At 36.4% G+C, this 72089-nt stretch overlaps 5 protein-coding genes, 1 long non-coding RNA gene and 1 pseudogene across 8 annotated transcripts; 4 read left to right on the top strand and 3 right to left on the bottom strand.

Moving 5' to 3' along the window:
• Positions 1-16220: 16220 nt before the first annotated feature.
• LOC141643577 (protein PHLOEM PROTEIN 2-LIKE A10-like) lies at positions 16221-18193 on the bottom strand. Its single transcript, XM_074452781.1, has one exon. It carries the CDS (start codon positions 17774-17776, stop codon positions 16463-16465), a length of 1314 nt encoding a protein of 437 aa, XP_074308882.1. The 5' UTR covers positions 17777-18193; the 3' UTR covers positions 16221-16462.
• A 905-nt stretch (positions 18194-19098) lies between these two features.
• On the top strand, positions 19099-21856 carry LOC141631457 (uncharacterized). The gene is made up of 3 exons (XM_074444125.1): positions 19099-19516; positions 19975-20316; positions 21694-21856. Exons 1-3 carry the CDS (start codon positions 19465-19467, stop codon positions 21735-21737), a joined length of 438 nt encoding a protein of 145 aa, XP_074300226.1. The 5' UTR covers positions 19099-19464; the 3' UTR covers positions 21738-21856.
• A 997-nt stretch (positions 21857-22853) lies between these two features.
• LOC141631454 (protein FAR1-RELATED SEQUENCE 5-like) lies at positions 22854-25703 on the bottom strand. Its single transcript, XM_074444123.1, has 2 exons — positions 25276-25703; positions 22854-23466 (listed from the first exon to the last, which is right to left on the bottom strand). The coding sequence occupies exons 1-2, from the start codon at positions 25436-25438 to the stop codon at positions 23009-23011; spliced, it is 621 nt and encodes a 206-aa protein (XP_074300224.1). The 5' UTR covers positions 25439-25703; the 3' UTR covers positions 22854-23008.
• An 8115-nt stretch (positions 25704-33818) lies between these two features.
• LOC141643574 (ACT domain-containing protein ACR1-like) lies at positions 33819-37886 on the top strand. Its single transcript, XM_074452775.1, has 7 exons — positions 33819-34326; positions 34501-34546; positions 35825-35939; positions 36157-36224; positions 36347-36997; positions 37080-37184; positions 37363-37886. Exons 1-7 carry the CDS (start codon positions 34250-34252, stop codon positions 37744-37746), a joined length of 1446 nt encoding a protein of 481 aa, XP_074308876.1. The 5' UTR covers positions 33819-34249; the 3' UTR covers positions 37747-37886.
• Positions 37887-45346: 7460 nt separating this feature from the next.
• Positions 45347-46288, top strand: LOC141631443 (uncharacterized). Of its 3 annotated transcripts, XR_012537636.1 has the most exons (3): positions 45347-45674; positions 45834-45882; positions 46020-46288. It is a non-coding gene; the product is annotated as an uncharacterized LOC141631443 (long non-coding RNA). The 3 variants fall into 3 exon arrangements; XR_012537634.1 differs by lacking the exon at positions 45834-45882 and having other exon boundaries at positions 45355-45674; XR_012537635.1 differs by having other exon boundaries at positions 45355-45882.
• An 11684-nt stretch (positions 46289-57972) lies between these two features.
• Positions 57973-60004, bottom strand: LOC141641733 (organic cation/carnitine transporter 2-like; annotated as a pseudogene).
• Positions 60005-61436: 1432 nt separating this feature from the next.
• LOC141641732 (uncharacterized) lies at positions 61437-63559 on the top strand. The gene is made up of 2 exons (XM_074450381.1): positions 61437-62256; positions 62928-63559. The coding sequence occupies exons 1-2, from the start codon at positions 61437-61439 to the stop codon at positions 63557-63559; spliced, it is 1452 nt and encodes a 483-aa protein (XP_074306482.1).
• Positions 63560-72089: the final 8530 nt, after the last annotated feature.

Raw genomic sequence — 72089 nt, 5'->3', positions numbered from 1 at the left:
CGCAGTCGTACTTTTCATAACCGTCGTAAACCGACATATAACACAAGACTGTCACATAAATTGAGTCGGGGTGATGCCCCGACCCTCAAGAATCCTGCAAAAGGTTTGTGTAGCAATTCCGGCCTTATGGCCAATCATACAAATCCAACTAAATCTCCACAATAAAAGAAAACAACTACTAAAGTCTAACACCAATATCATCATCCAACATCAACTACTATCAACAAGGATAATAAAACAAGGAGGATCACTCCTGCTGCTGCTGCTGCTCAAACATCACCTCATCATCACCACCACCACCTCCAGATGAACCCACTCCCGCATCACCCCCTGCTCCTGCTCCCGGGGCCACGTACCATGGAGTCAAGCCTCCATAGGGAAAGGACTGAGGGGCTCCCCATGTCGACTGATCCACCCCGTAGGAATGGAAAACCCCCGAGTAGTTCCCAACTCCACTCCACCAAACGGATGCGGTCCCTCGGTCCCCTATCCCCGAGCGTAAGCCATCTCGTGCATGTTCCGGAGTGTCAAGGTAGATGACACTCTCTCCGCTGGAACGGATCGCGTCTCCGGGGTATCAAGGTAAGGGTAGCATGGGAAGGGCTGCTGCTGTGGTGGTGCTACCGGCTGTGGCCTAGCCTCCGGGGCCCTTTCTCTCACTCGACGGGGTCCCCTCACCACTCTAGGTCTCTCTGCCACCTGAACTCCCGCATTCTCGCCCTTCGTCGGCTCCGGCATCTCCTGGAGGATGGTGCCATCAATGAGATAGGTCTGCAGCTGGCGGGGTGTATCCTCATCCTCCTCCTCCTCCTCCTCTTCATCGTCCACGTCTACAGTCACCACAGCCGGCTCCAAGGGCTCTGTGGCTGGGAGGTGCTCAGGAGCTGGAATCTTCATCCAACTCATGCCATATACTCTCCATGCTAGGCTACCGTCAGCCAAGGTCCTCAACCATTTCAGGTCGAGATAATATTCACGGTCCATGGTAGGCACAGGGGTAACTAAAGGCACGTACGCTGAAGAAGCCTCAAAGGAGGTTAGCTTTTCAGCTAACCGAGTGGCAATGGCACCACAGCTCAGGTACCGAGAAGGAGAAGAAGCCATCAAGGCAAGGGCAGCGCAAACTATAGAAGGAGCATTAAAGACCACTTTCTTGGCCCGCTCCGGATTGAGGTACGACATCAAAAGCAAGACTTCATGGTTATTCAATTTACTGATATCCTTTCGGTCATAGAGGAGGTTCGAGAGAGATCGGAGGAAGATTCTCAAGGTGATGTGCTGAACGTCATTAATCAGCATGTTACTCGAGGTGGGAGCTTGCTTCCCAGTCAAGCAAGGCATTAGGCGGCAGACGCCGCACTCAGCTTGGATGTCGGTGATGGAGTCCTTGGGAGGCTTGGCCAACCCAAGGTGAGAGGCAAACAAATCCATGGTCAACAGAAAACTGGTATTCATCAATCTAAACTCAACATCGACCCGACTGGGTCATAGTTAAAGGAACTCGTGAATTCTAGGGTAAGGAAGGGGTAAGTGTGCTTCCTCACCGGTCAGACCCGTAAACCCCAAGGTCTCGAATATGTGACGGACATCCGTCTCTATTTCCAACTCCTCTAACACAAATGTGTCAATACACTTTGTGGGTCTCATCTTGCGTTTTTGTAAAGCTACAAAACGCTCCCTTTGCTTAAAGTCGACAAAAACAACGAAGGGTACTCGAAAAATGCGGTACTACCGGTCCACTAGCCTCCCCCCTCTCAAGTGGATCAACCCTTCCCCGTTTACTCTGACGGGTTCCAAGGTTTAGTCTCGGCATCTGCTTTAGACATATGTTCAAACAGTTTATATATAAACATGCAAGCATATGTTTTATGTAATTTAAATTCACTTGCTCAGCTAGGCACACAATTTTCCAACAAATTTTGACATGTGAAGCACATAATTCATACTATCAAACTTAGGTGCTCAGCTAGGTACACACCAATTTACCAACAATTCTCAGCATGTGAAGCACATATTTCACGTTGTTACTTTGAGTATGAAGATAAGTACACATGCTCATTAGCAGTTTCTACGATTTCAACATACAAGTTCATATTATTACTACTCATAAGCCATAGTGGTGAAAGGAAATTATCATGGCGGTTACCTATGTTCGACAATTTGAGTATCCTAGCATGATTCTAAAGTTATGCCAAACACATTTCCCATCACATATTACTAAATTAAGAGAAAGAGTAAGAAATTTCATAGCATATCATCATCATTTCCACATCATGTTTAATAACCCAAATGAATTTTTCAGACGATCTTTACAGCTGAGACAATTTTGGCATAATTTTCATCATCAATCGTTCCTACTATCATACTGAGGTTCAACTTGTACTCATAATGTGAATGGCAACATAAATTTTCAATTATAAATCACGAATTTCCATTTGGGGCACTTTTAAGACGGAGTTTCAAGGCGAATTGTTAAGGGTAAAATCATCAAAATCTATCCTCCAACATAATATAAACAATGCTTAAGGCTCAATTCTACCATCTAACCATTACAAAACAATCAAAAATCAATTTCAATTTTGGTAACCCTAGAAATTTCGATTCCAACTATGTATGTTTCTAATCTAATCTACAGCAATTAGTCACCAACAAGTACGAATAGGAGGCATGTGAATCATGTTTCAACCATCCAAAACACCAACTTACTCATGTGGATCGAAATTTTCTGATTACTTCACTATTTTAACACATTCAAAGTAACAAATCGCATAAATTAAGAAGAATAACATACCTTGATTGATTAGTAAAGTAAAGAAACGAATTAAACAAGAAAAATCGACCCCAAAAATCACTACTAGCCCAAGAGAAAGAGAGGATTTGTGAGGAAAAAGGAATTTGAGAGTGTTTTAGGATGGGTGTGTCGAAATATAGAAGAATAAGAAGAAGAATTAGAAAGATGAAGGGTTTTAAGAAAACCCGTAGGAATGCTGCACAGTAACCTACTCGATCGAGTGCCTAGGGTACTCGATCGAGTACCACCCTACTCGATCGAGTAGGAGCTAAATCGTCGAGTGCCTGCAGGAATTTTCCCACATCCCGACCTCATAGCTTCCTAATTAGATCGAGTGAGGTCTACTCGGTCAAGTAAGCACTTGCACTCGGTCAAGTGTAGTTAAGTACTCGGCCATAAATACGAAGTAAGTCGAGAATACCTGCAAAACAACACCACGTGTCGAGTCCCACTAAGTTCGGAATTCGACACTAATTATCGCATTCAATCCTGTTTTATGACCATTGTCACACAAAATACAACTCTTCAACAACTAAGAGACATATTACGTTACGTTACACAGATTACTCAACTCGGTCTACCTGTCACCGAGTTATGTATAGACCTAGCCGTGCCATTTTATTACATTTACTTACTTTACATGCTATTACTAAACTCGTGTTTACATCAAATTGAAACGTATAATTAACATTAATTTCCCCATATTTACTTATCACACAATTATATACTTTGCAAATCACTTAATCAATTATGTCTTATATGTTATTCTAAGCAATCTATTTTGCATAATTCAAACATTTCGCAGCGGAAAAATTTCAACTAGCTAATAAAGCATATACACATTACCATATACCGTGATTCGAATTATTACTCATCCATACTAAAATTATCATTACAGTCATCGCGGTAGGACCTACAAGTTCACTTACAACTTTTGTCATCATAAATGTTATAACAAACACCCACGTGTTCGCTACTCATATTACACATTTAAATTCACACTTTCACGCATCTCCATGACGTATAATCTCGTCACATAACTCCTAGTTATCCTATAGGCTCACTAATCATCCAACGAGCTTCAATAATCTCGTCAATAATTACCATACTCGGCCCAAACATTACTATCACACCTCTATTAACTCTAACAAAACTTAACCGGAGGTAGCTCCGGTACAATTAACATACATAGCACACATAGACACACGGACTCCACATTCCCATCCCATGTGACTGGCTTAAGTATCATGGGGCCAAGATTTTGAAATGAGGGCGCCTACTCACCCAAAATCTAGCATCAGCCGGGGCTCCCATTACACATACACCAGGTTCATTTTATTAGACTCTCTACATTCATTGTGTTCATTTGTTTACAGTTTCCAAAATCGTCGCTCGATACCACTTTGTAACACCCCCATATTCGAGAGAGCCTTAACTAGGCCTTCCTTAGCATATAAGGGCGTTACCATCTCGGTTGCCCGAGGTAGTAATTATCAAACGTCAATAAAAGAACTATTAAGTTGTGTTACAAGTGATTTAAACCAAAATACAATACAATGTTACAACTCAAGGACTACTCGCTATAACCATCATAACTCGTGAAGACTCATCCCCGCCCGAAATCGCCTATCAACATCATCAACACCTGCTAAGACTGACTGCTCACCATAAGGGATCACGGCAGACACACAACAAACAAACAACCACACAAGGTCAGTACTGAGACAAGACAAGACAGAGACAACTACAAACAACAATACAACCAACGCTACCAATTCCAAACACAGTCACCACAACCCAATCAACCTGTCACTGACTGTCCACTGGACCAGCCCTGCCAGTGGGGGACCGCAGCCGTTCCCACCTAAGCCCCGCTCATCGTACGAGCGATAACCCTGTCCATTAATGTGCACATCCCCTCCCGTGGCGGGTTCCACGAAGGGCGAAACTAGGGCGTGAAGTCACTCCCGCAAGTGACCCCACTCGGTAGAGAACGCATCTCGAGAACCATCAACAACGACCACCACCACAATCACAACACAAACAAATACTATAACAAACAAGCACAACACTACCACAACGACCAACACACTAGACCGTCAACAGAAACTGAGTAGGCGAACCTACCTTTAAGCGACCGCAACCAATCCATGCCGACCGATAACACATCCAGCCACCAAGCAAAGCCTATTACCATTATGCAAATATCTATTACTACAAGCAAAACCCTAACTATAGAAGCAGAGGTACGGATGATGAATATGACATACCTAATAGGGGAAACTCGTGAAGACCGCTACCCGACTCAAAAGACGCTCTCCTAAGGCTCAAGACTCTTCAAAAGACATCCATGGAGGTTTTGAGGTGAAGGGAAGGGAAAGGGGCGGCTGAAGGATAGGAGGAAAGTGGCGGAAGTGATTTGCGGATTTAACAAAACGCGATATATAACCCTCGCTGGAAACCGGGCACTCGATCGAGTACCCAACATACTCGATCGAGTAACCCCCCACTCGATCGAGTACCCTAGCTACTCGATCGAGTGGCCTCTACTCTATCGAGTACCACTCTTTCACGCAGCTCAAACAGGTTTTGGTATACTTTCCTAAGACTACTTCCGCTCCCAAGGTCGGTCAACGATGGTCAAAGGGTCCCCAAAAGGGCGGGTATTACACCCTGGGCCCTAAATATGTCCCTCCAATCGTCCCTCTTCTTAGCATTGAAGTCGGCGACGGCCTGAAGCTTGTTGCGCTCCTCCTGCAGCTTAGCGAAATCAGCCTTAGCAGCCTCAACCTTGGTCGTTCTCTCGCAAGGACAACCTTTTCGGCGTCCTCCTTAAGCTTCGCTCGCATGGACCGTCTTTTTAGCCTCGGTCTTGGCCCTCTCGGCTTCCTTCTTCGCAACATCGAGCTCGAGCCTGAGCCGCTCAAGCCTGTGGGGCGCTTTCGGCCAAGACCTTTTCCTGCTCCACAATATGAGCACCGCCGCCTCGGCCCACTTCATCCGCATCCCGGCCAAACTTAGACCCTCTCCGCCCTAAGCTCAAGCGGGGTAGGCTTCGGCAAGGAGGAAACGACGGAGGCATCTTTACCACCAGTCTGCATAGGCCGCTTGTCAGGACGCCGTTCGACATTGTGTCCGGTGGACGGCAGCGGTTGATCTACAAAAAATTCAATCAAATCATCCATGTCAACATTCATGGACAAACCAGAGAGCTCACATCGTGAACGCCCAATGAACCTAAGTCCGAGCCATATGATAGATCTGTACCAGGCTTGGACTTCTTGGTCGGAGGACCCATTTCCTTTCCGCCCTCGGTAGCGATGGCAAGATAAAAAGCCGCGGCAACGGCGGCAAAAAGCAGAGGCTCCTTTCTCTTACGAAAGAGAGGAGGTTCCTCTTCCGCAGCGACTTCCTCCTCGGCGGTAATATCAACGACCTCCACCGTCTCTATCTGGACTGAAGGGATGGGAGGTGGAACTGATGTCGACGCCGTCGCCGCCGAATGCTTTGTTTTCCGCGTTCGGCGCGGTATGTTACCCGCAACCTTCGCCTGGGCCGCCTTCGTATCCAGGGCCTTCAGCTGCTGATCCATGAGATCATTTGGCGGCGGTCTGCGATCACGGGTTAGGGCCTTAGGGTGCGAGTCAACAACTGTCTTGTCCTTGGCAAGCCCCATTCTCTTAAGGATATCCTCTGACAGGTCCGGGCCAAAATGATCTGCAAAGAAAACAAAGCAAGGGTTAAGCAGAAGGAACAAATCAAAGTTCAAATAACAGAAACATTAAAAGCAGAGATGGGCCTCACACCGACCCCACTCACCCCGTCTGAGGGCCGGTATGAGGCCGACGTGGTAGAGCAGCTCATCCTGAAGAATGATCTGCGTCGGGGGCATCCATCCCTTCGGCATCCCGTTCTTCTCAGCCTCAAACAGCTCCATCGCCCGCTTCTCATCCGCATTAAGAGGGACCTTACTGGCGTCCATCTTAAGCTTACTCCGGGAGACCCATTTGTCATGCTCCCCCTTACTCTCGCACCGCAAATTGACGCAGTGCTGGAAGGACCGGGGCAGTGGGTAATCCTTCGGAACCTCGACGTACACCCACCGCCCCTTCCAGTCCTTGCAGGAAGAAAGCTTATCAACGTAGACATAACCCGGCTCCGTCTGCACGCTGTACCATCCAACGCGACCAGGGGCTGACGGCCGCAGGTGATGAAGCCGGCGGAATAAGTTAACCGTTGGGGCTTCCCCCTTGAAAAGACAGAGCCACACAAAGCTGACTATAGTCCTAATGGCCAACGGGTGCAGTTGGGCCACGGCGACGTTCATAGCTTTAATTATGGGCACGACGTGTTCATTGAGAGAAAACCGGAGCCCATACTCCAGGTGTCTCATGTATACGCCGATGTAACCCGGAGGAGGGCAACAGACGGCCTGACCCGCGCTAGGAGTAACGATCTTATATTCCCTGCCAAAGGAGAAATGACGCCCAAAGAAGTCAGGACCAGAACAACTGGCAAATTTATGGGTCCAAGCACGGTCAGGGCCGATCTTACAGGCGTCGCCGTGATCTAGGACGTACGGCCTCTCGTCATCAAAATGACCCCTTTCCTCGTCATCACCGTCATCATCAAAGTCATCGGCATCATCGTCCCTCTCATCATCATCATCCTCCCAATTCTCCAAAGCTTTTGGATCAACTTCGGGAGAAGGAGACCTAGGGCCCCCAGACCTTATCGGGATGGCGTCTAGTATCTCCTCCTCATCAAGACGCGACGGGGAACCCCGGCGCAGGATTACTAGGTCCGGCGTCAGCAGAAGACATGTTTACAACAAAAACTTAAAAAGTTAAAAAGTTGGAAAATTTATTTGTTTACCTTGAAGAAAAAGTGTTACGCCGAGTAACGCTTCGAAGAATAGAGAGAAGTTTCGTCAAAGAAAATTAAGCAAGAAGAATGAAATTTTTTGAAGGAGAAATTTTTTTTTTGAGAAAATGAATTTGGAAGGCCAAATTCAAGGGCTAACTCTCCTATTTATAGGGCAAAGCCCACTCAATCCGACCAATCAGGGCAAAGCCCATGAAGCGTCAACCAATCGACGCTGAGCCACGTGTCAAGCATGCAGCCGTGGAATGTCAATCGACAAACAGTTGCAAAGCTTCTTCAACACGCTCCTCGACAGAATACCAATCGACGAATCTTCTTCGTCACGCTCCTTAAATAATCTACTTGCCAAACGGCCAGCTGATCATCCAAGCTTGGCAGCACCGGCCGGGGGCAATCAAAGCATCCGCTAATCTCAACCTTGGACCCGCCGGCCAGCGACATCTTCTCTTCCACATTTGATGTCCATTCCACATCCATGTGGAGGGGGGATATGGTACGGCCTAAGCAGAACCAAGCCGAGGTAGAAGAAGCCGGGGTAGAAAATTTTTACTTGAGCAGAATACGCTCAACACTCATCGAAGGTCCATACCACGGCATAGACTACGCTGGGGGCAAATTGATGGGGCATATTCTCGCACCCGGACCACCAAGTCAACATATTGAGCAAGGTTAAAGATATCCACAAAGAAAGTCAACGACTTAGACAAAATGCCCCTAACAAGCGCGGCTGTCGGCTTTGTCTCTTGTGCCTCGGCTAGGACAACTAGCCAGCCGGGGCACATATCCGCGTACTCATATCCAAGACCCCTCGGCGGCGAGTCAACAGGACCCGCCGGCCTGCCATGGGTCCCTCGGCCGAGGGTAGATAAGTCTTTCCACCTGCTAGCCACTTGGCCACTTGGCCACTACGTGACAAAAGGTGAAAGTCTATAAATACTCCTCAACCCTCATTGAGGAAATGATCCACAATTTAACCTAAACACCTCATAATCTGGTAATATCTTCCTTATCTCTCTACAACATATACTTCGCCAAGTAACACATAACTTATCTCTTTAAGTTCACTGACTTGAGCGTCGGAGTGAGTACGCTCGGCCAAAGCCGAACTCTCAGTTTGTTCATTGTTTCAGGAGAGGCCGAAAGAAGGATTCAATTAAAGACGTCATTCTACAAGCAAGTGTGGTAGCAAATAACTGCTCTGGAATTACACCCGGAATAATACTTTTATGAAATCATTTTATTATAGATCGTGTCTCAACTGCTCGTGGATTTATTTAGGGTTTAGATTATAACAGCGTATAGGGTTTACACTCTTAGGGTTTATTGTATCACAAATATATCCCATGTATTGGAATCAAAATGATCATCACAATTCACAACATTATTTAATAATAACTCTCTTATGAAGTACTTCGTATCTCTCTTCCTCTTAAAATTTATCATTGATATTAAAGCCAGGTTTAAATATACTATTTCAACAAAACAAGATTTATAGTAATAACACTCTTAAAAAATATATCTCTCCTGTTTTACTATTTCAAATTTCTTAAATACATTGGCACACCTCAACAAAACAATAAAATCATATCGAATGCAAGTATTGTCACATACTCCCTCCTATTCACTCATTTCCTCACTGTTTCCGTTTTCATGATATTCGGATTTTCTTCCCTTTTTCTTTCTTTAAAAGGTTTTTGTGGTCCAAAATCAATTGTATGTGGGGTAGAGTGTCTTGTGTCAAATGTAAGGGGAAGAAATGAGTGAATAAGAAATAAATATTAAATATATATATATATATATATATATATATATATATATATATATATATATATATATATATATATATATATATATATATATATAGTAGTCTCTCTGTTTAAGGATACTCTCTCTATATCTTTCTAGGGTGAGCGTATTTTAACTGCTACACCAACAAATCAAAACAAACACAAAACCCTAAATAACCCGACTAGACACAAACTAACATGAAAATGTGACACACACGAACTGACCCGTTTGCTAGCAGGTCTATCAAATAACAGCAAGTCTTGGTATAGACGGATATATCCGTCTATAGCAAGAGACAGGTAAAATACCCTTAAAGTAGTGACATTTTTGGGCTCCACACGCAAGTTGTTGTTTGTCTTATATGTAATGTGGTATGTTACTTGGTCCGTCTTTAATTATAAACAGTTAATTGCCGTCTATAATGAGATTTTGTGATCAAATAAACCAATGTAATAATATCACGGTAGCCTATCATAATTTGACACGTGGTTAATATGGTTATATGGAACCCACTTCTCGTTCCTTCATGAGTAAGCTAATTAACCCCAAATCTTTCTTTTCCTTAAAGCAGAGAGGTGAGTTTTTCTTTTAAAAAAAGCAGAGATGTAAGTGTTTTGCGGTGGGTCCCACTAGTCACATAAGTGCCACCTGACTTTTTTTTTCTTTTGTTGTAAACGGGAATATCCATCGTTGATAACAATGTATAATTTCCTCGCTGCGGATACTTTTACAAAGAGTTAAATGTTGACCAAAGAGTTTGTTCAATTTCCATAAGTAGAAATCTGACCCCTAACATTATAATTAAGGGATAAAGTAACCAACTACTACACTAAACCTATTTGGTTAGGTGCCACCTGACTACTTAAAGCAATTTTCCTACCTAAAACTATTTGACCAAACTACCCTTTTAATTTCCTCACTTCGTGGAGCCCACTTCCCAATGCTTCAACTTTTCATCGCCCTTAAATATCGCACTCTTTCAATTCCTTTCTCCCCTTTTCCTCTTCCTCCCTTCTACCCCCTACCTATAAGCTTTATACCGTCATGTTGTCCACCATTTCCCCTACTTTCCAAGCCAAACCTCTGCTCGACGGCGGAGGTGACTTTGGCTATGGTTCTGTATTTCCGTCTTCCCAAGGTGGCTTTACACCTTGGGAAAATTTTGAATCTTTTTTCGTGTCTTCTGATCATAAACCTGATCAGGACCGGAAAGAACAAAGTATCAACAAGCCTGAATCTAAACCGAACCTAAAAAATTGTCAAGTTGGTTTAGATTCGGGTTTGGAAGATCCAAACCAAAATTCACTTGACTTTGACAACAAAGAAAGTGGTGATCATGAGTCTCCTAACCAAACCTCTACCCTAACAAGTTCTGGCTCAGACGATCCTAACCAGAACTTTGGCGGCTCAAATTCTGGCTCGAGCCACTATAACGATGAACGAAAGCGGAAGCGGATGGTATCGAACCGGGAATCAGCAAGACGGTCCCGCATGCGAAAGCAAAACCACATAGAGAACTTACGGAACGAGGCGAACCGGCTTAAATTAGAAAACCAAGAAGGAACGAACCAGCTTCGGTTAATAACACACAATATTAACCACGTTAGTAGTGATAATGATAGACTCAGGGGTGAATCTGTCATTCTACAAAGGAGATTAATCGAACTTGGCCAAATTTTGCAAATCCAACAACTTCATCGTATTAACAACAATAATTTCTCGTATCATAATCATCACAACGTACCCCCATGCATTCCCATGCAAATGATTAAACCTACGACAAGTCACAAATCGTTATTATTCAACGATCTATGATCATTACTACGTAAAATTAATCGTTAATTCGTTAGCTACTAAATTAAAATAATCGCGAAAATCAATACAATTATCGTATATATCTAGATTATGTTACGTAAAAAAATAAGCTAAGAACTAAAATTAAACTTGAGTACGCTAGTAGTTGCGCTAGCTAAGTACCACCCGATGGTGTTATCGCTCTATAGCTAGTATTTTTATGTAAATGCTAAGAGATAATTTTGAGTGTTTTTCTTATCTTATCTAAGGCTTTTCTACTTTGGTAGTATAGATGAGAATTTTTTTCCCCTTTTTTCTGTAGTTTATTTCCAGGCAAATTTCTGGAAAAATTATTTGATATGTAAATTAAAGAATTTATGAAAACCGTGTTTCGTTCAAAATAGAGCATAAATTTTTGGGCTCGAGTGTTATTATACGAGTACTTATATTATTTTTGTGTATGATTTAATTATTCACTAGAATTCAATAATAGTTGCGTTTTTTTATTGTTGAATTCAGTGATTGCTTCTTTATGTAGGTCGCTTTTGTTTCTTTTTCTTTTGCAAAGTTGTAGTGTTCTTCTTTCCAATCACATTCAATCCAACGTAAGCCATTATATAGAGTTTGTAGTTTAATTTGTTTTGTTAGTAACTTTCTCTACCTAACGCACGTACGTGCTAACAGTATAAGAGTAAAGAGTGTGATGATCAGTCAATTACGCCCCCATTAGAACAATGATGAGTGCATTTTTGAAATTAATAATCAGAATTTTCGATTTTTTCGACGAAAGTGAGGGATCGATTGTGGAACCCTTTGCTATATATCGAGTACGTGGAGCGGAGTTTATAAATGACTAAGGCTCTGTACTTTTCGGCTTAATTTCAAATTCTGGTAACTCAACTCACCTCAACTCAGTTCAACTTATTTCAGCTCAATTCATCTTAGTTAACTTTAATTAAGGTCAGCTCACTTCAGTTCAACACACAATTCAGTGAGATTCAGCTCCATTTAACTCAAAAGAACAGGGCATAACATCACAAATAGTAATGTTGTTCCCTCACACCAAAAATTCATTACTAGGCGACCTTGTAATTACAATAATGTAGTCCATGCTCTAGGGTTACTATGCATATACTCCCTCTGTCCTAATCATATGGGTTACTAACCTTCTCGCATGTAAAATGTAAATCGTTCTATACATTTCTCTTTCCATAATGTGGGGTTCTCCTTATTTATCTAAGAGGGCGACATTAAGTACAAGTAAAAAATAAATAAATAATTTAGACGAAACGACTACGAGACAAGCGGATGCTTAACACTTAAGAGGGTCCAAGGGTCCAAACCCGAAACACGTACCATGGAAGATGATGGAAAAGTAAAAGTAGTGAAAATGGAGGAGTTCCCCACCATTGATATGGTCGGTCAGAAAGCAAAGTATAGATGCCCAATCATTGCTTGACTATTGTTCCAATTAATTCCAATTGCGCCCTAATTTATCTAAACTAGCTTGGTTTATCCACTTTTGTTTTTACCTCTTTACTCACACAATCCTCAACCTATACTAGTTGGTCATAAATTAATGTTATGTGTTTACGTCAAATTATGATACGAGTATATTCCTTCTAAGTGACTTCGTTGGGTAAGTCTTGTATGAAACCGTACCGTTTTTAAGTAAAATAGTAAAGTAGTTTTACATTATTATAGGTAAAAGAATCATCTTATATAATAAATATTTCTGAAATTTAAAAGCCAATGTTTTTCTATTTTTATTCCAAATCTAATCAACATTTTTACTCAGTGGTGAAGGCAGGGGAGGGTAAGCAGGGGAGCTCACTCTCCTTGAAAGATGAAAATTTTGTAGTTATTAGTTAAAATTTTTGAATTTTTTTTCAAATTTCCCTTATATGAGGCTAGGCCCACCCGTAACCTTTCACCTGCTCTGACTTCAAATTAGAGATCCGCCACTATTTGTACCATGTCAGTTTTTGCCAAGCAATGTGTTAACAATTGACATGATTGAGATTAACCCATGAAATTATATAGAAGCTTTTTTCATTTCATGAAATGTATAAACTTATCGTATGTTTTTAATAAAATAAAAATTTAAAATGCATAAACTTAAAACATAACTGCTTCATTAGGTAAAGGTATCACTCCATCATATGTGGCATTGCTTGTTTGTTTCCTGATTCCGGTCAGGAATTATCGTATGTTTTTTTTTTTAGGTAGGCAGACATAATTGTTGCTATTTATGATGGATTTTAAGGAGAGTATTAATACGTTTATAAATCGTTGTATGTATAGATCTTAAATATGAAATGAAGCTAAATCATTTCATTATCACTAGCTAGTGTACAAAGATACCTAACATTCATTCATTTTGTAATGATGGCTGGCTGTATACCGGTTTCAGGAAGGTGATACTAAATTTCAGTACCACTATACTTACACAACCAATATTTTAGTCATGTAATCATATATTAATGAAATAATCTAATCTGAGTATGGTGGTACCGAATTTCGTACCAATGGGTGATACCGTGACAATATCACATTTTCCACTTAGTACCAAAAAAAAACCTTAGTAGGGAGTATTAGATACTTCTATATAGTTTCCTTTATACCGTAGGTGTATAAACCTTGGTCGAGCATATTTTGGATCGCTTAGGCGCATATCTAGCAGCTACATCTTGCTTTCAAGTAAAAGATGTCTGAGATTAAAATGTTCCAACAGATAAAGTGATTGGTATGTCTCCAAACAAGGGGATGGATCTACAAGAGTCGATTCATTCATATCTATTAGGAGTAAAAGGAATACAATCGTATTACTCAAGTTCTTTACGATATTAAAACGCACTCCATCGGAAGTACTCTTTAATTTATGATTGCTCCATTCGTTTGTTCGCAATATTACGAAAAATAATATATAACGTGTGTTGCTTACTTGCTTCACTTCAACTTATAAAGCCGTACTCGACCAACATTATTCTGATGACAGCCGACGTTGTTACCTCATCTTTCGTAGTTCAATAATTAGAATTATACCTTTATAGTTTGTATCGTAGTATGGCTCAATGACTCCTGCTTTTAGTATGTAAAACATTATCTTTACTTTTGGCAAAAAATAAATCAAATTCAATTTGTATATATAAAAGAGATTTCAAATCGGAGATATTGCTAAATTCAGGTTGAGTAATGTTATTTAATAGATTATACTCGGTAAGAAACCAAGAACGAGTAACATACATAGACATTTATAATTGACGCCAGGGACGGACCAAGGATTTCTTAAGTAGCAAATTTATTCTATGCATTTCGTCACGTTTACCAATATGTTTTGAATTTCATCTTCACATTTTGGCCCGATTTATTCTTTCAATATTTACATCCATTCAATGAAATTATGACAATTTTAATAATATGAATATGAAGAACACCTATAAAAACAAAAGTCATACATCGGACTAAATTAAAGTAGGGATAGATTAAATTAAAGTTGGGCTGAGACTTGGGGCTAGCTTTCAACGAAGCCCAACTGAACCTTGAAGCCATAAAATACATGGACTGATGAAGAAGAGGTTAATGAGCTCATTGAAAGCTAGGCCCAACCCTCAGCCCAATAGATTAGATAGCGTTCAATTTGTTTTTCATGTTGAATGCATTGTAGTGTAAAACTGACACTATGTCGATCGTTGTCTAACAAGTACCACGTAACCAAAGTTGGCTGGTGTGAATGGTAAGAGCTCTCATCTCTTAAATAAGTGGTCAGGAAAGTTAGCTGGTGTAAGTGTTAAGTGGTCAGGGGTTCAATTCTTGACTCTTGCGAATGAAAAGGCCAAACTTGGGAGAGATCAACCCATTAAATTGCCTTCAGTACCCGAATGAGATTGCCCCACCTATCGGTAAGGGATACTCCTGATCAACACAAAAAAATAAATTGCTGGGATCAAGTAGCGTTGAGAGTCAACACCAAATTGTAGAATTCACCCAAGATCATACAGTAGATATGTACTCCGTAATATTTATGTACAGTAAAAACTCTGCCAATTCAACGAAAAAGTAACGCTGCCGAATCCTAACCTGAAACCATTCTTTTAGGAATATTGGTACCCATAGAGATCTAGGATTACAACTTACAAGTAAGGCATTTATAAAAAGAAATACACAGTTCACTGAAAAAACATATTTGAACAGCATGATGAGAGAATTTAATGTTTCAAGCTTTAGCATACAGCCGATACAGGCCACTGTTTTTAATGTTTCAAGCTTTAGCATCTCATCTTCTTCCCCCTTTTGAAAAAATGTTCTTAATTTAGCATTGAAACAGTGCAGAGACCCAAATTGACCTGACATGACCCTAGTTGATCCGAACTTTGGTAGATCGGAGATTGACATGACTTGCAAATCGCAATGATCTGACCTGGCAACGACTCATTCAAAATCACAAAATAGTTGACCTGTAAAAAGTTACCAGAAACTTCAAGATACTGGCCCAGAACTACCCAATTAAAACACGATGGACAAGACCCGCAGTCACAGATCTGAAAGAGTTAAAGACCAGGCTCAAACTAACCCATACCCATAATGACATACAATTTACACCCCCAATCCAAAGTGGATAATACGCAAATTGCGATCAAACCTGACCTATCATAAGAGGAAACAACAATGTAACTGATGACATAAGCCAAGCAACCATGAAAGGCGATGGCTTTCTTTTTTTCAAAGTCGACATTTAAGTTAATGATCAAGGTTAAATAACCACCGTACAATTTTCCAAGAAAAGGAGCTGACACTAACTCGCAGCAAGAGAACTAACATAGACGAACATCACAACATTGATCTTTGATCAAATGGGTGCAGGATGGAAAACTTTACAAGTTATAAACTGCAATAATAGATCTTTAATCCCTACAAACACAATATCGAAACATAAAAGAATAAAGCCATAGATCCATCACCATTGAGAACACATGAAATTCGTATATTCATAAAGATGTTCATATAGATCTGGCTACATATTACAAATGCTAAAAGATCTTTTGATATCTTAACCAGGATGTACTTGGTATTTAAGGAATGTCTAAACAGGAAAGAATTACATTCATCAACCAAGCCTCGTGCAAGGGGGGCATTTACAGACAGAAATATAACAGAAGTTGCCTACAAAATGTTGTGATGCGAATGAGATACAGACTTACTAAATCAGGCAGGCATCAGCATCCAAGTGCCGCCAAGAACATGCAAGCATAATGACAGGCAGATAGACGCAACGACATAATACTTTGCTGTGACATATCTCACAACTCTGCGACCTGTCTCAATTACAGCTTCATTTACAGCACTGGAACTTCTTTTGATGCTGCCAACAAATTTCTCAAGCAAAAAGTCTAGGAAAGATCTCACAGTCTCGAATGTTACTCTCCCAGTCACATCAAGAACAAGTTTCCTATTGCTTGGGACGGCCAACGTAGACGATACTGTTGAAACCCAACCCTGCCCAGATGAAGATGCATTTTGATCCTCCGTTAAACCCAAAGTTGGCTCTCGTCCATTATGTTTAATAGTAATCACATTACACGCATCATCAATTTCAGAATAGTAAGTCTTTGAAACAATATCCGAGTTGCACCGACTCATCACTAAACGAGACGTTTCACCAGAATCTGAACCCAAATTTTTCGAACTTGTCAAAACCTGATGAGAAGTCTTAACCAAAGTTTCAATTGAACCATTACAAAGTGCAACCAACAACTCTCTCGCCGGCTTCTCATGCTTTGGATTCGTCAATCCAGCAAACAACTCATCATAAGTATTAACCGTCATAGTTTTGTCAAGGTAAACAGCAATGGCAGTGGCAACAAACTTCTCTATACACCCACTAATAAGTTCTCGACCACGTTCACTACACATAACATCAACCCATGACGAACCATCAACATTTTCCTTCTCACTGGCACCAAAACTCAACCCTTTCTCAGAACCTCCACCAGAATACAACGCAGTCACTAAATTCTTCGCAAAACTACCAGCAACAACAGACACAAAACCCGAACCAGCATCCGAGAAAAGTTTATCCATAAACCGATCATAAAACCCGGAACTCGAATCACTTCCACCATTACCAACACCCCTAGATTCTACCTCATACCCTCTAAACACCCCTCTAGTTAAAGCAGCTGTAACCCTAACAACAGAATCAGAAAACTCCTCTGAATTAACTAATTTACTAACCTGCTTTAAACTATTAGGGATTTCATCACTATCAGATTCCAAAAATTCCCTCAAATCCCTAGAAACAATCCCAAAAGTTTCAGCAGATTCAGAAACTACCTCAACAATTGAAACAAGAGCATTCAATAATTTCAAAACCCTAGTTCTTTTTCTTACAACAGATGGGAAATTGTAAACCTTATAAGCACCATAACCACCTAACCCTAAAGTTGCTAAAATAAGAACCCACTTCTTCTTTTTCTTAGTAAAGTCTAAACCTTTATTAATCAATTGCAAATCCATCATACAATATTAGCATAAAACCGTCTTACAAAAGACTAATTGTTTCGAATAAAGTTAAGAACTTTATAATGGGCAATGATAATTATATATTGTGTACATATATATTATGTAAAACAAGAAATTAACAGAGAAGATGAGATAATAACCTTGTGAGAAAGATGTTTATCCTACCCGCCTCGAATCCGAATTAAACCGAATGGTATACAACAAAGAAACAAAGGTTGTTGTAGTAACCTTGGTAAATTGTGAGGGAATATGATGAAATTGATAATGTGCAGTCAACGGTTTGGGTATTATCCAAAATTGATTTTATTTTCAATTTTGGAAGAAGGTGATTGTTGAATAAGATTAGGCTGTGTATTAAATTGAAGCACATGGAGGATTTATTATGGTTGAGGTGTCGAATTGTCGATGAAGTTAAGGTTGGCGGGGTGTTCATTCGCGGTTCGGTTCACCGAACCTCTAATTTAATTCGGTTCGCAGACGGTTCGGTTCGGCAAAACTCCGAACCTAAACCGCACCGTTAGAAACGGTTATAAACGGTTCGGTTAACCACTTTAAACGGTTATTAGCGGTTCGATTACCGGTTAACCGATAATCGTTCTATATTACTTTTTTTTCGGTTTTCTTTAATTTTTTTCTAATAGTTTAATTAAATTTTCATTATATATTATATCCAACAATAAAGTTAATAAGCTAAACATTAGCATTAATCAATTTAAGAAATTTTAAATTTGGATACACTAAGAAAACTAAACGAAATAACAGTTTTTTTATATAATATTTTAATTTTTTGCTTAATTTTTTGTGAAACGGTTCGGTTCGCGGTTAACCGGTTATCTAAAATTGCGAACCTTAACCGAACCTTTTCCATAATAAAGTTAACGGTTCGGTTCAACGAACCGCTTTGTCGAAACGGTTCGATTAATCGAACCTTAAAAATGGACGGTTTTTCGGTTTTGCGGTTCGGTTATTGCGGTTCGGTTTATTCTGAACCCCCTAGTTGGCGGCTCGTGAATCGTGATGTATATTGTTTAGTTCTGTATCATGGGCTTTTGTATGGGTTTAATTGTTTCAACGATCTCATTTTTGTGATCCAAAAAGCTACGGGCTACGTATAAGTTGTTGTAACAACTAACAAGGTACGGGGTACAATAATCCAATAACCGGGGCCCAACAAAAAGTAAATTCACTTCTCATGCACAATAACCGAGATACGTCGCCACAACCTTGATTCTAGAGTTGTTTATGCGTCGTCCTATTGAATTTGCTTCATTTAATTTGTAAAATAAATAGGTACATACAAGGTATTTTAAGAAACAATTAGTCTCTCTTGTGACGGAGTATATCCGTCACAAGGTGTAGACGGGCCAAATCAATACCATATTGAGTGATATGGATACTAGTGGGGCAGGGCTACTACATATTTAATTGATTGAATTGTTGGGAAAGCAAAAAAAAATTAATAAACAAAAGGGGAGCTCCCCATATTTCGTCTCGTCGGAAAGCAATTATACAACACAAACCCCACCCTCTCTCATCACACTCTCACATCACTTTTAATTTTTTTAATCACTCTTTCATCACTCTCTAGCCATCATCAACAATAATTGTTGTTTTTCAATTTTAATCGCCATTTTAGCATCGAAATCTTCGTCATCAGCTTTATCTCTAAAAATTTTGAACATTCGATGGGTAAGAAACAAATGGCGAGAAGGACACCCCCGAAGAAAACTATGGAAGGTATGATATTATTGCATTTTTTTTTGCTTGTTGAATGTTGTGTCAGGTAACATTAGGTAAAAAATATGGTGTTTATTGTTAAATGTTGTTAGTGAAACATGCATGCATGAGTAGATTTAATAAATGGAGTTATTGAACATGTTGATTGTTATTTACTAAAGAATGGTGACGTTAATGTAATTAAAATGGGTCAAAAAAGGTTAGATTTGGTGTTTTTAGTGTTGTTTATGTTGCAATAATGTCAGGTGAAGTCAGGTTTTGTTAAGAAATTATTTTGGTGCATAAAAGTGATTGTATTATGTATGCTTGAATTGAGTAGTATTTGTGTGTTGAAAAAAAAAACTGTCAGATAAGAGTTAAATTGTCAGGTTATGCTGTTTTGTCAGATCTGTTGATATTAGGGTTATTGAATTTGTTTTTGTTGGTAATGTGAATTAATTACACTTTTCATTGGATAGATGGGAAGAAAAGCAAAGGGAAGCAGGCGATGCAGAAGGGAAAAGAAAAGGTGAAATCTGGGGTTTCATTTAGGGAGCCGGTGGAAAGAGATGAAGGGGAAGAAAGTGATGCATCAGAGGATATTTTGGAGGAAACTGAAACCAGTGGTGAGAAAGAAGGGGAAGCCAGTGGTGAGGGGGAAGGCAGTGGCGACGATGAAAGGGAAGACAACGGTGAGGAGGAGAAGCAAGGGTCGGAATTTGAAGATGGTGGTTTGGCAGATATGCTGAGTAAAGTCGTCAAAATGGCAGCTGCTCTTGGTGCAAAGAAGATGACCAAAGATGACACGAGCACGGTAGATGGTAAGCTGTTAGTGATTTGTCTGAGAAATGTGACCATTTTATCTGATAAATGTCCAGTGTTTAATTTGAAATATGTGACGGAGTCAGGGTTATAGACCTGTGTTTGGGTTTGTTGACAAAACTTTGACAGGGTTACAAATATGCCAAAACATGGTCACATATTAGTCACTTTTGACATGTTACTACTTTGAGAAGTAGATGTTCCATATCTATTATGCTGAATTAAACTAAATTCTATAACATATCCTTGTTGTCCTGTAAATGACTGAAATGTGACCAATTTAGTGTAGAGTAAATGTCTCAGCATGGTTACATAACAGTGTTCAGATATTGTGACATGTGCTTAACATCATAACATGTTTACTTACACATAGTGACATATGTGATGTTTAAAATGTGACCACCATATGATGAACATGTTTATAGCTTAACATGGTTACATAATTGAGTGAATACTATAACATATCTTTATGGTTTGTATACAGTATGAAATGTGACCACTGTAGTGTAGACTAAATATCTGAACATGGTTACATAACAGTGTTCAGATATTATGACATGAGCTTAACATCATAACATGTTTACTTACACATAGTGACATATGTGATGTTGTTTAAAATGTGACCATCATATGATGAGCATGTTTATATCTTAACATGGTTACATAATTGGGTGAATCCTATAACATATCCTTGTGGTTTGTATACAGTATGAAATGTGACCACTGAAGTGTAGACTAAATATTTGAACATGGTTACATAACAGAGTAGAGATATTGTGATATGAGCTTAACATCATAACATATATACTTACACATAGTGACATATGTGTAATTGTTTAAATTGTGACCATCATAGTTTGAAAATGTACGTATGTGTTGAGTTTTATGAATATCTTAATATGGTTACATAATAGAGTGAAGATGTGACATGAACTTAACAGCATAACATATATAATAACACATAGTGACATATTATAAAATGTTTATTATGTGACCACTTTTTGGGTAGAAAATGTAGTTTTGTCTGAGTGTCCATAAATCTTAACATGGTGACATATCTGCTTAACAATGTGACATATATGTTGTGGGAAAAGTGGCCACCATAGCTGAGCTTAATCTGGTGACATCTATGAAAACAAGGGTGACATATTTACTAGTAGTGGAAATATCATCATCTTGATAATGGTGACATATTCTTTAGTGTTAACACGTGACCATCTTGCGTTATAAAATTCATTCTAAAATGGTTACAATGTTATTCTTAGAATGGTAACAGATTTGTGATATGCCTGTTTAGGGTTAACAGATTTGTGATATTCTTAGAATTGGATAACGATCCCGTTTTCTATGCTGACTTCATTGCCATGCTTGATCAGGTGGACCAAGCTTTGGAAAACGTGGTACTCCCACCATCGTTTGACTTGGGGATTGATAATATTGGCAAACAAGCACCGACCCGCTCGTACGAGCTCAGGTACACTCGTGCTAGGGACCGTGCACCAGGAGGTCCTGTTCTTACTTGCCCCGCTGATGTCTCCCGCGCCCGAGCCGTCCAAAGAACAAAGCTCGCCGGTAAGAAGAAGTGAAGTAGGGGCACATAGTCAAGTCGTTTGTTCTTGATAATGATGTATTTTGGGACACCACTTTTGGTCCAATCAAATCGTGAAGGGTTTGTTTAATTGTCCTCGTTTTGTAAACAACTTGTGATGTACCGATGTGTAGATTAATTTGGTATTAGTATTACCAGTGCTGTAGTAACATTTTGAAGGTGTCAAACACTCCTCCTATTGTATCAAACTTATGATGTACAAATATAGTGACATGTGGAACAAACATGGTCACATTGTTGCAGTAAAGTATTAACATTTTGATGTTGACCATAAATGTCAGCAACTTATAAAGCACGGTTGTTATCATGACCATTGTTGTAACCCATGTTTTCAACAGAAACACAAATGTTGAAGGTCGCAAATTATCGAAAATAAAATAGCCATACACACAACTTCAGATCAGAATACATACTTTAAACTAAATATGATGACATTGGAGTATAAGTAATAATGTCACCACCTTGATGCTACAAATGTCTCCAGTTTATCACATCATAAATTGGTAACATGTATGAACGCAGATATATAACTCTGATTTCATATATGTTACAGCTTATATGAGTATAGTAATTACACCCAAGCAAAAAATGTTGAAGCTCGCAAATAATGTCACCTTCTTCTTTTACAAAGGTGGTTGAGGTAACCCATTGTGTATAATGTTACACATGGCATTGTGATTGGTTCCATTGTGTATAATGTGACAATTTTATAGAGTTTATGTAGCGTTAAAAAATATGATAGGTAATCATTGTCTTTCTTATATGTTGTCAATGTGTAGGGTATAAGGTGACAATTTTACGGTTAATTGTTACCCTTTTAAGCAGAACCTATTAACTATTTCCTCATGAGTTATTTCATATATATTTTAAGTTAAAAGGGTAACATATGGATCAAACAATGATACATTTGTAGCAACAATGGTCACATATGGAGCAAAATAAGCAAACATTGGTATATATCAGAATGTTTGTACAAAATCCGTCAGAAGGTAAGTTTCGAAGTTCACCCAAGAAACAGACATTTAATTAGCAAAACACATTTTACCATAACATGGCCACATTAATCCACTTGTTTGGTGACATTAACGTATTTGGTCCATATTAGTACAAGCCACAAAATCCGTCAGAAGGTAAGCTTCAGTCATTGCCTTTATTAACTCACCCTCCGCTTCTGTGATTTTGCGCTCCGACCTATGATGATGCTGCCACTGGACGGGTGTGAAAAGATGATTATGTTCAAGGACGTGCTGCATTACCTCCCATAATCCATCATTATTTACTTTTGTCTTAACACATGCTTCGCATTTACAGCGAGTAATTGCTGCATTCCTACTACTGACTTCATTCCCGTTCGCATGTACACCTTCACAAGAGCATCTAAAGTATCTCTCAATCAGCGGCCTGTCTTTCACGTTAGCCCTACGAGATGTTGATTTCTTGATACAAAATCCCTTGAGTTGCGAATGTTTCTTATACAAGCTGAAGATGTGCTCCCATTTTCTAGCTTTTATTCCAAGTAAACAACCTGATAGATCCGTACCTATGACAAGATATATTAAGCATTGGTTAACAGGGGAACACTAAATGGTAAACAACTTTACTGAGAAATTCACCATTTAAAAATTATTAACGCACAACATGCGGTCACATTTCAGACAAAAACAACTACATATCACAAATATAATGGTCACATTTTCATGGTACATAAAAAGGTTATTATATTAAGTCAGAATGTCACCATTTTAAGTTGTAAAAACACAAAATATGCTGTCACCTTTCTTACTAAAACGTCTACATATCATGATTATCATGGTCACATTGTAACAGTAAATGAGAATGTAACCAACTTTAGTCATTATGTCACCATTTCATGTTTTTTCACACAAAACATGCTGTCAAATTTAATACTAAACCAACCACATATAACGACTATAATGGTCACATTTTAATAGAACATCAGAAGGTAACCATTTTCAGTAACAATGTCACCATTTGAAGTTGTAAAAACACACGTCATGTTGTCACGTTGTTACTAAAACGTCTACATATTATAACTATCATGGTCACATTTTACCAGTAAATCAGAATGTAAGCAACTTTAGTCAAATGTCACCATTTTAAGTTTAAAAATTCTCTCAAATTTCATACTAAAACAACTACATATCACAAGTATAATGGTCACATTTAATAGTACATCAGAAGAAAACAATATTCAGTCAGAATGTAACCATTATAAGTTGTTAACAGACACAACTTGCTGAAACGTTTCTTACTAAAACGTCTACATATCATGACTTTTATGGTGACATTTTAACAGTATATCAGAATGTAAACAACTTTAGTCATACTGTCACCATTTTAAGTTAAATATTTTTAGCTAAAACGTCTACATACCATAACTATCATGGGCACATTTTAACAGTTACTCGGAATGTAACCAACTTTAGTCATAGTGTCGCCATTTTAAGTTTAAAAATGTTCTCACATTTCATACTACTGCAACTACAAAATAGAACTATAATGGTCACATTTTAACAGTACATCAGAAAGGAACCATATTCAGTCAGAATGATACCATTATAAGTTGTAAGCACACACTACCAGCTCTCAGGTTTCTTACTAAAACATCTACATATCAGAACTATCAGGGTCACATTTTACCAATAGATCGGAATGTAACCAACGTTAGTCATAATGTGACTATTTTAAGTTTAAAGATTAATAACTAAACCAAAAGAGTGCGTTTTGACAAAAGAATGCGTTTTGCTTAAAAGGGCAACACTGAACCCTAAAATGGTGACACTATTTCGTAAATTGATAATCTGTTGAAAACAAATTTTGTGCTTCTTTCAGGTTAGCTGTTGTTAGCTTATGCACAGTTAATCTTCATTTTCAACTCCAACAACATCAAAAGCCTGTCTTTCACATCAAAAATATGCTCATTCTGTATCTAATGAACAAAAGCTTAACAAATTGACCGATCACATGAACGAAAAATATGCTAATATTCTGACTCCCATGTTGTTTGCTTATGCAGCTACCAATATTCATCTACAAAACTGACCTAACAACTCATGAACACACAGCTACCAAGATATCATTAAAAAAAAACATGCAAAATTGACCTAAAATCTCATGAACACACAGATGAAAAAAAAACTTAATAAATATAAAATGCAAGAAAATATGAAAAATTAACCTAAATCGTCCAAATAAATAATGAAGAATACAAACATTAATTGCATATTTATGTGAGGAAATTAAAAACAAATACAACAATTTGTTGATTCATTATTGCATATCGTCCATTAAAATCATCACCAAAATCAAAACAACATAAAAAACAAACCTTTGCTCATCAACATCGTCGCAAAATCATCGTCTTTACCATCAAATAATTCACAATCAGCGGTCTCAACATTAACAGAATCAGATCCAGGTTGAGCAGTCACAAAATCAACAATTTGTTGATTATTAACATCCTCCATTGCCGAGTTCTCCTCCATAGCCATGGTGTTGTGAGAAAAAAAATTTATGCGATGATTATGATTGTAAGAATTTGCATGAATATTTGACGATAATTATGAAATTTCTTTACAAAAGCATGAACAATGTAAGAAAAAATGGAAATTTGAATAGTTGATTAGGCTGTTAGGGTTGACTGGTTGAGGAAAGTGAAAGCATGGGTGAAGGAAGGTCATTTCTCAAAGCTAAATGGGACGTAAAGGATGATATGGTGTAGGATTTCATGCAAATTGGCATTAAATGCCATTGTACCTTATGTTCCCTACAAACAAGGCTACCCTATTTTTATATATTATAAAGTTGCCCCACCCATATGTACTACCCGCCCATATTCAACAATGTGGCATCGATTCGCCCCGTCTCTTGTTTGTGACGGATAGCGTCCGTCACAAACAAGAATTTGTGTGAAAAATATAAAGTTTAGACCCGCTAATTATTGTAAACCCGATTCTACTTATTCATATATCATATCTGACTCAAGTCCACATCTGATCACTTCTACTTGATTCGTTTCGAGAATCATCTCAACCTAAAGTTTATACTGATTGGTGATGTCTTAATAAATAATACACACCCTTTCACGCAAAGTTTTAGGCTAAAGTTACTGGGCTTGAAAAGCTGATTATGCAGAGACCCACCATACCTTGTACTGATATTCCGCATGTCAAAATGTGAGTTTATCAAGATTTGAGCTTAAGATCTCAGGATCATTGGAGACTCTGATAGCATGCGAAATCTCAATCCAAATCTTAAACTGGCTAAGTTCAGTAAATAATTCTAAACCCCTCTCTCTCTCTCTCTCTCTCTCTCTCTCTCTCTCTCTGTGTGTGTGTGTGTGTTCAATATCCAAATCTCAGCCTCTCAGGTTATAAACACAGCTAAAAAATACTTAGTTTCAAGGATAACTATCATCCAATCTCATTCTTATTGGTTTTCATGGCATAGTATAAACTGTGCAATTTGTCTTTTTAAAGAGATCCTTAAAGAACTAAAATTTGCTCGATTTATAAAAATTAATGTACTCCCCCCCTCTAATAATCATATTCTAGTTTAACTATAGTAGTCAAGTTTAAAAATGCTGACCTTAAATAAGTGTTAAATTAATAAAAATAGTGATTTGACAATAACATTATTTACATCCATCATGAAGGATCTTACATAAACATATGTTTTTTTTTTTTTAAAAAAAAGCAGCATTTACCTCGAGAAAAATAGAGTTAAAACGAGGTATCAAACAATGTCCAAACTGAAATGATTAGATTATTTTGGAATAAATAAAGTATTTTTAGTGGCCAAGAATATTAACACTAAAGTTTAAAAAAATTCTAGCCAATGTGATAGTAAATACTCCAACAAGACTACTGGAAAGACAAGTTCATCATAATTTGAGCATATGTTCAACAGAGCAACCGAACCCCGTTCAGCCAATTTGATTACAATGAATTCCATGATCAAACACATAATTGATGTTAAGGCACTTGAGTATACGTATTACGTACCAAAACGAAACTGAATTACATCGAATGTCATTTTTTTCAAATTAAGTGATTGTGTTATACCTGTCATTAAGTCTTAATTATCTAATCAAACACCTTTTTTTTCGAGGCGGATATGTTTAATGACAAAGACTATAAAAGAACATCACGGATTTGCCAAAAACAGCAAACAAATACGAGTACTTTCTAAGAAACTGACTAATTTTCCCACATTATACATAGGATAGAGACAGAGAGTATAGACTTTGTCATAAATCATACGAGTATCACATGCAAATGTGAATAACGTAATTAATCAAAGCAACAAATCATCTTTAAATTCCTCCTCTCTTAATCTTTTAGGCTATTTTATACGGATTGTCAAACCAAAACACGAGTTTTAATGTTAAGATTATAGAGGGTGTGAGGATTGCATAATGTAGTTGTGCAACATATTATTACATTTGACTTTGATCAAGTAAACAACTCAAACCGCCTCAAAACCAACTCGACATAACTCGAAAATTTGATGAATTGAAACTGACTTTATCCGATCAGAAGGCAAATCGATAAACAATATATAGATTTCAGAATGCTATGAATCGAAATCGATCTGACTTGACCCCGGATAGACTAACCGATAATTGATAGAACTCAAAATGCTATAAACCAAAATCAACCTAACTCAAAGGCTATAAACGATAACCGGTAAAACCCGAAATGATTCGATTTGAAATGTTCCATATCATGACTTGACCTTGACCTGGACCAACCCGTAAGTCGATTCACTATACAACCCAGGCCAACTTAACATGTATACTACATTGTATCTTTATAGCTCGATTCACACCTCAGTTTATATATTGGTCGGCTCCTCTTGACCAACCGATCCATTGCTATACCCGAATCAAAAGTATAAATAACTGGAACCGTGAACGACTCAAAAACTGAACCAACCTCGACTGTATCAAGCATTTGGACCTGGGATAACTTGTCCCATTATATGACCCTAATACCCTAACTCGAAATAACCCGTTGTAATTGTTGAACGGAGTGACCCGATCCGTAAGTGACTCAACTCGAACCCCACTTGTCCTTGTTAATTAATTGTCAAGTATTATGACTTGGTAGAACCCGAACCCAAGAGTACTAGACCATGACCTGAGTGATCCAATCGAAACCTCTCACAAATGAGGGAGTGTCTTAAGGAATAAGACCCATTAATTAAGCATCAACGATCAACTTATGATTCTGGTTAAAATAGTTTTCTTAATGAACTTCGATTAACCTATTTTTTTTTTCGTCAACATAACTATGTTAATAACTTGTATCCATTCACATTCGAGCATTCTTTCAATTATATTTTTTTGGTGCAAAATCAATATCAAGTTTATCTATACGCCGAGAAAAACAATCAAATAGATTAAAATTGAGTAGATGATGATAAAAGTCGTTTTGAGTTCGTGTGAAGGCAGTGCATGAGAGTCAAGAACACAAAGGCCAAAGGCTACAACTAATTGCTTACATGGCACGTGTAGGCAATTGTGATTCGAGCCGCCGCAGAAAACCAGGTAGAAGATGTGCTGTTATGCCACGTTGACCAATTTTAAGTACACGTGGCACCTGACTAATGACTCTCTCATTCACCAATCTCTTGCTCTCTTCAACTTCACTCTCTTAGGCCCTGTTCTTTTGGACTTAAAGTCACTCTCTATAAGTTAAGTTCAGCAAAATTAAGTTAAGTTCAGAAAAGTTCAGCAAAATTAAGTTAAGTTAAGTTCAAAGAAAATTAAGTTGAAAAAGTTCAAAGAAAATTAAGTTCAAGAAAAATTAAGTTGAGAAAAGTTCAAAGAAAATTAAGTTCAGAAAAGTTAAGCATAATAATAAGTTTCATAATATTGACGAGTTTTAAAAAATAGATACAATTTTCGTTCAAATCGGTTGTATAAACAATCCGAGATTAATTATTATTCTATATAATTTTTTCAAAAAAAAAATATTAATTTAAAGCGGAATTTTTACCTATACCCCGAAGGTATGTTAGAGCATTTTAATTACCGACATTCGTCATTGAGAATGAAAGTTGAAATGACATTTGGTCAATTGAAAAAAAGGTGGAAGGTGTTTAAAGTTATGCCTCAAATGTCACCTAAGTATCAAATGTCCATTATTGTTTCTAATTTCACACTTCATAATTTTATACGGATGCACACTCATGGGATACCTGTTATACAACATGAGAACGTTCTAGGGACAAAAGATTTAGGCATGTTTGATAAGAAGCAGAAAAAAGCTATGTACAAGGTGCGAAATAACATAGTCAAGAACATTTGGCGAGGCAATGGATTTGACGGGGTGAGCTCAAATGAAGATGAAGAAAGTGACGAGGAAGATGATAATATGGAACTAGATGATTAGAAAGAAAAAAAAAAAGTAATGTGATTTACTTTTTATTTTTATGTATTAGGTAATGTGTACGAAAATATTAACTTATATAAATAAAGTATTTTATAATCTTTATTTGTGTTTTTAGTTATATTTCTTTATTATTATTATTATTATTATTATTATTAAATATTTTTTTTTTGAAGGGAATTATTATTATTATTATTATTATTATTATTATTATTATTATTATTATTATTATTAGTAGTAGTAGTAGTAGTAAGTGAAATTAAATTAAGTTAATTTAAGTAAGATTATTTTAATTTAGAAAAGTTAAGCTATTATAGGTTAAGTTCAAAGAAAGTTCAAAAAAATTCAAAAAATTAAGTTCAAAGAAAATTAAGTTCGAAAAGTTCAAAGAAAATTAAGTTCGGAAAAATTAAGTTGAAAAGTTCAGCAAAAATAAGTTAAGTTCAGCAAAATTAAGTTAAGTTCAGAAAAATTAAGTTAAGTTCAGCAACTTTAAGTCCAAAAGAACAGGGCCTTACAGTAGTAATTTGATCGTGCATAGCGGCAAGGAATAATTCCGGAAATATTTAATTTTGGGGGTATATCATCAATCAATAGATTATACCACCTGAGAATTCGAGTTCTGCACTAATTTTCGAATTTTGTTTTGAAGAATCTAAGTTGTGTGTGAAATTTTTAAACTCATACAGTTAAACATAAAAAATACACTTTTAAAAAATTCAAAAAAATTACACAAGTTCGGATAAATATATAAGGTTTATATAATATAATTTGTTGTATATCATCCCATCCATTTTAATTTATTCTCAATTTGTATCACGAATTCCTTATTATATGAGTTTAAGATTATTACATTCTTGTGAATAAAGTTTGAACCTCTTATTTTTTATCGATTATTTTAAATGTGGGGGTTAAAATGAAGGATAATAATTAGCAAGTGAAACCCTGAGGGAGTTTGGGTATTTGCTTAAAAATAGCAATATTTTCTCGAGTTTACACATGTTTAATCCGATTCAGATGTGTACGGAATTGTTAACATTACTAGTATATATCCCGCGCGAATGCGCAGTTTCTTAAATGGAAATATTAAAGAAAATAATAATTATACAACTAATATTTAACTCAATTTGAAATTTAATTGTAAAATTTATTATTATTAATATTTTGTATTTTGTATTAATCGATGGAAAAGGGAAAGTTCACTATAATCCAATTGTAGATATAATATACCTGCCTGCTAAAGGTCGTCGACAATTTACTAATTATCGTCGACAATTTTAATGAACTTCCAAAACTACCCCTCCCTCACACTCCCCCTTATATTTTTTCCGTCTTGTTTTGTTTTCGTAAAAAAATAATTAATAATTACTAATAAACCCCGTTCGGGGATAGTTCGTTTTATTTTAATTTTTTAATTTATTGAAACTTATTTTAATTAGCGATTATCGATCCACGCACCTAAAATTAATTTAAGACGGAAATTAATAATTTTTTTTTTAAAAAAAAAATTGTTGAAAAAGGGTCTGGAAGAAGAAATTTTTCGTCCAGACCAAAGTCCAGACAAAGAAATTTTTTGTCCAGACAAAAACATTTTTCGTCCAGACCCAGGTCCAGACGAAAAATATTTTCGTCCGGAAAAAAAAAAAAAAAAATTCCGGACGAAATTATTTTCCGTCTGGACCTGGGTCTGGACGAAAAATATTTTTGTCTGGACCATGGTCTGGACGAAAATTTTCTTTGTCCGGACCTTGGTCTGGACGAAAATGTTTTTCGTCCGGAATTTTTTTTTTTTTTTTGTTTTTTTGAAAAAAAAAATCATTTTTTGACTTAGATTAATTTTTGGTGCGGTAATCGATAATCGCTAAGTTCTCGTTCATGTTGTTAATTACAAATCCCGCTTTTTTTTTTTTTTTTGAAAAACCGTCTTTTTTTTTTGTTTGAAAGATTTTAGTGAGACGTTAGTGAGACGGAAATTGCATTTTAGTGAGACGCAAATGGAGTTATTTTATGGAGGGCAAACTTGGAAATTTACATTAATTGTCGACGATAATTAGTAAATTGTCGACGACGTATAGCAGGTGAAAGCCCAACTACAAACACGATCAAGCTCAATTATAGATATGAGATAATGAAAGTCCAATTATAGTCAATACTCAAATTCATTTAGGCGGGAAAATTTTGGAGTTTTCTTATTCTTTTAGTATAAGAGGAATTAATTACGTTATCTCACTAAGCTATTAAAAGACCATTCTTTTATACCCCTTAGATTTGTTTATACCTCCTTTATTATTGATCGTGATTCAAAGTACCATTTTATTTTTAATCATGTTTTTCCCTATAGTACCACTTTTTCTTTGAATTGTAAAATAGTTCCTCAATTTTAGGAGGACCTAGTTATTAGAAAGACTGTTTCTCATGAGCTTACTCGTACGAAAAATACTTTCATGAGGACCAATGTGTCTTCCGATCTTTAACAAATATAAAGCTTTATTCCTAATGTTTCCTCCTTAACTTTTAAATTGAGATGAAGCTTTCTAATTAAGTAGGACACATTAATGATCATCAACTCATCGGGAAAGACCTAAGAATTTTTTCACAATTAGGGCTGAAATAATGAGTTTTCGTAAGGGAAAATTGAAGGTGTATATTGAACGTTATCGGTTCATATGCTATTCTGTTTGGCTAAACCTAGAATCTAAACCAAACTAATTTAAATTGTTATGAACAATTCTATTACCATCTAAACAATTCGGTTCAATTTAATAATATTATCAATTTTTCAATTTGTTCCATTTCCAATCTTTCCAAAATAATGTGGGTATATTTTTTCTATCCTAATTATTTATTTACCTTTTATATTTAAGCAAGGGATATTAATCAAATGTGGACAAATAATTAAAACGGGCATAGTATTAGAAAGATAATCTACAATTATGAGGACATTGTCCAAAGACTCCAAACGAGGTCAACTTATGATGATATGGAATGGTTTACGTAAATGTGAATCTCAAAGTGACACAACCAAGCATATATACTCAATAGAGACGAGTCAAGGTTTACACAAATTTGTTCCTACATTAGTACATTTCATGTTTCACACGATAAGGTGTCAATCAATAGGATTGTACATTCAATTATATTATAAGCATTGTACAATTAAAGTATAAGACCAGAGTTTATATGTATTTTTTTTTATCTGATTTAAAGTTTATGTTTAATGTGTAAATGGATGAGTTCAATACTTTCTAATAAAGCTTGTATTATTTAACATAAAGCTCGGATACTTTATCACAAAGTTTAGATTTTACACCGTACAATATATAGAACTTGTTGTATAATACATAAATTGGGTGTCAATAGATTAGTATAATACTCCGTAAATCACAAAACTCATCACCAAAGCAATTGACATCACATTATTTATTTTCTAATACACCCAAATAATCTCCAAATCGCACACATTTTCAACCAATATGATAAAGAGTATATGATATTATGCTCCATACGTTACATAAATACGTTATATATATATATTTTAAAACGTGGGGACAATATTTAAGAAGTACAAAATATTAAAATGCAGTGCACATGATCAATTTGCCAAAGATTAACAAAAATGTCTAATGCAATTCAAGTGATTCATTGTATATAAAATCTAGTGTAAAGTAGTTTTAGAAAAAAAAAAAAGAATAAAACATTGTAAAATCATTTACAAAAGATAATAATATTTATATTGCAAAATTCACTAATAGGTGCTTTTTAATAACGTTAAAACCGGCTTTACATAAAAAAATGTGTTTGCGCTATCGTATCATGCTTTACTTCAAACAATAATGTTTTATACTTTAGGTGAAAGAAATTTGTAAAAATTTGTGTTCGCGCTATCTTACTAAGTTAGAGCCTATTAAAAGGCAATGTGCGAAATTGGACTCAGATCATATTCAGTGAAGGATCTTAGTTATGTCGAGAGGAAGTTCAGCTCCCATTGACTATTTAAGTACATAGATAATTTCTTGAATAACATATAATTTGCGTCCTTCAAGTCGGGGATTGAGTATAAATATTCATACACAAAATAATTAGGTGTTGAATCTTGATCTCTTTACTTTATATTTCAAGATCCACCACTGAATTCGTATCTTATTCAGTTAGAGTCAATCGACCTAAAAATAATTAAATGATCTAATATAGGTAATCAACAATTTATTTTGTATAAAGAGATAGTATACCCCACCCAGGCGCACCCGCAAAACCATTACCCTAAAATCTATAAAATCATCGGTATAATAAGGGGAAAAAGCCTACCCGAACTTTCGTTTTATACTCATACAAGATTGTTAAAACTCATGAAAAAGAGTGTTGCCGTATTAATAATCATACCCGACTCAAATCCGAACTACGACGAAATGGTATACAACAAAAAAAACTTCTGGCTCGTATAAGAAGGAGCCAGAATCGGAGATAGGGCGGAAGTGTTATGTTAATATACAAATTGAGTGGACTCTCCATATCTTTCGGTATAATATCTGTCATCCTCCATACAATTACACAAACAACCACATCTGTTCCTTCAACAAAAACACACACACATCCTTCTCTCTTTTCTTTCTGTTTCTCTTTTGTGAATCTCTCTTTCTCTTCTCCCCATATAACAGAACCTCCCTCACTTTTCCAACTATCTTTCGTTTTCTCACCTCCCAATATATCCTCCTTTGTAGATTAAAAGTTCTACAAAATAAATACACAAAAATAATTATAACAAAAAATACGTCACACTTTCAATTTCTTGCACATAAATTCTTCATTTTCAATCATTATTGCAATTTCTCTTCGACCCATTATAGCTTTATGAATTTTCTTTAATGGGTTGTTTTAATTAATAGAAAAAAAAAGGAAAAGGAGGTGGCAATGGAAGGGTTTTGTTATTATACACCTTATGTTGATCCCAATTTTGAGTTTTTAATCGAGCAAATTAACCCTCCAAGGTTTTATTTTTATTTTTTTCATTTTGTTATTGTTCGCTTCGTGTCAATCATTTGTTTACGTCAATTGAATGAGATGGAAAGAGTAATGATTTAATGAGTTAATTGTTCGCTCCGAATTACAATCTTTTTGTGTGTTGATTCTAATTGCTCTGTTTTTTGGGATTGATGATGCAGGGTTTGTATTGACAATGATACTTGCAAAGATTGCACCCTAATTAAGGTTAGACATTTGACTACAACTATCTTCTTCTTCTTTTTTAAGTTAATGTTTTTAGGTTTACTTATTGCTCATTATTAAATTTGCATTTTGGTGGTGGGAGGACATTGATTTGTAGATTCCATGTTTCTCTTTTATCAAATGGTTGGAATTTCGCTTGACACTTGTAAATAGTGATAGAGCCAGGATTAAAATTTACGTAGGAAAAATTTTATTGCTCCACCACTGTCGTAAAACCAGTATTTGAAGTTAGGAATTAAAACTAAGTGAAGTTTAGGACGTACCAAAAAAGGTATGAGTACGAGTATCAAAAGTTATTAGAAAACTAAAATTAAATTGAAACAAACAAATGTAAATTAATCGGGGCTTAAGGAAACGACCGCTCCTACTAGCCCCCTGTTTTATAAGTGTCAACCTATCGAATTAATACCACGTTAGCTTGATTTATTTTATTTAGTTTCAATGGGTTCTTAAATGTTTAATTGTTTTGATAATGGAAAGCTACATAAGCACTTTCTTAGTTTGGTGGGCAGCAACACAGCACGATTGCTTTTAGGTTACAAATATTATCCTAGTCATGACCTACATTAGTTCGTGAGAATTTCATCTCTTAATTAATTGGTTGTTCATGGATTCCTTGTCACTCAATAAGGACCATGAATTGCAATGTTATAAACAACTTAGCTCTCATGTAAGGTTATCGAGTTGTTTTAAAAAGTCATCTACAGTCGCAAAACTGTCTTTGTAACTCGCTTTCACTAAAAAAAGTAACATGTCCTCTGTTCCACTGAATTGTTTACGTTTTTCAAAATTCAATGGAACAGAGGCAATATTGCCAAGGACTTACTTTAAGCTCTCGTATTTAGATATCGCATTTTGCTTTGAGTATTTTGGATTACTAATGTTCTAACCCTGAAAAATGGAATCATTTCGGGTTTTTTTCTTAGTATACCTTATCCTTAGTTTTTCGCCCCCTAACGAAAAATCCTCTTTCCGTTTGTCCCACAAACTATCTGAAATCTCTCGATCAAATCTTATTCTTATGTAACAATGACACAATCATAAAATAAATCAACTTTACGGGATAATAGATGATCTCCACTCGAATCACTACTATTTCAACCTTTTGGATGCGAAAAGATAACGACATTTATGTAAAAATAATATGGGACGTTAAAGAAGAAACGGAATATCTTTTCACGTGGGATAGTCTTTTCATTGACAAATAAGTTGTATTAGAATTACTGAAAATAGTTGGTTAACTGGTAATCTAAAACACAGGTTGATAGCGCAAACAAGCATGGGATTCTACTAGAAGTTGTCCAGATTTTGACTGATCTTGATCTTGTCATCTCCAAATCATACATTTGTTCGGATGGCGGTTGGTTCATGGACGGTCAGTATTATTGCATTACTATTTCATTTCACATCATCCGTCCTACTAAAACATTATTTCAATTTAGTGACGCAACCAACCTAACAACATTTGTATGTATTAGCTAGTTGGTAGCTCTCATTTATGTTAGATTGGTACCCATATTGAAATATTGGCAATTGGGTGTTTTCTTGTGTGCTTGATTCATGTGGGTTTGTTTCGGTTGTGTGGTTTTCAGTTTTCCACGTGACGGACCAATTTGGCCAGAAGATCACTGATGATTTTCTCATTGACTACATTCAACAGGTTAGCAGTCCGTCTTAGATATCTGTCTTATATAGTATCTCGTCTCTTGTTCTATAGCGCATTAAGGTAACGGTATTAGTTAGAGCTGAAAAGTGACCTTTGATAATGGATGAAAATTGTAGGCCATATGCACAAGGAGAAACTCTGACAAGAAACAGAATCTCAAAGGGATAGAAATGAGACCACAACAATTGGGAATGAAACATACAGCCTTAGAGATGACGGTGACGGATCAGCCAGGCATACTATCTGAAGTATCAGCTGTGCTGACAGAGCTAGGTTGCCACGTCAGCTCTGCAGTAGCTTGGACCCACAAACATCGAGGTGCTGTCATATTCTATGTAGATGAGGATGTAGGCAGACCGATCACAGACCAGAACCGCCTTTCCCACATTCAAGAGCAGCTACAGATAGTGGTGGGGGCCCACAATAAGAATGGTGAGAAGCAGACTGTGAGATTAACTGCTCCAGCTGTTACTCAGACTCACACCGAGAGGCGGCTCCACCAGCTCATGGTGGCTGATGAGGATTACAAGACATGTGGAAGTTGTGGCGGTAGTGTTGGTTGGAACCCTATTAACAAGAAGGCGAATCTTGGAATGACCTGTGGGTGTACTCATGTATCAATAGAGAAGGAGAAGGGATATTCAGTAATTAATATACGGTGTAGAGATCGTCCCAAATTACTGTTTGATACAGTATGTGCCCTCACTGATATGCAGTATACGGTTTTCCATGCCGCCATTTCGTGCAACTGTTCTATTGCAACTCAGGTAATATTCTGCTCGTTAACCGTAAATTTATATGAATGCTAGCAGTAATATGTTGACTAACCACTGCATCTATGTTGTCCAGGAGTATTATGTACGGCGAAAAGACGGGTGTATGTTAGACACAGAAATAGAGAGGCAGAAGGTTACACAGTGTATAATTGCTGCAGTAGAAAGGAGAGCCACACAGGTATTGCTGAATTAACTTTCCCTTTCTCGAGTATTGACTGATGGAATATGATCGGACGATACCAGTACAGTTAAATTTCATTACCATCATATTCGCGTCTATCAGCATAAAATAAGTTTTTGTTTGAAACTAAATCTGCAGAATGTGGATTTGATGCGTCTGTTTGAATTATTTGCAGGGTTTGAGATTAGATATAAAAGCACAAGATAGATTGGGGCTGCTGTCAGATGTAACAAGAGTGTTCCGAGAGTATGGGCTGTCGATAATGAGGGCTGAGATGAGAACCAGAGGTGAACAAGCTGTTGGGACATTTTATGTCACAGATGCATCAGGGCGCAAGATAAGCCGAGAAACAGTAGATGCTGTCAAGGAAGTTATTGATGGGAATGTTGAGGTACATCATGATAAATTGCTTGGCAAAGTTGGCGGACAATCTTCATGGCTGACCGACAAAAGCACTGCCGGTGAAATGGATGATAGACCGAGCTTGCTCTCCCTTGGAAGCTCACTATGGTCTCGGATTGAACAGATTTCAGGCAACTTTGGCGCTTTCAGGCCGTAACAAAGGTTTTCCTCGCTTTCAGGTTGTCCAATGTAAATAAAATAGATAGGGTTGTAGATAGAAAGGTCTTGCCAACTTTTGTGTGTACATACTTGCACAGTTTATCTGTACATAAATGAAATCACTCCTTTTCAATTCGAGTTTTGAGAGTCTCTTTTCTCATGTCGAAATTTTAGTTCTAACTATAAACACCACCACCACCACCACCACACTCCCTGCCACCATATATGGTGGATTCTGTTATTTCTGTACACATTTTTTTTTTTTTCAAATTGCGGCTGATTAAGTGAAAAGGAAACGATAGATGCTGCTGACCGACGAGAAGCACTGGCGGTGAAATTCCGGTCTGGTCCCCGGTCCACCATGTTTTAAGATTCTGGTCTTGGACCGGAATTTTTCGGTCCGGTCCGGACCGGAAAGAACGGAAGTATTTTTATTTTATTTTTTTCCCTTAAATATTAATTAAAAATACATTGAAGGCCGGATTTATGGACCGGAATTTGAAAACGGTACAATAACAACAACAACATCAGAGCCTTAATCCCAAAAACCGGAATTTGAAAACGGTATGTAAAATTAATTCCGGTCTTAGAAATTTTTAAGGTCCGGTCGCGGTTCGAAATTTTTATAATCCGGTCCGGGATTTTTGACGATTTTGGTTCCGGTCAAATTTTGGACAGGTGCCCAGCCCTATTTGGGATAGGCGGACAATCCCGTTTTGTAATACAGAGTAACGTCATATATAGTTAGTAAGTTAGTTGACCAAGTTTTTTGTTTGGTTAAAGAGGGATGATTTGGCTCTTGTTTATGATACAAAAAAGCAAAATGATTTGCTACTTTAACTTTGCTTTTAAGCTCAAGAATCACAGTTGATCAGGTTAGTTCACCAATTTTTCGTCGGAGTACAAGTGATTGATACTGTAGGCAATAGTCATGTTTTGCAGCAAAATATAAAACATGTTCTTGGTTTCTAATTTCGAGTTTAATTGAACTGAATTGCATTTATATATTACTCGTATACAACTCGCCTAAGATGTAAAGTAAGTAGATCAATGGAATGAACAATCAGGGATTTTAAAAACAAAGAGGTTTAATTTGATTAAGTATAGCAATACAACGATGACCTCCGGGGTATCAAGTGGTCCGACAAACGGCATGGCCTAGAGCCTGAGAGGGTCAGATATACGCAGCCTTTGACTTACGCTAATGAGAGACGGGAGCGGTTCCTGGACTCAACATAGCAAAGTTAAACCAAGCCTGAAAATTAGGAGACAAGGTAAGTTCAGTCATCCCTTCCCATCCATCCTTTTTATCAAAAACCTTTTGGTCAACGGGTGAAGAAGTCAACGCTTGTTCAACCTTACACGATACTTGCTTCTCTACTACATTGGTTTGACTCTGATTACACAACTGAAGATGGTGGGGATGAATCGGAAGAGGTGGTGGCGCAACCTTGTACAATGCACTCCGCCTTGCTACAGGCTCAGGTCGTGGTAGCTCACCAGGCTGTGCACCAGTAAGCTTCTGAACAAGCTCACGGAAATGAATTGGTTGCACCTTGTAAACCTTGGGCGGGTTTTGTGCGGCCGCCAACGTTGTCGGTTTTTTAATAATTCTTGAGGATTTTTGTAATGAGTTGAGGTCATATTGGTGTTTCATTTCTTGTGAAGTAGTAGAATTATTAGTGTATGCCACCATTTTTCTTTTGAAGTTTTTAACTAACAAATAAACTTGGGAAATATAATGTGAAATGATAGTATGGTGTTTGAAGTCTGACTAAAATTTGTAAGCTGTAAATCGTGTAATTTATAGTAGTAGTAGTGTGAAGGGTGTTCTCTTCTTTAAGACTTTTGGATAATTGCGGTTTATTTGGTCAATTTCATAATGCTTGACATACGTTTATAATACTCTATTTTAATTTTAATCCTAAATTCATGATTGTAATAATAATATTATTATATTACAACTTATTATTAGAATGGGGACAATTTTGGCGTGTTGTGTGTTGTTAACTTTTTGTAGGCCATGGTGGCCTTGACCAGCAGCCGTGGGGTTTATTACTTTGTTCCCCACTCATAATCTCATATAAGGTAAATTCTCGTTTTAAACGTTTTTTATTGTCTAAAATTAAGATGGTAAAATTGTTGCCAATTTGTGATGAAAAATAATTATTTATTGACAAAATCTTAAACTAAATTTATAGGCAAAAGTGTTCACGTTTGGTTAGAAAATTATTTTACCTGATAATTTTTTTTAAAAAAAATGGTCATATATTATTATAAAATAGTTATATTTTTTCTTTTTAATTTTAGACCGAAAAGACCCGTCTTAAGGAAGACTTATACGAAAAGTATAACAATTAGTATGTCATTGAAAAATAAAAACGTTAAACTTTTATTTCAATTTTGTCAACGTAAAGAAAAACATAAAGATAAATATAATATTGACGGGATTTAAATCTTAATCAAGAGCAACATCTCTTATAATTTTACCGAACAAGTTATGGGATTATGTACTCTAATGAATTTAATAATAATTGCAATGGCGCCAGCCATACGTAATATGCCCCATCATCTAAATACGGGTCCAATGAAACGGCCAATTGAATTAAAATAATAGGGTTCTAGATTGTTATTATGTCATGCATATTTATAACGTTTTTGTGTTACAGTTTCAGATATTCTGAGGTGAGCACTGAGCAGTAATGAGAACACAGAGGAGAAGCTTCCATGCATGATCCTATCACGATATATAATGCGTCATACTGTGTATGTGGTCTATGAATCTAATGAATGTAGAATGTCATGATCATAACTTAACATGGGTCCTCCTATTTTGAGAAGATGGATTGTATATTCACGTGGTAAATTTGATAATCTGTGTAAAGTGATGAATCTAGTTTCAACCTTGGTCGAAATGTACAGTGTGGAGACTGCTGTCTGCTGACTCAACGTAAGTATGCTAAATTGCTAATCCATACGAATGAGATAATAGGAAGTACAACTTATTTCCTTATCATCATATCATATATTATATCAATCAATCAATCAATCAATACTATATATTAATTCCAGAAACCAAGGGACTTCAATGTAATTAAAGAAATCTATACAAATTAATTATACTATATAGTTTTAAATCGATAGCACCGTGTGATGAACCTGATTAAGGGACCTCAATATAAATATTATATAATTTTGGTTAAAAGTATAATATAAAGATGCCTTGATGAAGAATATTTATGGAAACTACATTAAATTAAAGTAATTAAATTTAGAAAACACAAGAATATAGTAATTTTCCTTAAAATTAACATGCCCCACCTATGGAATTAATTAGTATCATCATAGAATTATACATTAAATTAAATGTAGTAAAAGTAATAGTAGCAGCAACGAGATTAATAAATTAACGGTATTAACGTGGGAGTAGTGACAGTTATAATAATGATAGTGGGAGTAGTGAAAGTAATAGTGGTAACAATGAGAAAAAGTATGAACAATTAAATAACCAATTGACTCAAGGAAATATTTTATTTATTTAAATATAGACCGGATAAAATTAACGGGAATAATGACTTTAACAGAAAAAAATAGAGGAATTAGTAAAAGAAACAATAGTAACCACGGGAGTAGTGAGCGTAATGATATTAAGAAAGAATGTCGTGAAAGTAATAATATTAAAAGCGGGGTAGTGAACAAGTCTCATAATTTGAAAATAAATTTTACATTTCATCATAATTACAAGATATGCTGTAGAAAATTATATTACAAATAGTAAACGTGTGAGTTAGACAACTCCAACATAGTTTATTTCATTGAAAATCAAATTTAACGGTAAATAGAGGTAGCCCGGGCGAAGCCGGGCACCAAACCTAGTACTATATATTAAATCCAGAAATCAAGGGACTTCAATGTAATTAAAGAAAATTATACAAATTAATTATACTGTATAGTTTTAAATCACTAGCACCGTGTGATGGACCCGATTAAGGGATCTCAATGCAAATATTATATAGTTTGGATTAAAATTAAACTATATAGAAGTTTGATATTTTTTCTAAACATTTGTAAGAGACTAAAACATGGTGAATTTCCTTAAAACAAAATAATTAATTAAGACGGTCAATTTTCTTAAAATAAAATAATTAATTAAGATGGTCAATTTTAATGAGACTAAAAGAAGGAAGATGCTTGGTAATTTTCCTAAATATTTATAGAAGACTAAAAGATGGTCAATTTTCTTAAAATAAAATAATTAATTAGTATAAACATGCACACTTATGGTATTAATTATTATCATCATAAAATTATATATTAAATTTAAAATCTATGCAATTTTATTAAACTTTAATTTATAGTTTATTAGATGTATAAAGATGTTAATTATTTAACATACAAAAATATAATATAACTAGGTTATAAATAAATCAAGTTAGATTCCATAATATATAGTATTGCGTAATTCTTTCGATTTGATTTAATTCATATGTGTAATACTTTTATATAAATATATAATCCTCTTAAAATTGCATTCCTAAGTAGTAAAAGTAATTTCGTCAGTAATGAAAAGAATTGTAGTAACATTGAATATAGTTATATGATAGTAATCACTCATTTGAATAATAAGGGTAACAATATTATCAACGAGATTAGTGAAAGTGGTAGAAACAACAACGGAAGTAGTGAAATAATCAATATTAATGCGACAATAGTGAAAGTAACAGAATATGTATGAAGTGGGATACAGAATGGGACACTAAATGGGATAGAGGATCCTTACTGATATTAATGCGGCAATAGTGACAGTAACAATAATTACGGCGGAAGTAGTGAAAGTAACAATGATTCCGGGCAAGTAGTGAAATTTAATTACTATTGTTTCATTAATAAGAGTAAAATATTAATAGAGAGAGTAGTGAATTTGTCTCAAAATTTATTTCATCGTAATTTTAGAATATGTCATAGAAAAATATATTAATGATAAATTTATGGGTTATGCAACTCTAAGTAATTTTATTTAATGAAAAAAAACTTTAATGATAGGTAGAGATAGCCCGGACGAAGTCGGACACCAATACTAGTATTATACTCCCTCTTATTCTATATATTCTTCCTTATTTCCTAAAACGGATTATTCAGGTTTTCTTCTCCTTTCTTTTTTTGGAAACTTTTACTCTTATTTTATTCATTTCTCTCTCTTATCACCAAACTCCACCCAACTCTTTTACTCATATTTTATTACTTTCCTTAATGTTTTGGCCCCACCATTTCTTATTTAACTCATAATTATTCATCCCTCTCTCCTACTACCAAACCCCACCCAACTTTTTACTCTTATTTTATTCTTCTCCTTAATTCCCGTGCCCACAAACAAGGGGAAGAATACATAGAATTGGAGGGAGTATTAAAGATGAAACCATCAGCTTCTTTGATCGCCACGTGTCAACACTTATTTATACGCCACGTGTCACTTATGGATTTCTAAGATGTAAATTAAAAAAATAAAATAAAAGTAGAGGCAATTATATAAAATATTTTTATGTTGTTTTTGGAGTAACAATAATACATTTTAGGAAATATTTTTATTTACCTAATTTTGCGTCAATCACAATAATTTAAATTGTGCATAGTCAAAAGAATTCGTTCAAAATATATACTCCTAATATATCATGATAGTTTTATAGTCAGTTAAAATTCATCTTAAAATTCCGTTCAAAGATTTCGCACAATATACTTCACCATAACTGTATCGTGATATTTTATAATTTACCTTATATAATTATCTTACCTTATATGATTATGAATTTATGATTAGATAGCGTACAATATACTTCACCATAATGGATCAAATCTTTATATATGATAAATTATCTCGATTACCCGTTGTTATTTGTTATGATATGGAGTAATTATTTTCGTCTAAAATCTCGCCAAATCGATCAACATAATACATATCAAATTATGTTTCATAACAAATGCCACCATTTCAATGCATAACACCCATAATATTTCACCAAAGTCTTTCATGGACATCCAAGATATTCAAATTACATGGTAGGAGTAAGATATGTAAACATTTATGGCACATGGAGTAAAATGAAAAAGACTCGATCAAATAAGATGAAAACGCGGTGAGTTGTTTTAACTTATTATTATTATTATTATTATTATTATTATTATTATTTAATTTTATGAGGGTTTATAAATTTTTTGCTTTAGTGTGAAGATGAAGGTCTTTATTTCTATATACTTTTCGATGATACATTGTTTGATAAGTGTTTTTACGATGATACTTTTCTATCTAATGTCGCAAGGTCATTATTTTCTCTTAGTTCTTACTACCGACCTAGCTCATAGGTGTTTTAAGAATTTGTACATTAATATTTGCTCCGTCACAATCATTTATTTACCTTTTTTTATTTTTTGTAATATTGTAACCAGAGGTAAACGAATAATTGAGACGGAAGGAGTACATTTTATTTGCTACTAACAAAATATATATATTTGTTTTGATTTTTACATGTCTATGTTTGGCGAGTATATGATGTACATTATAAAGGATTAGTGAAGAAGGAAGTTTTGAGTCTTCTTATCCAAAGGACAAGGGAAGATAGAGGAAGAATTGGAGAAGAATGATTTGATTTCAGTTACTATCTATTTTAAATTTTTAATAAGTGGTACATAAAAGACCGTGAAGAATTCAATTGATATGAAGCAAACTAATAGTTTCTAAAGTGGTAGTTTTCGAATACAAGAATGTCTAGATAGTTTTCCAATACAAAAATGTCCAAATTTAAACAATAGTCTTCTAATGTTGCGAAAACGTATCCGATATGTTATAATTTACAAATAGATAAGGTTTATTTATGTGGTACGGACGTGAAAAGATATTAGACTTCCAATGACACCCCATAACTATTGTAATTCCATGACTTTTTTTTTAAATTTTATAAAATATTTTTTCATAAGGAATCTATATATTTTTAAGTTTCGTCTTTTAAAGTTCATATTTTTAGCAATATTTATACGGTCAAATTTTGAACTTTGATTAGCAAAAAGTGAATGCAACCTTTAATTTGGATGGGAGTGAGTAATAGTTATTACTCCGTATATGATCCCATACAACACGATTACACGAGTATGGTATAAGAAACAACTTAATGCGTTCAAGCTAGCGAAATCCAATAAGTATAAAAGTCACCACAGAATCAAAATTCGAAGTTTACGAGAAATATAAATTTTTCACCAAATGATCATTTTAAAATCAAATTAATCAAATTTAAAAATTAATTTTTCAACTTTATGTCTTTTATAATAATATAAAAATAATAAAGTTTTCCATTGATTTTAGACAATTTTTAGACCATTTATCATCAATGTAACACTTCTTCACGATGTTTTATAAGATTTTTATTTTGTTTATTATAGAAATATGTAAATTGTTCTCAGATGATTAATTAATGGGTTATTTAACGAGAATACTCCGAACTATTGGGGTGTTTCTCAAAATACTCTCAACTTTATTTTAACCAACAATAAAACCAACCATTACAACCATTCGCTTATATTAAAATAGGTTGACCGGCTACCTGATAAGAAGGTGAACAAATATTTTACACCTCTTTTGATCCTTTGTTTCTCTGTTAATCCATCTTTTTCTTTTACCCCTCTTTTAATCCCTCTTTTTCTTTTCCCTTACCTCTTCAACTAATAGCCATTATAGCTCTTACTTTTACTCCAAGCTCTTAAATGCCTTTTGTTCATTCCTCAATCACCATGGCAACAGTAGCTGGATCATATTGGGGTGGGAGATATTGAAGAAGAACAACAACTTTTTGACAAAGCAATTTGGTAATGGTTCTGCTAAAATCCAATTTAGTAAATATTCCAACAATTTCTGCAATCTTCACTACTGCAAATACTTTGGTATTGCCCTCTATATCTTAGTAATTAATACTCATATATGTTATTGTCCCTTTTTTTTTTCTATCTTTCAATTCCATTTTTCTCAGTTTTCGGTTTCATTGATTGGGTATCCAAGAATTAAACTTTTTTATTCATCCTGTATTTTTATTTCACCTGTAGGATGTAAATGTAAGCTCAGATTCTGTAGATTTTTTCCCCCTATTGTTTGGTAGGTAATTTGTTTGTAGGAGTATTATTTTATTCTAAGTGATCGATTTTTGTACGGAATTGTGAAGCCCAGATTCAGATTATGTAATTGATTTTTTTCCATCTATGCTTTGGGTTTCCAACTCATTTGTGTAATAGGTTTGGCAAATCACAAGGCAAAGACTCGCTTTTAACATGAATTTGGTGAAAATGAAGATGAACATACACATCATTGGAGGAAGAACGGATAAAAGAGGAAGATGATCGATCCACTATTTCTATAAGCCCGTTGCGGAGATGATTTTTAGTTTCGATAAGGAAAAGAGTATATTCACGTCGGTTATTTTATTGGGCTCATAAAATCAATGAGTATATTTTACTTCCTTGAACTCAGAGTTAAATTCTATTATCACCGATCAACGAAGAAATTTTCCCAATTAATATTTTTCATGTCCCACATATAGAATTGAAAATCACAAAACTATTTTAGAGGCCAATATCGATTCTCGCCCCAAATTTCATGATTTATGAAACGATTTTTCCAAGTGATTGTAAAATCTATTATGTTATAACTTCTAGCTAGTCTTACGTTGAACTCAGACGATATGCATACAACTTGATGATAAATTCTTTTAATATGATTCTTTCATAACATTGCCTATATGTTCCTAACACAAAGATAAGGATTTGTATTTTTTCAATAGCACTTAAATCAATGGGTAATGTTATATCATGAGGACAAGATTGTATTATGAGTATTTGTGACTATGATATTATTCGAAGAACTTTCAATGTAGAAAAAAAGACTCAAATTATTGTTTATGTTTATTACTTTTAGTTGAAAGTATTTTTTAGTCTTTTTCTCTCCCTCTTTATATGCATTTTTTTCTTAACTATAAAATAAAGTATACTTTTTCTCATCTTACTTTATAACTAGTATAAATTCCTCGCATAAATACGCGGTATTTATAGAGTTTTTACTTTTTAGTTTATTACTTATTCAATCCAAATTTATACCTTAAAAGTTGTGGTGGCGTCGGAAATTAAACCCTAAGCCCTTTTTCGACAATTTTAAGCAGTTTCCGCCATAAAGTTCCCGAAAACTATATACCAAACGAGAATAAACGACGATGTACGGCGTTGCGCGGTAGACATAAATGAAATCTCCGTTCAATAAAAGCAAATTACAGTCTAATTCATCGACAATATTGTTGAGGGGGGCCGACGGCCAACCAACAAGTTGATAAGTCCATTTTATATACATTTTAACCTCCTATTTTAGCTCAATTTTACATGTCATATCATTTGCACTAATGTTAGTCTTTGTGAGCTTGGTTATGTCGTATTTGCTATTTTCCGGAATTGATTAATGAAAGAAAAGAAGTGGAAAAAAAAGAGTTGTGAAAAAGAGAAAAATGAAAAAAAGAAAAGAAAATAAAAGAAAAATGAAAAAATCACATGAATGAAAAATAAGAAAAAGAAGCATGAATTGTAGTAATAAAAAGTAGAAGAAGTGGAAATTAAGAAAATTCTCATGTTTTATTATCATCTTTTGGAGAATGTTCTTAGGACTAGTATTGAAATATTGGGTTTAGTTTTGGGATTGAGCATCCTTTCACTTGGTTGTTGCTAGCTTGACTTAGCTCCACATACCACAATTCATATATATGTTCCCCTTTCTTACCAATTACATATTGCCTTCTTCTACCCAATGACTTCTTTTATATGCTTGCATTTTGATTGTTTTTCACTTGTGGTTTGAAATGACTACCATATTAGATTACGGGCACACTCTCATGAGTCGAGGATAGGTGAGTGCTACTCATGTAAATATCCTTTCATATATAAAAGAGCTTGAGTGCATCGTGAGAGTCCATTAGTCAAAAGATAATTTAAGGGTCGAAAAGTTCATATGAAGTCATTCATGCTACGCCGTCATATAAATCTCATCCATGTTGCATTTTCCCTATGCCCATGTTGTTTTGTGATTTGATTCATTGTGCTCTAAAGTTACTTGACGTGAATTGCATTTGGATGTGATGATTGTTGCTCGTACCCTTGTCCTTATCATATATTGTATTGTGTGCTTGTTTGAGGACAAGCAAGGGTTTATCTTGGGGAGTTTGATAGGTCAATTTTATATACATTTTAACCCCCTATTTTAGCTCTATTTTACATGTCATTTACTCTAATGTTAGTGTTTGTGAGCTAATTCCGTGTTCTAGCTGTGTTTGCTTGTTTTTCATTGTGTTTTATTGGAAATTAAGCTTTTAGTAGCTTTTTCTCGTCAAAGTAGCAAGTACAAGAGTTCACGAGGCTGATGACAGCCAGTCTTGATCATGCAAAGGACTTCCGGGAAGTATAGGGACATTTTGGGAAGAAATAGAAATCCCGAGCATGAAGTCATACTTGCTTGGGTTGATGCACAAGTAAGGAAATCAAAGTTAAGCCCAAAATAAAGCCACAAGAGCTTACATAGGATACTAGAAGACCCTAGGATGCCTTGGACGGATGCTTGAAGATGCTAACATCGGATTCCGCACAAACATTAAACAAGAGTTGAGACGGAATTAACACAAAAATCAAGAACATCACGACCCCGATCGGGTTGGGATGGCCCCGATCGAGGTTAGCTCCCTCTTAATTGTTTACGTTTTATATTGTGGCCCTATATCAAGGGTGTTGATCCGAGACTTCTTACACACCTTTACAAACCCTTTTTCTTAGTATTTTCTACACTACTTTCATGTTCTTAGTTTAGTTTAGACTAGATTTACTATAAACACTTTCCTTTAAGCATTTCTATTTATATTACAATTTCCATTTCAAGTTATATTCAAGTTATTTACATTTGCATTGTTTTTCAATTCCATTCCATTCCCATTTCAAGGTAATTCTATTCCTATTTTCATTATGTTTATCATTTCAATTGTAATTAGTTTAGTTTACATTTACATTATGCTAGAGTAGTCTACGTTGTCTAGAGAATGAAGGGAGCCATGCATAAAAAGTATTTGTAACATGATAAACTAGGAGGTTATAGTATAGTTTCATTGTTTCTATCACATGTTTGTATCGTCACGTTTAATCTTTGTATAAAGGCCTTATTCATTGATTAAGTTTGTTAATTCGTTCTATAAGTCAAGAGGCATGGAATCGGATTAGACTAAGCATGTGTAGTAGGACGACCTAGTTTTAAATGAGAGTTTCTCTAGGACCTGGTTTATGGTTGACACTAATATCGAGAGGTGGGTGTCTCTAAGCCTAAACAATTAACGATTCATCAACTCCTATGTTCAAATTAAGCATTTACATAATTTGCATGTGTGACCCGACCTCAATAGACTATTTCTTTATCATTATTGCTTTCTTCCATCAACCAAACCAATCAATCACACGATAATCGACCTTGATAAATTTCACCACATAACAACTAATTAACAACTACCATCTCTCTATGGATTCGACCCCTACGTACTACATTAATTTGTGTCTAGGGAAATTATCTTTGCATAGGTGTGTGATAGCCTATCAAATTTTGGCGCCGTTGCCGGGGAGCACGGTTTTGTTTGCTAACTAGTTGTTGAATTTTATCTTGTTTTATTTTGTCTCGGGGAACACTTGTTGAGATCTTCTCACGGTTTATTTGTAGTTTTAGTGCCTATTTTGTAGTTAATAAAGCTTGGCCTTACATAATGAGTTACGAATTCTCCCCATAACTCCAAGATGAGCCTTTTCCCGACTATCTTGACCGATTCTACTACTTTTGCGATGGTCTCATCTCCATTGGACATGTCCTTGATGGGGATTACTTGGGTCATTTCGTACTTGGTGGTAATGAATTCTGAGACCCGTGTAGTGGCTCTAAAGTTGAGTAATTGGAGTCTCTACAACAAGATGGGGCTGAAACTTTGGAATTTCTTAGATTCCATGGCTACCGAATGTCGAGAGTTAGCGCGCCAATTCGATGTGTGGCGTATCCAAGAGGAGCTAAAAGTGCTTCAAGCTCGTTTGGAACAATTTTCTCAAAAGGAAGCAAGCCAATGTGAGATTATTTCCTCTCCTCATGCTCTCCCAACCTCCCAATGTAAGTCTTTTGACCCTAACGATTTTGATTTATTGGATGACGATGACGATGGACCGACTTTCATTATTGAAATGCCCCCTATTGTCTTTCCAATTTACTATTTCGTGGAGGAGGTAGTTGACACACGTGCCATGGATAATCTTGAGCCCGACCATAGTGAAACGGATGAAGTTGTACCCGAGACATGTGAAACATTTGAAAATCCTTTCACATGGAATGTAGTTGACCAATTCGAAGTTGATGGAGGACTTAGTGATGCTAATATAGAGGTTAAGTGGGATGAACTCCCCATTTTTTATGAGTCCTACCACTTAGAGTTTTCATACCACCAATTTGAGACCGTTCATGATTATAATTTATAATTTATGCATTAACGGTTATTTTTATGGTCTTAAGCATGATGCTCCATTTCTTGCTGACGAGTGGAGTACGGTGGTTCTATTTGAAATCTCTCATGGGCAATTTGATAAGACTAATCCTTTCTTGCCTTTGATCTTTCATGCTTATATCTTATCAATAGTTTACATATGCTTGTGTATTGCTCATGTGCAGGAATATGATCAACTTCTAAGGGCGTTGACATGCTTTTCAAAGGACGATGGATATTCATTTAGGAAAAATTGTTTTACTTATGCTTTTTAAGACAATTTTCAATTGAAATTTCAATTCGGTTTTGATGTAATAGTTTGGACAATAAGAAATTTAGCTTGCTTTCGTATGTAGTAGCTTGTCTTTCGCAGGTACTTTGCTATTTGGATTGGAATTTACCCCGTTTTCGAGCTAGCTCGGGGGGGCTTCTACGCGGTTGTATGCTTTCTTTCCTTTCTTTATTTCCGCATGTGTCATCCTATCTCTCCTTGTTGGGTGTCCTTCTTTGTTTTACACATTGAGGACAGTGTGTTGTTCTACCTTGGGGGAGGGATTTAGTGAGTCTAGTTATGAGAAATCTAAAAACCTAAAACTTTGAAAAAAATTGAAAATTTTCATAAAAAGTGTGTGTTGTGTCCACCTTTTGGTCCTATGTATAATGTCTTTCCTCTTTGCATTTTCCATATTGTAGCCTTTTAAAGCTAATGAGTCGCGCTTTTGACGGATTTTGCATACATGGGGATGTCTTGACATAGTAGGTGGAAGATGAAATTTGAACCAAATAGGCTTGATCTTGACTTTTGGCAAGCCGCAAATGGTAAGGTAGAGCCTCCTTGGACCGTTTCATCAATTTTCGGTCTCACTTAAGTGAGTGTAGGTCTCTTTATGGTGTGTGTTATATCAATTACGCACAAGTATGGTTTTTATTTCATCTCTTTTATGAGCATTACTTTCATTATATGCTTGCATTTGAAGCCAATCACATAGACATTATTGCCCATTTCTAGCCCCTTCTTATACATGTTTTACATTGTATCTACATACATCATACTTTCCTACCTTGTTAAGCTAGTAGCTATGTCTTTGGTATTAGGGTGCTCATTTGGGATTTGCTTAATTTTTGGTCTTCGTGAGCTGGTTATGCCGGATTTGCTATTTTACGGAATTGATTAATGAAAGAAAAGAAGTGAAAAAAAAAGAGCTGTGAAAAAGAGAACAATGAAGAAAGAAAAGAAAACAAAAATGAAAAAATCACATAAATGAAAAAGAATAAAAAGAAGCATGAATTGTATTAAGAAAAAGAAGAAGAAGTGAAAATTAAGAAAATTTTTGATGCGTGTATTTTATATAAAGTTTTTACCTCATTTTTACACGCATTTCTGTATTATTTACGTGGCGTTTAGCTACAAATACCTCCGAATAGTCTACTTTGGTTTGTCTTGTGTAAATTGCAGGTACGGACCAGAAAGGAGCAAAACCGAGCCTAAACTTGTCTCATTTGCATGCACTTTGGAGAATAAGGAATCGGAGCTTGGAATCCATCACCTAAAGACGTGTGAGCTGACCTCGGAAGGTGCCAAAGAGTCCTATGTGTCAATATAGCTCGATCGACTAACTATTTGGTCGATCGAATGTTTTATCCATCGAAGAATCACTCGATCGAGCTGTTCTGTTACTCGATCGAAAGGGCTGATACAAGGAGTACTCGATCGAAAAACATATATGTTCGATCGAGAGGATTTTCTAGATTTGTCCTCGATCGAGTGGTTTCATTTCACTCGATCGAGAGGTTTTTCTTTCTATGCGTGTTATTGCCTATTTTCGAGATGGGCTTTGTAATTAGGATATAAGCTAGGTTTAGTACTACGTTGAAGGACTTCTTCATCATCTTTGAGACTATGACACTTATCTCTCTCCTTACTCTCTCATACTCTTACTCTAAAATTTTGGCTTGTATCTTGAAATTGGTAATCGGTACCTTTATTCTTCTTTAATTCTTAATCTTAATCTATTGCTGCATTTTATTTCTTTCTCCCTTTACTTAGAATTGTTATTGTCAATCTTTCATTGCCTTGTTATCATGATTAATCTCTCTTGCTTATGTATGATTATTGCCACCTCAATGATAATGCATAGCTAATCTCCCTTGCTAAGACATAGAGGAGCCATAATTTTAAGGGAAGTGTAATTTGAATTATTAGGTTGATGCTAGTTTAATCTATGTTGTTAATCGCTACTTTATAATTGTTCTTGTCTAATTGATTCGACGCAGTTAGTTAATAAATCAAAGTAAACCTTGACCTAGATCGGAAGATTGGAAAGGGTGAGACCTAGATTAGGAAGAAGATATTATTGTTCTTGTCTAATCTAATTGTTCTTGTAGCGAACATTAGGACACTTTAGTGAGGGCAGAAGCTAAGCTATTTGTGTTTTAGAGCGAATTGATACCGGAAGAAGATATTATTGCTCTATAGATCATACTTGCATTGACATGAGACCTAGATTGCATGACCAGAGAATCATGGTGAACCGACTGTCTTAGTTATTTTATCCCTGCTTGTTTAATTTCCACTCTCTTGCATCCTTTCTTTTCCTTGATCTCATTAGATTAGAACAACAACTAAAACCCCCAAAACTGCTACCGAGACGGACTTAGTTAAAGATGACATCTTCCCATCTCCATGTGGAGATCGACCCTACTTACTGCTAGCTTCTGTTAGTGTATCTAGGTTTTATTTTTGGTACTAAAACGACAGTATCAATTCTCATGTTTTATTATCATCTTTTGGAGAATGTTCTTATGACTAGTATTGAAATACTGGGTTTAGTTTTGGGATTGAGCATCCTTTCACTTGGTTGTTGCTAGCTAGACTTAGCTCCCCTTTCTTACCAATTACATATTGCCTTCTTCTACCCAATGACTTCTTTTATATGCTTGCATTTTGATTGTTTTTCACTTGTGGTTTGAAATGATTACCATATTAGATTGCAAGCACACTCTCATGAGTCGAGGATAGGTGAGTGCTACTCATGTAAATATCCTTTCATATATAAAAGAGCTTGAGTGCATCGTGAGAGTCCAATAGTCAAAAGATAATTCAAGGGTCGAAAAGTTCATATGAAGTCATTCATGCTACGCCGTCATATAAATCTCATCCATGTTGCATTTTTCCTATGCCCATGTTGTTTCGTGATTTGATTCATTGTGCTCTAAAGTTACTTGACGGGAATTGCATTTGGATGTGATGATTGTTGCTCGTACCCTTGTCTTTATCATATTTTGTATTGTGTGCTTGTTTGAGGACAAGCAAGAGTTTATCTTGAGGAGTTTGATAAGTCCATTTTATTTACATTTTAACCTCCCTATTTTAGCTCTATTTTACATGTCATTTGCACTAATGTTAGTGTTTGTGAGCTAATTCCGTATTCTAGCTGTGTTTGCTTGTTTTTCATTGTGTTTTATTGGAAATTAAGCTTTTAATAGCTTTTTCCCGTCAAAGTAGCAAGTACAAGAGTTCATGAGGCTAATGACAGCTAGTATTGATCATGCAAAGGACTTTCGGGAAGTATAGGGGCATTTTGGGAAGAAATAAAAATCCCGAGCATGAAGTCATACTTGCTTGGTTTGATGCACAAGTAAGGAAATCAAAGTTAAGCCCAAAAAGAAGTCCACAAGAGCTTACATAGGATACTAGAAGACCCTAGGATGCCTTGGACGGATGCTTGGAGATGCTAACATCGGATTCCGCACAAGCATTAAACAAGAGTTAAGACGGAATTAACACAAAAGTCAAGAACACCACAACCCCGATCGGAGTTAGCTCCCTCTTAATTGTTTAATTTACGTTTCATATTGTGGCCCTATATCAAGGGTGTTGATCCGGGACTTCTTACACACCTTTACAAACCCTTTTTCTTAGTATTTTCTACACTACTTTCATGTTCTTAGTTTAGTTTAGACTAGATTTACTATAAACAATTTTCTTTAAGCATTTCAATTTATACTGCAATTTCCATTTCAAGTTATATTCAAGTTATTTACATTTGCATTGTTTTTCAATTCCATTTCCATTTCCATTTTAAGGTAATTCTATTCCTATTTTCATTATGTTTATCATTTTAATTGTCATTAGTTTAGTTTACATTTACATTATGCTAAGGTAGTCTACCTTGTCTAGGGAATGAAGATAGCCATGCATAAAAAGTATTTGTAACATGATAAACTAGGATGTTATAATATCGTTTCATTGTTTCTATCACATGTTTGTATCGCCACGTTTAATCTTTGTTTAAAGGCCTTATTCATTTATTAAGTTTGTTAATTCATTCTATAAGTCGAGAGGCACGGAATTGGCATGGAATCAGATTAGACTAAGCATGTGTAGTAGGACGACCTAGTCATAAAGGAGAGTTTCTCTTGGGCTCGGTCTATGGTTGACACTAATATCGAGAGGTGTGTGTCTCTAAGCCTAAATAATTAACGATTCATCAACTCCTATGTTCAATTTAAGCATTTACATAATTTAAATGTGTGACCTGACCTCCGTAGACTATTTCTTTATCATTATTGCTTTCTTCCATCAACCAAACCAACCAATCACACGATAACCGACCTTGATAAATTTCACTCCATAACAACTAATTAACAACTACCGCCTCTCTGTGGATTCGACCCCTACATACTACATTAATTTGTGTCTAGGGAAATTATCTTTGCATAGGTGTGTGATAGCCTATCACAAGTTGCCGGCGGTATTAGCTTACTAGCAGGTTGTTAGGGGAGTAAGGATTAAAAGGATGAAGGTAATTAGAAGATGTAGATAGCTATCAAATCTTTTAAATTAAAATGAAAGAAGATATAGCTGTTGTTTGGCCAAGCTTTACAGGTGTTTACAACTGAAAAAATAAAACTAGGCTAAATACTATAAATTAGATGGGTGTAAAACTACTTTTAAAAAGTTAAAACTTATAAAAAAGTCATTAAAAGCAAAAGTAGCAAATAGCTACTTCTACTTCTACTTTTCACAACCTCTACTAGATGGGCAATTGTTTTGGTTTTTTTTATTGTTTGTACTCTATAATTATAATATTTTTCAATCTATTATTACCTATTTTTTGTTGATCGGCTTCTTCTAATTGTAAGTTCTTTAAGTCATGTGGGCATTGATTATTGCTATGTACTTCGTATATTGCTTATGATTTGTCTTATGGTATTTTTTAAATATAAGCTCAATGTTAGTTATAAAAAAAGGAAAAATAATTTACAGTTTGAGATGAAACGAGTATGAGACAATCCTTTCAATAATGTATAAGACCGTCTTTCAGTGTGAGTCGATCCTTTATATGTAAAAATTGAATGTTTAACTTATAAAAGTAATATCTCATAGTTTAAGACTATAAGACGGTCTTATTTTATAATTATTTTTTCTTTGACTAAGTACGTAGTAATTGTTTTGTAGTTCAAGTACCCACCAATATAAATGTTTAATGCTTTTGTTTATAGTTTGACTAATTGATTATATTTGTAGGTGAGTTTCATCATCTTCCAACATAATAAGTTGATACTGTAGCTTTCTAATCGAGGAGATAACACCGGCTATGAATATCATGATTATGAGTATTACACAGTATAAAATTGTGGTTGTAACTATGACATTACATGATTTTTATTAAAAAAATGCGCTTAAAGTGAAAAGTTTGACAAGTGTGATGCAAACCAAATTATATAGTAAATAAAAAAAATAAAAAAATTCGAGTAAAAGTAATTAGGCCAAACACATCATATTTGAAAAAACTATTTTTACAAAAATTAGGCCAAACAATCACAACTTTTCCAAGAAGTAGTTTGTGGAAAAACTCATTTTAAAAAGTAAAAACTCGTTTAGGTAAACTTGGCCAAGCATCACCATAGTTAGTTAGAGGAGAGAGATTACATAATACTCCGTATAAAACAGCGTAAATAATGCATAATTTGTGTAGTTTTCTTAAATTATTTAGAAAGATTCTATATTATGTTGTTTTCTAAGTGGATATAGTATTATTAACGCATGTTTTAAGGGCCTTTGTAACACCCCAATATACCAAGGTGCATTACTAAGGACCACCCCAACATATAAAGGTGCTACCATCGAAAAACCGTTATTATAATGCGTTTATGATGTATGTTGTTTCTTTTGGCAAGGTACAATACCTTGTTTTGTGGTAACTAGTGATTGACTTGGCACAAATTCTCATTATAAACGGGAGATATCCGTCTATAGTTATAGGCACTTTAAGCATAAGACAAGTAACAAGTTGCATGGTGGGGCCAAAAAAATGTCACAACTTTAAGCATATTTGACCCGCCTTTCATTTTAGGCGGATATATCCGTCTATAGTGAGACTAATTGTTGACTTGCTGATGTGTTGGCAGTCTCATGTGGCGGGGGACTCTGGCAGAGTGGATGATGGTAGCCGATGATGTGGGTTAGTGGTTGGGGGGGGTCGATGGGTCGTTTTAGTGTGGGATGGTCGTTTAAGAGTCGCCGACGTCGGGTGTGTGGCGGTTGGTGACAATGCTAGCAGAAGGGCGGTCTATTTGGAGGATGGTGGCAGCAGGCGACCGGGTATGGTGGCAGCAAACATGGAAGTTGGGTGGTTTTGGTGGATAGTAGGGGTGGCCAACATCCGGTTCAGAACGGAAAAATGGATCGGTCTGAACCGGGACCGGAATTAAAAATTCTGGTCCGATCCCCGGTTCACCATTTTTTAAGATTCCGATTTTTGGTCCGGTCCGGACTTTGATCGGAATTTTCCGGTCTGGACCGGAAAGACCGTATTTATTCTTGTTTAATGTTTTCCTTGAAATACTAATTAAAAATACATTGAAGGCCTACTTAATCCGGTCAAATCGGTCCAATCTGGTCCAAATAATCCGGATTTATGGACCGGAATTTGAAAAAATGGGTATAGAAAATTAATTCTGATCCAACCGGTCGGGTCCGGGCTTGGAGCGGAATTTTTCATGTCCGATTCCGGTCTGAAGTTTTTATAATCCGGTCCGGTTCCGTTCCGGTTTTGGACCGATGTCCAGTCCTAGTGGGTAGGTTGAGAGTGGTTGGATGAATGGGAAAAGGAATAGATTACCATAGGGGGGTGAGGTGAGTGAATGTAATATAGGGCTGAACAAAAAGTTGTCCGGACCGGTAAACTGGACTGACCCGGACCTGTTGGCCCAATCCACACCAGATACATACCGGTCCGGGTCTTAAAAAATATGGTGATCGATCTTCGGTTCAGTCCAATTAAAAAATAAAACTCAATTTACCTTGTAATTTAGTGCTGGTCCGGTACAAACTCGGAAAAAACCGGACCTAAAGAGTTCCGGTCTGATTCAGATCCCCTCCTAACCGGTTCAGTCCGTAGTCTTAGGGTTGGTGGTTATCCGATCCGGTCCGATTTTGGACCAGTGAACACCCCTAAATGTAAAGGGATTGAGGGGTAAAAAGGACGGTAAAGGAAAGATTGATTTACTCAAAGAAACAATAACAAAGAGAATGAATGAGTTTTATTCCCTTTTTCTTTCCCTACATCCTTTACCAAACGCCGCCTAAGTATGTTGTCAAGAATGTAAATCGGAAGCAAGGGAAATAGAACCGACAAGATTTAAAATACGAATTAACACTGAACAAAGTTGTGAATCAGAAGAAGATTCATATTACACTTTCACACAGAACTACCATTTATCCAACAAACATATTACGCCATATGCTGATACTTACATTCATTTTGTCACACATACTTAATACTCTCTCCTATTCTTCATATTGTTCCATTTTAATAAGGGCACAAGGATTAAGGAAAAAAATAAAATAGGAGTAAAAAGAGTGTGTGGGGTTTGGTGATAGGAGAGAAGGATGAATAATTAGGAGTTAAATAAGGAATTGTGGGTTTGTTGATAGGAGAAAGGAATGAATAAAATAAGAATAAAAGTTTCCAGAATAAGAAAGGGGAAGAAAACTTGAATAATCCGTTTAAAGAAATGGGAAAGAAAATAGTGAATAGGAGGGAGTACTTTCTTATCAGATGAAAATACAAAACACGATAGATTAAATAAAAGTGGGGGCGCTAAAAAGAATTCAAGAAATAAGCTTGTTGCCCGAATCCAGAGACTCATGTCCTCCATCGTGTCGTAGAGGACTTTTCCTCGTGTTTCTGGCAAATTTAGGACCAGAAATCCAGATAGAAGCATTACTAATCCGAAAACTCCATAAGAATAAATCAACTTATTTTGTCCCATAAGAACCAATACGATGTCAAAAATCGAGCCTAAGATCATGGCTTGCCTTACCACAGACACAGTCGAACTTCTTACACAAGTTGGAAAGAGCTCGACCATGTACGTTAAAAACAAATTGTTTGCCATACAGATACAAATTAACGACACTCGCTCCATTACAATGACCAGAATACCGTGACCTTTGCCTATAAAATAAAAGGCTATGCACAACACTCCACTGACAGTGCAGAAGCCATGCAAGGAGGTCTTACAGTCGCAATGTTGAATCCACCACATGAAAGTAAGAGCAACAGAAGAGAGGGATAACAATGCATGAAATAAGAAGGTCAAATGGATATTGAAACCCAAATTTTCGACACCCAAGAACATGCCAAAATACATAAGTCCAATACCAAAAGCTAGCAACGTCAATGCCACCAATCGTTTCACAGCCCATCGTCTATTGAGAATGGACTGCAACGAAATGAAATGATTAGTAGTAGGTGCCTTGTGTTCTACGTTGATGTTTGGCAAGCTCAACCTAATTTTCAACCTAATTTGGCTAGAAGCTCCTAGGCGTCTTAAGGCCATCATGGCATCTTTTTCTCGGCCTTGCATGAACAACCATCTAGGAGAATCATACAGAAAAATATGACACCGTATAGTGCATATAATTCGGAATGGAAGTCCAAAAGTAGAGATATCTCCAAGAAAAAGCCTTGTTTAGATAAGCAATAGCATACATGGTCAATATCCCAAGAGAGAAAACTGTGAAGATAATCATGCTTGCCAGGGGCGCCACCTCTTTCCAACACTCTCTGTCAATAGAACCAAGCCACAGCTTCCCATAGATGCACGGCCAATCCCATAAAAATCGAAAATTTGAGTACACCCAAATATCAGGAGAAAATGCTGAGGCTAATGCAGATAGGGACATTGCCAGTGATGAGTCAGCAAGTGTGGCAAGCAACAAGCCACCAAGGGTGGCAAGCAATAAAGAAGGCAGTCTCTAGCATACCAGCAAAGACAACACTGACACATTGAAGATCCCATGCACTCTGATATGGTTGAAGTGTGAACATTACCAGAATCCCAAGCACATTCGGTCTTGGAAAGGTCACATAGGTTGGACTTGGAGGTGTTATTACCGGTGCAGTGCCATGTTGGTTGCGCATGAGCAGAGACACTTATGAACGTTAGTTGATTGTCAAATAGAGATGGTAGTGAAACCAGGATCATTTGCAAGATTTGAGTCAAATTTATGCGTTCAATACTCTGCTCGATCATCTCATCCACAAATACTGTCATGGGAAGTGTCATATCTTCCACATGTAAAACTTGTTCATCAAACCCCATCTCAGCCATTTCCTCTTGCTCATTTCGTATCTCAACCTCTTCCTCTTGCTTATTTCTACTCTTAGTCCCTTCCATTGTCATTATATTTCAGGTACCTATATCATATTATGAAATTATATTCAACGATACAAAAGACAAAGGTTTTTGGTACTAAGATTCGTCTCAAAATAATAGTAAAGTTATCAAATACATTATAAAAGAGTCACCACCATATTATATTATAATAATGAATCAAACAATTAAATATGAGTTAAAGATGTAAAGCGGTATAAAACAGATGAAGAATCCAATTACTAGTTTTTAGAAATGGAATTACATGCAACAAAATTCCACGAGAATCCTAATTTTAAGATGAAAGAACAAGGATATAATGTACTCTTACACTGACCCTTCAAGTTCAAGCTGAGTGTAAGAGAGTATGAGGATGAGGGAGGCGGCAGAAATTTGGTGTTATGCTTAGGATTATAGAGAGTGTTGTACTGTTGTGTCAGGATGAATGTGTGATTATTATATATACGACGACCAGTTTAGGGTTAGGATTAGTGTGTTTGGATCGAAAAGTACATGTTAAACATTATTCAAATTGTTTAATAGGTCGATTTTTTAGCATAAGATTAGTCCATTAAATAAAAAAGTGCAATACACAATCCTCCTTATACTTATACTAAAAGAATAGGAGATAACTAAAATTTTCCCGCCTAAATGATTTATTCTATAATTAGATTTCACAATATTATATCTACAATGGGCCATACTTTCCAAACAATAAATATCTCCATTCTATTTTAAAAGGATATAATATATAATATAATATTATAATATTATAATATATAATATATAATATATTTTTCAATTTGCATTGATATATTAATAAGATATTCGGATATTGTCATAAATGAAATTGTACTATTTATACGTATAATGTGATAAAATATTTTACTGGTATTATTTTTAAAACTAAACATGATGGCTACGTACAGTTATTTAGCAAACACTTTTAAAACTAAAATTTTCCCGTCTAATGAAGTATTCTATAATTAGCTTATATCATATCTACACATGCTATTACAAACAATAAATACTGCATTTAAAAAAGGTATAATATTTTTTTCAATTTGCATAGACATATTCCTTCTCTCTAAAAATACAAATCTGGTATTCCTTCTCTCTAAAAATCTCTCTCTCTAAAAAACTCTCTCTTTGAATGCTCAAGCCTAGTACTGGTCTCCCGTCGGAGACCGACCATCCTCTCACTACTCATCCTCAGAATAATGAAACTATCCCCATCAACCCCAATACTCAATATCCACCTTTAGCCAAAAATGCTAAGAGGAAAACGATGCACCTTAATGAGTTTGTTGCCAATTCTCAATTAGACCCCACTTCAGTTGAAGATCCCTCCAATCTCTCAACTCAGCCTACTCAACAGGACCGAGCACTATCAGTTTTGTCATACAAGGATAAAGTTTAAGGCTTTGGGACTTCATTCTCTGCGAATGAAGTTTCCATGGACGATTTGGACATGGACTCAGAGGATGATGTAGAGGATAGCGAGGATGACGAAGACCGTCTATGCCCTCGGATCTGCCTTACCAAGATGGAAAAGGCCATCCTACGAAAGCCGTGGAGGCACTCTCTTATTATTAAAATGTTCGACAAGAACATTGGTTACCTAGCATTGATGAGAAAGTTACAAGCAAAGTGGTCGATTAAGGGTATTTTAATCCTGACTGATCTTACTAACTTATATTATGTGGCTCGCTTTTCATCGAAAGAAGATTACGAGTTCGTTATTACTCAAGGGCCGTGGATGATTGATGACCACTATTTAACTATTAGGAAATGGGTGCCTAATTTTGTACCATCCGAAGATCGAATCAAATATTTGACAGCGTGGGTTCGAATACCAAATCTCCCCGTCGAATACTTTAATGAGACCTTTCTAAGGAAGATTGGGTCTAAGATAGGTAAGGTGATCAGAATTGATAAAAACACAGCTGCTGTTGAATGTGGTCAATTCACTCGTATGAGTGTCGAGGTGGACATATCAATGCCATTACTGTCGAAATTTCTATTATATGGGAAGGTGTACACAATCCAGTACGAAGGCTTGAAGATGATATGTTTTAAGTGCGGAAGGGTGGGTCATAATTCAGAGTCGTGTCTAAAAACCGCTGAAGGAGATAATGAGATGGATTTCGAAAATCAAACTTCGACGATAGAGACAATCCCTCAGAAACCTGTCGCAAATTTGTTGGAGGCAGGACTATGCGCTGAAGAAGAGGCGAACTTTGGGGATTGGATGATGGTCAAAAAACCACCACGACGTAAGCCGATAAGTAATACGGGTCAGAGGGATCCGAATACGGAAAAGTCGATCTTTAATTTTGGCAAAAGTTTAACTCATACAGGGTCAAGATTGGGGATACTTTCTAACAATACGGAAATTCCCGAAATTACACCAAGTCAAAATAATACTCCCAATCCCTCTAATTACGCTGCTAGTACCTCCAATATCTCAAAATCTACCAAAATTAAGGAAAGAGTATCTAATTTTAATAGGCAAGCTAATAATCTGGTCAATTACAAAAAATCCACCAAATCCTCCAATACAATTTCCATAAATAACAATATTCTCCCAATCCATAATACCATCTCTCAACCCAGCAATCCTAGTAATCCAACACCCGTTTTACAAGATATAACAAATACTCCTACCCACGCAAGAAAATTTAACCCCCCAGTAAATTCAAACACAGAGCAAAGGACAGAGCATCTGAAACAGGGACTGTACACAAACTTTGCACTACACCTCCACCATCACACGAGATGGACCCACACCCATACTTCTCCTATCTCGACCGCCCTCTTCCCCAGCCACGATATCTCCCACAACACCCGCAATTCATAGTGATCCCCCCAATATCGAGCATACAAGTCTCGTTGACACCGGAGATGGAAGCTCTTTACTTGGTAGTGATGATATCGGAATGCCCAGTAATGGAGGTCAAGATCAACCTAGTGAAGGACGAACCTTCGAGTCTAGCAATGGAGATGTCGATACCATGGAGTATTGACAGGATTCTTAAACTTGTAAGCAATGCATATCTATCTTCCCTAAATTATTTACCAGATTTTATGAATACTAGAATACCATCTTATAAACCAACTGTCCTTGCATTGGTTGAAACTCATATGGATGGTGACCATGCTATCAAAATCGGCAATATTATAGGCTATGATGGGCATTCGAGAGTTAACGTAATAGGGTTTAGAGGAGGAATCTGGTTTTACTGGAAAACAGATATTGTCTCAATACAACCAGTAACAGAGCATCTTCAATATATGACTCTAGAAATCTCAAGGAATGGCGAGCCTCCATGGTTCTTTTCTGCAGTATATGCCAGCCCGGATCCCTCGAATAGACGAGAATTATGGGTTGAACTAGAAGAATTTGGTAGGAACAATAACAGACCGTGGTTATTGGCGGGCGACTTCAACGAAACACGAACACTCAGTGAAAGGCATGGGGGAGATGACAATATGGCGAGGAGATGTAATAATTTCAACAATTGGATTGAAAATTGCGATCTTATAGATTTAGCCTTTACTGGTGCTGCTCACACATGAGCAAGAGGAAATTCAGTCGAAACTCGTCAAAGTGCGAGGCTTGACATAGCTTTATGCAACTCAGAATGGAGTACTATTTTCGAAGACGCCATGGTTCGCCATCTACCAGCGATTCAGTCTGACCACTGTCCGCTTCTGATTTCTCCTAATGGCTTTGCCCCTCTTAACGCAGTGAGAAGACCGTTCCGCTTTCAAGCCTGATGGCTCACACATGAAAAATTTCAAGAATTTTTGGACAATAATTGGCCTTCCACTGGTAATTTCCCAACTCGTCTGGACTCCCTCTCTCATAAGCTTCAAACGTGGAACTCGGAAGTGTGTGGCGATATTTTCAAACGAAAAAATAAACTCTTAGCACGCATTTCAGGCTGCCAACGCGAATTATCCATCGCTCGCAAACGACATTTGATTATTTTGGAAGCAAAATTGCGTAAAGAGCTGGATGAAGTATTAGCACAAGAAGAATTTTTATGGTATCAAAAATCAAGAGTCGATTTTATTAAGGACGGAGACCGCAATACCTCATATTTCCATGTAAGCACCCTAGTAAGGAGATGGAGGAACTGGATTACCACTCTAAAAAACGAAGAAGGGGAACTGGTTGATGACCCAAATGGTATAAATCAATTAGTGGTTTCTTATTTCAAGAATCTTTATACGGACGAGCAACAAGAAATAGAGAATGATACACTCCCCTGGAACCTTTTTCAAGACTTCAATAATGATGATTGGGAGTGGCTAAATAAACCGTTCTCTATCGCTGAAATAGAGCAGGTTATTAATCATATGGGACCACTGAAGGCTCCGGGTCCAGACGGGTTTCAAGCCCTTTTCTATCAAAAGAATTGGCATCTTATTTCTTCCTCTTTATGTGACATGGTTATAAATGCATTAGAAGGAAAAGGCATGCCCGAGGGACTCAACGACACGCATTTGGTCCTTATTCCAAAAGTTCATAACCCGGAATTAATCACCCAATTCCGCCCGATCAGCCTATGTAATGTAGCCTACAAAATCATTAGTAAAGCACTGACAAATAGAGTAAAACGTGTTCTACCACACGTTATTTCGGAAACGCAAAGTGGGTTTGTTCCGGGGCGACAAATAACGGATACTATAGTTATTTTCCAGAAAGCTATTCATACAATGCGAAAGAAAAGGGAAGAAAAGGCTATATGGCTATTAAAATCGACCTCGAGAAAGCCTACGATCATCTTCGTTGGGGCTTTATATATGATACCCTCAAGGATATGGGCTTCCCTCAACTAATGGTAGATGTTATTATGGAGTGTGTCTCTTCTACTCGAATGAGGATTCTTTGGAACGGAGAACCAACTGATCAATTCATTCCTACGAGGGGAGTCCGGCAAGGAGACCCTTTGTCATCATATTTATTCGTCATGTGCTTGGAGAAGCTTCAACAAGCTATCGACCAGGAAGTACGCAATAACAACTGGAGACCGTTTACTTTCTGTCGCAATGGGCCGAGCATAACTAATTTATTCTTTGCCGACGATATGGTTCTATTTGCCGAGGCCACGGAGGATCAAGCTCTTGTTTTAAGGTACGTTCTTGATAATTTCTGACGGGCATCAGGAGAAAAAGTGAGTGAGGCAAAATCCCGAGTTTTCTTCTCTAGCAATACAGACCATAATACAAAGGAAACAGTAAGTTCAATTCTTCAATTCGAAGAAACTGATGACCTAGGAATATACCTAGGAATGCCGACCATAAATGGCCGTGTTACCCGTCACACATTTGCCCATCTCGAGGAAAAAATTAACAAGAGACTGGCAGGATGGGCTACCAAGCGACTATCTTTAGCGGGGCGTTCTACTCTCGTACAATCTACCTTAAATACAATTGCCAATTATAGTATGCAATCGGCTAAAATCCCATGCTCTATATGTGACACTATTGACAAGAAAACTCGAAGATTTTTACGGGGCGGAAATGATAGCAAGAGATCAATCCATATTGTGTCTTAGGAGAATTTACAAAAGCCCAAATATCTTGGTGGCCTAGGGGTGGTTTCAGCGAGGCAAGCAAATGCGGCTTTTTTAACTAAGCTCGGGTGGAGGGTCCTAGCCGAACCAACACGGCTTTGGTCACGAGTTTTGCGTGCAAAATATTGTAGCAACCGATGTAATATCGATATATTTCAGCCAATAAATGGTATGTCTAACGTTTGGGCAGGAATAACAGAGCAATCTAAGACCATAGTTCGAGGTACAGCTAATGCAGTCGGTAACGAAAGGCATACTTCATTTTGGAACCACGCATGGGTAGACGGTCTTCGTCCGTATGACCACATTTTAACACCTATACCTGATCAGATTAAAGATGCAACCGTGAGCGATATGTGGTGCGAAAATAATGGTTGGAAGTGGGATGATTTTTCTAATTACCTGCCGCAAGACATTCTCCAAAAAATGGCATCAATTTATTTAGAACCCGACCCCGAGCTCGAAGATACATTGTACTGGTTGGGTACTTCATCTGGGAAGTTTTCCATTAAGTCAGCATTGGGTTTCCTAAAAGGCAATGATCCTACTCCAATACCCGAGTCTCCGGCATGGCGTATGATATGGCGTTTACCAGTACAACAACGCATTCAAATGTTTCTCTGGCTTGCGGCTCATGGTCGTCTTATGGTAAATGTTAACCGTGTGGTAAGAAACATGGGTGATAACTCACTATGCCCCCGCTGCGAGAATGAGGAGGAGACCACGGAACACTTGTTAAGGTCTTGTTCCGTGTCGAGGCAAATTTGGAACCTGGTAGGTGTTCGAAATTCAAACACAACCTTCTATAATTCCCAGTTCCCGGCTTGGATTGATAAGAATGCTAGCAATGAAGTTCTAAAGTCCGAAGAAGATTGGCCGATGCAATTCGCTTTTACGTGTTGGTGGATTTGGAGATGGAGGAACAATATTGTTTTTGGAAGAGACAACGAAAATCCAACAGACCCGCATGCTTTCTTGGCCCAGCAATTCGCGAGTTCGAAACATGCCTTCGATTTTTATGATATTTTCATTCCTAAGCCTAGAAGCCCGAATGTCGAAGTTTTTATTCGATGGCTCCCTCCTCCACATGGTTGGGTTCAATTGAATACCGACGGAGCTTCTAAGGGTAATACCGGTCCAGCAGGAGGTGGTGGTATTTTTCGGGATGAGACGGGTAATTATATCAATGCCTTCTATTTTTCCTATGGTACATGTTCGTCCATGAAGGCGGAGCTACTGGCGCTCTTGGTCGGGTTGAAGAGAGCTAAGTTACTTGGGATAAATAAGCTATTAATCCATATGGATAATTCGCCTTGCGTAAAGATCGTGCTAGAAGACCAACTTGTGAGTAATAGCCTGAAATTTATCGTACAAAGTTGTAAGAAGCTCATAGCCGAGCCTCAATGGGAGGTAAAATTAGAGCAAACTTATCGGGAAGCGAATCGAGCAGCTGATCTTCTAGCTAATCGAGGAGTACAAGCCATCACGATAGTACAATTTTTAGATTATCCGTCCACGGACCTGCGTAATATTCTTAGAGAGGATGTTCTTGGGGTAGCTATTCCCCGTGTAATAGCTAGTAGTTAGTTATCGGGGCTTTGCCCCTCTTACGTACCAAAAAAAAAAAAATAGACATATTAATAAGATATTCTTATTTTGTTACATAAATGAAATTGTACCGCACTAATTATAGAAATATTTTTATATGATGGTCACGAGCACTTTTTTAGCAAACACTTTCTAAATAATTTTATTATTCTATCTTTTGATAACAACTATGTGGGCATTTAAATTTTCTTTCACTTTTTTCTTTCACTTTATTTAATATCTATACTTGCTCCATAGTTCATATTATGTGGGCATTTAAATTTTGGTTAATTTTTTGAATTTTTTTATTAAACATATACGGAGTACATTAGTATATTTATTAACATATATTTTATCTGATTGTATTATTAATATCATTAGTTCACGTTAATATTACGCCTTTAGTGGATATAATGATATAACAACAATATTTTTTTAAAATAAAGTTAACAAAATAGTTAGTATAAGTGTTGAATCTTCTCTTTTCTACCTCAACACAACATTATTAATAGTAGATTTTATAATTAAATTGAAAATGGAGTTATACCAATGATGTAATTGTTAAATTTTCTAATATATCTATCTAAAAAACCGCGCATTCGCGCGGGATCTATACTAGTAAAATACCAAATAAATAGACCTCAGTTCCTCTTATGCACTCGTCGCACCCTCAAAGCTAATGATGGCAACCTCAAAATCACCGTTGGTTAATATATCATGTTTAGTCCATTTATTTGGGGGGTGGTGGTGGGTTTATGGTCAGATTGTTAACATTATTAGTTATCGGACCATATTAGTAGATTTGGTTTAACAATGTAATCGGTCCATTTTATCAATATTATTTGCATATTTGGGTTTAGTTTTTAATTTCATAAAATTTATTGTTTAATTTTGATGATTATAGTTGATTCGAGCCAACAAATAAGACGGGTGATTGGTGACACAACTCAACATCCAATGTCAAATTCCTGTCCTCCGCTCTCTGACATTACGAATAGTACTCCATTTTATTTTATGCTACTTATAATTTATTATGTTTATTCAAAATTTGGATGAAAAACGAATTAACTCACGCCTATGTTAAATTCAGTTTCTAACAATTGATTATCAATTGTGTTTGTTTTTCAGTTTCTCAACCCCCTATGTAATACTCCGTATTTTAGTGGGAGTACTCGGTCGAGTACTTGGTTGGTACTCGGCCGAGTGTGTGTTACTCGGCCGAGTGCACTTGACCAAGTAAACCGGTTCAGCGAGTTAGACGGTTTAATTTATGTTTTGGCCAAGGTTTTTATTTTTAACAGTTGAGTCATTTCTAATTTCATTTTATCATTTATAAAAACCATTTCTAAACCTAGATAGAGGGAGAGGAAGAAGAATTGTCGAGCCTTTCATTTGATTGAAGATTTCTCATCGATTTCAACCTAATTCGATTTCCCTGTTTGTAAGTCGATTTCATTCCATTGTTTATACTGTTTTAAAGTCTTCATCTTCGAAAAGTTTGAAAAGAGAGTCATGTTTATTTGATGTCTAGTTTATGCATATAAAATCTCGTAGTCAAATTATTTATGGTTTGTCCTAGGTGATTTATTTATGAACATGTCGCTGAAAAGTCCGCGAATCTGATTTGGTTGTGGAAAATGATTTGAAACCCTAATTTTTATGTCGATTCAGTTATGGCGCTTTTTCATACTTCATTTTTATAGAGTCTAGATGACAATAAAATTTGGAATTACTGAAAAATAATGTGTTAAACTCGTTTTATGAATCAATAACTTTTATGCGATGGTTTCTGTCAGTTTTTGGAAATCAGTCTTAAAACCCCTGATAAGTTTAGAATTTGAGAAAAACACGTTAGACATAATTTGTAGCTAAGACTCATGGAATTCCAATTCAATTGGCCTTGTATCAATTCGAATTTTTTGGAATTAGTTATGCATTTTATACCGAGTTTGCCATGTGCTGTAAAATCAGGAAAAGTCGTGTTTGTTCTTTAAGTTGATATTCCTATTAAGTTATGATGAGTCTAGGTTATGTGCATGATTAATTGATTGAGCAGGTGGTAATTATACATAATTATGTTATGTAGGTGATGGATATGTGAAGGATCATAATTGATTGTTTGTGTGTGCTTGGATTGCGAAAAGGTAGGGTTTCTCCTACTCAGTACTGTTAATTGATTGAGATTGCATATGTTTTATAATTGTTGTTATCTGCTGATCATCGGAGGTTGGTTGTTGTGGTGACGGTATTGGTGTGGTTGTGCTGTGACGGTTGTGGTGTTGTGACAGCTGTGATGCTGTGTGTGTGATTGTTGTGGAGTCACTTGCGGGAGTGGCTTCACAACCTAGTTCGCCCTCCGTGGAACCCGTCACGGGAGGGGATGTGCACATTAAAGGACAGGGATTGTTAGTCGCTCGTTGATGTGCTGGACTAGGTGGGGATGGGCTGCGGTCACCCACTGGCGGCGAGGATTACCTGTTGCGATGGGTAATCTGGCAGGGCTTCACACTTCGGTGTGTAGTCGGTTACTGTGTGAGATCGGAGACCGGGGATGGAGGATGATCACCGTGGTTGTATTGTTTGTTGTCTTATATTGATTGAACGGTGCGACCCCGTTGTTGTTGTTTTGTAAAACTGCGGTGATCCTTTCGGGATGGTGAGCAGATTATGACAGTAATGCGGATGTGTAGCTTTGGGACACTCATGGGGAGTCATCACTTGAGTCTAGCTTCCGTTTTACGAGTTTAGTCATCTTTAATTTCAGTTGTATTGAGTTTCTTACACTTTTATTTTGAGTTGGGCTGAGATTTATGTAATCGTTAAAACTCTTCATAATTTAATAAAGTTGTTTGGATTGTTGCTTTTGATATACTAACCTCGGGCAACCGAGATGGTAACAACCTCTCATGCTAGGGTATTCCTTGGTAAGGTACCTTGGTATGAGGGGGTGTTACAAAGTGGTATCAGAGCCGACGATTCCGGCACCTAAAACAAATGAACCCAATGAACCTAGGGAGTCTAAATAAAATGAACCTTGGGAGAGTTGTTTGGAGCTACCGCAAAGACTTGGGAGACGTCCCGAAGTCGCATTAAGGCCCTTACGATCTCAAGCCGGTCACATGGGGGGAAACTGTTGTATGTTTGAGTCATGTGTGTTTGATACCTATAATTGGAATCTTGTGAAGTTGTTGGATGAATGGTGAAAGTGTTGGAACGTGGTAGTATATGAGAGGTGGATTGTGAATTCGTATATGTTAGATCTTGAGCATGAAGAATGTGATCATGTTACCTGTTTAATACTCTCTTGAGCACGATGTATGGTAGTGGTACATGTGCATATGAACATGATGATGTTAATGTTTGGTTGTTGGTAGTAGCATATGGTTCCGGTCACGCGTCTATATACATGAATGTCGTGTTTAATTTTCATGTGGGTATGATAAAAGTGCATCTATGTACTGGTTTCTTGAAGTATTGGGTCGTTATTGTTTGTTTTATGCATGTTTAAGTTGTGTTGTTAATAAAAATTGATTTCTATAAAGACCAATTATGGAAGGGCTGTCTTAAAACTGTCATAAGTCGAGTTATAGAAATGATATTTCTGTAATTCAAATTGGATGTGATAGCTTGTCCTCTTACAATTCTAACGATAGGTCACACGCCCAGATTGACCAAGTAACGAGTGAGATATGACTGTTTTACGAGAACTGGACGGTGCTGAGAACTGCGCCGATACTCGACCAAGTAGTCCCTACTCGACCGAGTATCCTTCATACTTGACCGAGTATTCCATATTCGGCCGAGTAATCTCTCTGTGACAAGTTTTTTTGGCTTCTGGAGTCGTGAACTCGGCCGAGTAGTCTCATTACTCGACCGAGTATCCTTTACTCAGCCTAGTACGCCATGTGCTCAACCGAGTACCTCAGTGGGCGGCCGTTTTGAGTCGGTGGCTATCTTCTCACCTTTATTTTGAGTCGGTGGCTATGTTCTTACATTGTTTTGAGTCGTAGCGTATCTACACATGTATGTTTTGGGTCTTAAAACGTTCTTTTATTTATGTGACGGTCTGGATACGTAAGTTACCAAAGGCTATGACAAGGAGAATTCCGGCTTGTGAAGGACATGTGTTGGGTAAGGAAGACATGTGTTAATATGGTTGTAAGGGATAGTGGAAAAAGGAAAGGAAGGAATGATGAGCTAATCAAGGTAAAGAACATGTTGGTGAGATATGGTGAGTGATATAGTAGTGTGTTGAGTAATATAAAAGTCAGTGTTTATGGGCAAGAGTGATATAAGGGTAAAGAAATGTAAGGATGAAAGATCGAGATGAGGGATGCAAATAGTGGCAAATTGGGATGTGTAAGGATTTATGGAAGGGAGACGGTTAGGATTGTGTTGCTTAAGGATATATGTAATGAAAGGTTGTTTTAGAGGGATGAAGTAGAGGGGTATATAGTGACCGTAGATGGAGTTATGTCGCGACGTGGATTTGTAGATAGTGACTGAGTTTGAGAATTTAGAATATCAAGGGGTGAGCCTAGTGTGCAATTCTTTGGGAAATTAATGGTATGAGGTTAATTTTTGGTTTTCTAGAGATACGAAAGGGAGACACGACTAATTGAAGAGTAACTGTTAGTGTGTGGATTTGAGGGTGACAAGGGGAGTGAGAAGCAAGATGAGAGAGGATAAATGATAAGAAGAATGATAAGATATTGATATTAATTAAGGGAATTAGAGTTGTGGAGCTATGAAAAAACAAACAAATTACTAAAGAGTTAGGTAGAAAGAGAAAGGAGATGAATTATTAATTGGTATTATTGAGTAAAAAGGGGGAAATAAGGATGGAATTAAGTTGAGAGAATGTTGAACGGAGTTAGGGAGCATGAAGGTAGGAAATTATGGAAATGTACGATAGCCTCACTAGAGGGTGTGGGTTA

The sequence above is a fragment of the Silene latifolia genome, chromosome 2 (genome assembly GCF_048544455.1).
Source record: "Silene latifolia isolate original U9 population chromosome 2, ASM4854445v1, whole genome shotgun sequence".
Lineage (NCBI taxonomy): Eukaryota > Viridiplantae > Streptophyta > Magnoliopsida > Caryophyllales > Caryophyllaceae > Silene > Silene latifolia.
Note: the sequence above shows the minus strand (reverse complement) of the source record. Positions and strands in the feature narration are given on the sequence as shown.

Excerpts from the sequence above, each read along its gene's own strand:
- LOC141643574 (XM_074452775.1), top strand. The coding sequence starts at position 34,250 with ATGGAAGGGTTTTGTTATTATACACCTTATGTTGATCCCAATTTTGAG. Across the intron at positions 34,327-34,500 it reads GAGCAAATTAACCCTCCAAG|GGTTTGTATTGACAATGATA; the intron begins GTTTTATTTTTA and ends TTGATGATGCAG. Across the intron at positions 36,225-36,346 it reads TCATTGACTACATTCAACAG|GCCATATGCACAAGGAGAAA; the intron begins GTTAGCAGTCCG and ends TGAAAATTGTAG.
- LOC141643577 (XM_074452781.1), bottom strand. The coding sequence starts at position 17,776 with ATGATGGATTTGCAATTGATTAATAAAGGTTTAGACTTTACTAAGAAA.
- LOC141641732 (XM_074450381.1), top strand. The coding sequence starts at position 61,437 with ATGGACGATTTGGACATGGACTCAGAGGATGATGTAGAGGATAGCGAG. Across the intron at positions 62,257-62,927 it reads GGTCAAAAAACCACCACGAC|TAATGGAGGTCAAGATCAAC; the intron begins GTAAGCCGATAA and ends CGGAATGCCCAG.
- LOC141631457 (XM_074444125.1), top strand. The coding sequence starts at position 19,465 with ATGGGTAAGAAACAAATGGCGAGAAGGACACCCCCGAAGAAAACTATG. Across the intron at positions 19,517-19,974 it reads CCCGAAGAAAACTATGGAAG|ATGGGAAGAAAAGCAAAGGG; the intron begins GTATGATATTAT and ends TTCATTGGATAG. Across the intron at positions 20,317-21,693 it reads TGACACGAGCACGGTAGATG|GTGGACCAAGCTTTGGAAAA; the intron begins GTAAGCTGTTAG and ends ATGCTTGATCAG.
- LOC141631454 (XM_074444123.1), bottom strand. The coding sequence starts at position 25,438 with ATGGCTATGGAGGAGAACTCGGCAATGGAGGATGTTAATAATCAACAA. Across the intron at positions 23,467-25,275 it reads GACGATGTTGATGAGCAAAG|GTACGGATCTATCAGGTTGT; the intron begins GTTTGTTTTTTA and ends ATCTTGTCATAG.